Source organism: Podarcis muralis, chromosome 7 (assembly GCF_964188315.1).
Source record: "Podarcis muralis chromosome 7, rPodMur119.hap1.1, whole genome shotgun sequence".
In the NCBI taxonomy this organism is placed as follows: Eukaryota; Metazoa; Chordata; class Lepidosauria; order Squamata; family Lacertidae; genus Podarcis; species Podarcis muralis.
The window spans coordinates 71,484,040-71,546,549 of NC_135661.1; the positions used below are offsets into that span (position 1 = coordinate 71,484,040).

General features: G+C 46.4%; 1 protein-coding gene across 2 annotated transcripts; it reads left to right on the forward strand.

The window, feature by feature from the left end:
* The first annotated feature begins 32,316 nt into the window (after positions 1-32,316).
* Positions 32,317-37,972, forward strand: CITED4 (Cbp/p300 interacting transactivator with Glu/Asp rich carboxy-terminal domain 4). 2 transcript variants are annotated; one of them, XM_077932060.1, is made up of 2 exons: positions 32,317-32,580; positions 35,877-37,972. In XM_077932060.1, the coding sequence occupies exon 2, from the start codon at positions 35,890-35,892 to the stop codon at positions 36,559-36,561; it is 672 nt and encodes a 223-aa protein (XP_077788186.1). In that variant the 5' UTR covers positions 32,317-32,580; positions 35,877-35,889; the 3' UTR covers positions 36,562-37,972. The 2 variants fall into 2 exon arrangements, with proteins under 2 accessions (XP_077788186.1, XP_028598588.2); XM_028742755.2 differs by having other exon boundaries at positions 32,319-32,635.
* The last annotated feature ends 24,538 nt before the right edge of the window (positions 37,973-62,510 follow it).

A 62,510-nucleotide genomic window follows, 5' to 3' on the forward strand; every position in this document is an offset into this window, starting at 1 on the left:
GAGGCAGGATATCAATGCAAGACAATAAATACAGTGGTACCTCAGAAATCAAACAGAATCCGCTCTAGAAGTCCGTTCAACTTCCAAAACATTCGGAAACCAAGCCACGACTTCCGATTGGCTGCAGGAAGCTCCTGCAGCCATTCGGAAGCCGTGGAAGTCACGACGGATGTTCGGATTCCAAAGAACGTTCGCAAACCAGAACACTCATTTTGCGGGCTTTGGGAGCCAAAACATTCGACTCACAAGGCCTCTGGGATCCAAGGTACAACGGTAAAGTCTACTGGCTGCTATTGCAGCACCTAATTTTACTGCAGCCGCAGGATGGGCAATGTGGAATATTAACATGGGAAATGGTGCAATGGTATGGTTCTGGCCTACCCACCCAGTCTATCTTTTTTTTAAAAAAACTACGGTTCACTCAACATCCATTTCCTAGAAGTGGACAGCCCACATAACACTCTGGCAAGGTCCCCAATACATAACTGGTTGTCTGGCAGGGAGACTGGGCAATTATAGCAGTAATTATCCATATGGCAGCCCCTGCTCCCAAGTTCTGTAGGAGGTTTGTCTGCCAACTGCTCCTGCCTTGTGTTTTTGTAGCTTGGTGAGAGTCTGGGGTGGAGTTGTCCAGGAACAAACCACAGTTAAGGAAGGCTGCTGGGTTCATACATAACACCATGCTATACTTAAAACAAAGCAGGATTTATAAGTCAACAACAAACCATGGCTTCAGGTGATTATGGTTTATTGGTAAGTCAACAACAAACCATGGCTTCAGGTGATTATGGTTTATTGGTAAGTCAACAACGAACCATGGCTTTAGGTGATTATGGTTTATTGGGAGTAAGCAAACCAAAGTTAATACACCGAGCAGGGTTCACACATAGCAGTAAGCTATTGTTCAGTAAACAATAGTCCGATAAACCATGGTTTAGTGTTACATGCAAATTCCTAGCAACCGTTGTCTTTGTTTTTCTGCTGATAGACCATGAACCATTATTATTATTATTTGACATCTTTGAATTTGACATCTTTGAGAATTTGACATCTTTGGGGCCGCCGCCACCTGAGCCTCTGGGGGGCAGGTACTAGACAGAGGGCTTCCTCTGCCAATCTTAGCAACAAAGTGGGCATATAGATGGTATTTTGGATATTTGGGACCCAAGTTATTTAGGATTTTAAACACTAATGTAAGCACCTTGAATTGGGCCCAGAAATGAATGGCAACCAATTGAACTCTTTTTAAAGCAGTGGTTATATGAGGTCTAAAGGGAACCCTACCCCAAAATCTGGCTGCCACATTTTGGACCAATTGCAGTTTCTGAGTCATCTTCAAGGGCAACTCCACATCAAGCTTTAAGATCTGACGCAACTGAGTTCCAATTGCAAAATGGGAGCAAAGAACTAAGGAGGAAGAGTAGCACATGGCAGAGCTACTCAGAAAGAATAACAACTTTGCAAGGGGAAAAAATCAATAAGATTCAGATGGTGCTGGTGTTAGTTGTTTTGTGATACAAATAGAGAAGTTGAGAAACCCATCGTGGTTTCTGTTTTCAGGATGGAGCACAGACACAGAGGGGGAAATGGAGACATCAGAAACTACGAAATCTGCCCAGAGAATCTAGCAGCCTCTCAGCAGACCCGAACATGAAGCACTGGCCAGACTAGAAGCTTAGTTATAATGCAGACCTTGCTGTGATCCTACACTCTCTTAGCTGGGAGTAAGCCCCATTAAACTCAAATGGGGCTTCTCATGTGAACATGTGTAAAACTCTCAGGTGAACATGCGTAAGACTTCACTGAAAATGGTCAAGGAGTCTTAAAATGTAGGGACAATGTACCATCCTTCTCCTTGTCCCAGGCTCGCTTAAAATATAACTTTTGTCAGAGGAAAATTGGTTCCCTGAATTAAATCAGGGTTGGGGACCAGGGATAGAACTACATAATACAAAGTACAGTGGTACCTCAGGTTACATACGCTTTTGGTCACAGACTCCGCTAACCCAGAAATAGTACCTCGGGTTAGGAACTTTGCTTCAGGATGAGAGCAGAAATCGTGCTCCGGCAGCAGTGGGAGGCCCCATTAGCTAAAGTGGTGCTTCAGGTTAAGAACAGTTTCAGGTTAAGAACGGACCTCCAGAACGAATTAAGTACTTAACCTGAGGTACCACTGTACACCCAACACACATCACTCCTCAGCCCCAGCCCAATAATCCTGGAAACTGTGGTTTGATAAGGATTTGAGGGATCATAGCTCTGTGAGGGCTCTCTGATTCAGGTCTGGTTTAAAGATAAGGTAAAGGTAAAGGTACCCCTGCCCGTACGGGCCAGTCTTGACAGACTCTAGGGTTGTGCGCCCATCTCACTTAAGAGGCCAGGGGCCAGCGCTGTCCGGAGACACTTCCGGGTCACGTGGCCAGCGTGACAAAGCTGCATCTGGCGAGCCAGCGCAGCACACGGAAACGCCGTTTACCTTCCCGCCAGTAAGCGGTCCCTATTTATCTACTTGCACCTGGGGGTGCTTTCGAACTGCTAGGTTGGCAGGCGCTGGGACCGAGCAACGGGAGCGCACCCCGCCGCGGGGATTCGAACCGCCGACCTTTCGATCGGCAAGCCCTAGGCGCTGAGGCTTTTACCCACAGCGCCACCCGCGTCCCTTTGGTTTAAAGATAAGCACGCATAAAAATGGAGAGCAGGAGGGGGAGCCTTGAATTCGCCCCTTAAGAGTCAGGATCACCTAGTCAGAAGTTGGAGAGGATCATCATGCAAGTCGTTTCGCACCAGCCTCTATTATGGTTGAGATTGTTTTGTATTTCTCTTTACATGATAGCCATTGTTTCCAAATCTGCATATGTGCACATACATTTCCATATGCAAATTGGTGGGATCTTTCACCCTCTTTAAAAAGTGATTATTATTTTTTGCAATGCGTAACTAGTCACTCAGCTAGTAGCTGGCTGGCTCAAGGTCGCCCACTGAGATTCACAGCTGAGTGGAGATTTGAACACAGATCTCCCAAGGTCCCAGTCTGGCACTGTAACCCCTACCAAAGGAACAAGCTACTCCAATGAAGCCATACCACATCTTTGCTGAAATGTCAAATCATTATGACAGAGAAGTTACGTTTTCACATGTAGAGCGCTGACTGCATTTTCCTTGCCACACAGTGCCTCGCTCGCTCCTAAAATGTGACAACTTCATGATTTATTTATTTTTAAACTGTGCTGGAGCCTAGCAGAGTTGCGAAAGTTAGCATGGCATTAGACCAGGCTCTATATCTGGGATGGGGAAGCTGTGGCCCTTCAGATGTTGCTAAACTACAACGCCCATCATCCCTCAGCCTTGACCATGCTGGCTGTGGCTGGTGAAAGTTGTAGCACAGCAACAACCACATGTTCCCCTTGTTCCTTCCAAAATGACCCAGCTATATCTAATGCAGCGTTGTTGCTTTTCTAGTTTTGTTGCAGCCTGCTTTTGAATTATGTGCTGGAGGAGACTCTTGAGAGTCCCATGGACTGCAAGAAGATCAAACCTATCCATTCTGAAGGAAATCAGCCCTGAGTGTTCACTGGAAGGACAGATCCTGAAGCTGAGACTCCAATGCTTAGGCCACCTCATGAGAAGAGAAGACTCCCTGGAAAAGACCCTGATGATGGGAAAGATGGAGGGCACGACAGAGGACGAGATGGTTGGATAGTGTTCTCGAAGCTACCAGCATGAGTTTGACCAAACTGCGGGAGGCAGTGGAAGACAGAAGTGCCTGGCGTGCTCTGGTCCATGGGGTCACGAAGAGTCAGACACGACTAAACGACTAAACAACAACAACATATCTAATGCAGCATTGTTGCTTTTCTAGTTTTGTTGCAGCCGTTTGAGGTTTCAGGCTGCGGGCCACATGCCTCTGTGTCTCATTCTGCAGCACTTTCTAGAGCAAACAGCAGCCTAAAGAGAAGACAGCAAGGAGCTAGAAACTTGGCTGTTGGTTTCACTTAACTTCCTTGCGGGGGGTATTTTCAGTTTTAAGATGAGTATGTTTCTTTTTCAAAATAACATGTAATCGGAAGCAAAAACGTGCCTTTCCTAATGACACAGGGCTCTGGTGGTGCAAAACCGATACAAAGTTCAAGATTTGTATTAGGTAGAATACTAAAGTGAAGGAGTCACTGGGACGGGAATCCCCCAGGTCATTTCAGCGAAAATGAATATCCAGAAGCAATCTGGAAGCCAAGAAAGGTGGCCTAAAACCAGCATAATTTAGGCCACATCTACACCTTATGTTTAAAGCACTCTTATACCACTTGAAGGGACATGGGTGTTGCTGTGGGTTAAACCACAGAGCCTAGGACTTGCCGATCAGAAGGTCAGCAGTTCGAATCCCCATGACGGGGTGAGCTCCCATTGCTCGGTCTCTGCTCCTGCCAACCTAGCAGTTTGAAAGCACTTCAAAGTGCAAGTAGATAAATAGGTACCACTCCAGCGGGAAGGTATACGGCATTTCTGTGTGCTGCTCTGGTTCACCAGAAGCGGCTTAGTCATGCTGACCACATGACCCGGAAGCTGTACGCCGGCTCCCTCGGCCAATAAAGCGAGATGAGCACCGCAACCCCAGAGTCGGTCACGACTAGACCTAATGATCAGGGGTCCCTTTACCTTTTATACCACTTTAAACAGTCATGGCTTCCCTCAAAGAATCCTGGGAGCTGTAGTTTTGTTCGGGGAGTTGTTAGGAGGCCCCCAGTTCCCTCACAGAGCTACAATTTACAGAGTGGTTTTGTGGGAGGGAAGTATATAGCTCACCGATGTGTGGAGTAATTGATAAAAGAGTTGGCTGGATCCCTAGACTAAAAGCATGGAGCTAAGACAGGCCCCAGCAGAGTTTAAAAGTCACAAAAGCAAGCAGCAGTATAGCGTAGGGCTGTAGCTCCTCCAGGGCAACAGGGCAACTCCTAACAACTCTCAGCACCCTTAACTACAGCTCCCAGAATTCTTTAGGGGAAGCCATGGCTGTTTAAAGGGGTATCATAATGCTTTAAAAGCATGGTATGAATGTGGCTATGATCCCTCCTGCCAGCCCCAGACGACAATCTGAGGAAGGGTAATTGCTCAGGTGCGGATCATCTGCAGAAGTTCCCAGGTTTGATCCCCGGGATCACCAGATAGGGTTGAGAAAGACCACTGTCTGAAACCCTGGAGAACCACTGCCAGTCCGCAAGGACAGTACTGAGCTAGGTGGACCAATGACCAGACTTGGCCTAAGGCATCTTCCGATGGTCCTATAATCTGGGCTTGGCATTCTTGGCCAATTTCATTTCCCAGACTGTCCCCGTGGGCAGCTGCTGCAATAGAGAGTGTAGGAGTGCATCGTTGCTGCAATGTTGGCTCCTATCAGGACTGCAGCCCAGCCCCCTGTCCCCAGCCTCTTCAGTGAATGGGCACGCCACCCCCACCCCCCACCCGGATCTCAGCCAGGATTGTTTCCATGAGAGTCACCCTCCGCTTCCTTCCCCTTCTCTCTAGCTCCATCGCATCGCAGCCTCTGCTGTCGTGATGGCACGAACCACATTAAACGAGTCCTCTGGTTTCTTTGTGGTGACAAGTGTAATATCTATTAGCAGCAGTAGCTGTGGCTCGTTTTATCATATTTCCCAGCCCTGAGTCACTGTGACTGTTGAGTGGCTTAACCCTGTACGTACCAAGTCCTGGAGGTGTCTACAAGAAAGGAAAGGAGCAGGAAGGAGGAAGGCCAGGGGCAACATCATGGAGAAGCATCTGTGAGTGGGTTCCATGCCTTGCCAGTTCAAAGGAGGCTCACAACTACTTTGAGACACATGTAAGATGCATTTGATCAATTTCATCTGTTTCTGTGCCATAAACCAGAGCTCTTCTTCTTCTTTGGCGATGACTCGAAGCCAAGTAAGATTGTCTTCCACAAACACGGTTTTAACAATGAGTCCGGAAGTGACTGTGGAGGCCAATTATGGATCCACACGTCCTTCCACAGTGGGGACATACCGTATTTTCCGCTCTATAAGACGCACCAGACCATAAGATGCACCTAGTTTTTGGAAGAGAGAAACAAGAAAAAAAATATTCTTAATCCCAGATGCCAAGACAGCAAGCAGGATCACTGTGCAGAGATCCCGCTAGTTGTCCTGGCTTATGGGATAGCCATGCACAGCCTCTCCCGGGCAGCAGGATGAAGTCTCCCCTTGCCCGGGAGTGCTGCGCTCCCTTTAAAGAGTGCACAGAGTGTGTATGCGGCTCTTTAAAGGGAGCGCTGAGCAGAGCCTCCCGCCTGCATTCGCTCCATAAGATGCACACACATTTCCCCTTACTTTTTAGGAGGGGGAAAGTGTGTCTTATAGAGCGAAAAATACGGTAGGTTTCTGCAGCCCTACAAATGTTGTCAGGCTCCAACTCTCATCAGTTTCAGGCAGCATGGCCAAAGGTCAGGGATGATGGGAGTTATAATCCTGAACCTCTGGAGGTCTGCAGGTTATCCATCCCTGCTATAAATCTCAAGACAAAGTGATTGGCGCCAACTTGGATGTATTCAAAATAAGTTTAGGCCAACTCATGGAGGATCATGCTATCAATGGCTTCTAGCCATGATAGCCTCGTCCTTCCTCCATGGCCAAGATGCAATGTGTATTCCTTCTCTACCTCAATAAAGATGGATTCCTTACTCTCAGATAAGAGCCTCTGTTCTCATGGTCTAGGCAGAAGCCGGGGCAAGTGGGATGGTGGCAGAGGCTCTCTCAAGAGGACAAGGGTCCCACTGAGAGCAACTTGCCCAAAGAACCTGCAACACCGGCAGCTAGCTCTGTGTGCAAGGGTTTCCTTCTGCATTTTTCAACAGTCCACGTTTGTTTTCAATAGCTTGTCCTTGAGGCTCTGCTTATATCACAGGGATGAGCAACTTGGTGCCCTCCAATTCCCATCAGCCTCAGCCAGCATGGCCAATGGTCAGGGATGATAGAAACTGTAGTCTGCCACATTAGCTAGCACTGTTGTGAGGATGTCACAGTTCCCCAGTACTCAAACCATAATATTTTGCTCTTGGAATACGCGGCTCTTCTCTCAAGGTTCCACACTTGTTGCTGTTGTGATTGCGCACGTGAAACGTGGTTCCTCTGGTGTCACAAACACCCTGTCTCATTAGCAAATCAGCCCACCTGCCACTCACATTTCGATGATGTGAGCTCCACCTTTCCTGTGATGGAACACACTATCTTACAGAGATATTGTCTGAACAGAACTTTTTGTTCTATTTTTTTTAAATGCCGTCTGCTCTGTCCTCCTCAGTCTAAAGACAGGACCCTCCTCCTCCCTGATAAAACTCACACAGCCTACACCACAAACGTGCCACAAGCACCGTGATATCACTGCTGTGTAGGCAAGTGTCAGTGTCTAGATAATAAGGTTGTTGTACTGAAAGGCAAATTTCCACTTCCCACATTTCAAAAACGAATGTGGCCAGAAGTTCTGCGAATGGTGATGTTGTCAGCTGTGAGGCAGAGCTAGCCTAGGTCCCAGCTTCATCTCAAAGGCTTCCCTGTCTTCATTTAATTCCTTTTATTTCAAAGTGGTAGACTGGCAGAAGAAGGAGAACAATTTTGCTTTTAGGATGACCATTAGGATGACCAGAAGCCAAAGAGGACAGGGCTCCTACACTTTTGACTGGTATGTAAAATAAATAATTCAGCAAACATTCCCACTTGTATACAACTACTAAAGGGCAGGAGCTCTGCCCACCCCAGAGATCATGTAAGTTTCCAAAGGGAGTCTCAGGCGTCCCTATAGTATGATGCAACAATAATTAGTTCATCCTCATATTTCACATTTCATATTTTGATATGTTGATTTACACACATGTACACACACAAAGTTTAAGAGCTTAGGAATCTGCCTTGGAGCAATTCAATTCAATTCAATTCAATTTCCTTTATTCGACCGATAGTCAGAAATAAAACATTACACAATAATTATAAACTATAACATCATAGGGGTACATAAATAAAGTAGGGCCACAGTACTAGACCTCTCACAGATAACCCACATCAAAGCATTCAGTTATACGTTTCCGACACTTGAGTGCCAGGAAAAGAAATTTAGCCACTGACAAAGTTGTTTTCCCAGAAGACTTATTTAGCAGATATGCTGTCTGCTTTCCTCTTTGTTGGGAACTGAGCTGGGGTAAGTATGGAGTTATAAGATACTGTCTTAAATCGTTGTAGAAGGGACAGCTCAGTAAAATGTGCTCTGTGGATTCTACCTCACCCAATGCACAGTGGCATAGTCTCTGGTCATATGGGACTCCTCCATATCTTCCCTTCAGAACCGCCGAGTCAAGAACATTCAGCCTAGCCGCAGTAAATAGTCTGCGGTATTCCACGTAGTGGATATCCGCCAGGTAGCGAGCTGGAGCAGCCCGATACAACTGCTCCCCCAGAAACAACCCAGGTTTCACACGGGCTATGTCCTCCTGTCTGGCAATATCCCTTAATCTTTGAGCGATCACCGCCTTTGCGTGGCTATACGTCATGGACTCTATATAAAGGGAGGACAACCCGCACTTCTGCAAGCCTTGGAGCAATTCCTTCCATTGGTCCATCCAGCTGTTTTAATCTCTTTTGAGTTTACTGCTAATTTAAATTGTCTTTAAGTGTTTAAACTACTTGTTTTTGCCCATTTTATTGCTCATTTTAATTCATTGCAATCCGCTTAAGGTTTTATTGCAATCAAGCCTTATATAAATTTTGATAAATGGATAAATAGCTCCATATTGTCAACACTGATTGGCAGCGACTCTCTGGGGTTTCATGCAGAAGTCTTTGTCCCGCTCAACTTGGAGATGCCTGGGATTGAATCTGGGACTTTGCTGTAAACCAGTAACAGGACTCTTAGGTAGCACACAGCTTAATAAAAAGCACGAAAATGAAAACAAAACTACACTTGGAAACAGCAGCCCCAAAAAACCCAACAATACTAAAATAATCCAGCAAAGCTATGAAACAAAACAAAAACCGTTATCTGCCCACATCCTCAAGCCATTGCAGGGTTTCAGTACTGAGGGTCCCCCAAATATACTGAAACCGATGCTCAAATCTTCACCTCCAAATGGAGGTGGAAAATTGGGGCAGCCATTTTGGTAAGCCCCATCATAAAAGATGCTGGAATGAAAAGTTTTCACAAAGTGACAAAACGACGTTGTTTTTGGTAGCGGGTGCACTTCTCTGGGGAGGGCATTCCAAATTCAGCATGCCACAACTGCAAAAAGACTTTTTTCCCCTGTTGACCCACCTGCCAGACCTGAACTTTTAAGGCACCATCTACATTATATATTTACATATCTGTCAACTGTCCTGGGAAAAAAGTGGCATCCTATTTATTCTTGTGAGAAGATGGCGGCCAAAATGGCCACCGCAATTTTGTGCAGTTTCAGGCCATACTCTCGCCCTGGGGGGGGAGGCACTTTTTCAGGGAAGAGACCTTGCATGACACCCTAAAACGGGCATTTTTTGGCGCCATGTCTGAAAAAGTAGGTTTGTGGGGGCTGCGCTCTCACATGGGTCACATGACTCACACAGGCCCCAGAAGATGGCACCCCGGTTTGGGGCTGCTTTATACTAGACTAGAGGGTATGTATTTAAAACAGTATCATACTATTTTAAACAGTCATGGCTTCCCCTAAAGAATCCTGGACGTGGTCGTTTTTTAAGGGGGCTGAGAGACCCCTATTTCCCTCACAGAGCTACAATTCCCTGTGGTTTAACAATCAATCCCTCTTCTCAGGGAACACTGGAACTGCGGCTTGTTAAGGGTTGCCAGAAATTCTGTCTTGTGAAGGATAAACTACAGCGCCCATAATTCTTTTGTATATTTTGTATGTACAATATATACAGGTATATATATAGTTTTAATGTGATCCCATTGAGATCCCAATATGAAATTTTGCATGTAGCTCTTAGAAATATTAAATAACCAATGCGTTTTTTAAAAAAAAGTTTTATCACATTAATTTTTTTAAATAACTTTTTTAAATTTTTAATTTTGTAACTTAAATTTAAAATTAAAAGTAACTCTATCATGTGACATCATGTGACATATCATATTGAAGCCCATTAAGTTTAAAGAGATTGGTCTTTTTAGTTTTGATGTGTCTCAATTCCGGGCTGAGCTTTTAAGGTTTTTATGTAGTTCGGCAAGGCCAAAATTGTCTGGTTTTTTTAATTCCAAACCCTCATAACCCAAAAAGGGGTGAGATTTAAAAAATTTAGATTTCAACTTAGTTTTGATCATTCAACAAGTGTACAAAATGTTAAGAAAATTGGATGACATGAAGTAAAAAAAGCTGGATCACTTGATATGGAATGACTCCATTGTGCTTTAAATATGTCGTGTGTACACAGCCTTCAAACAAAGACCTTTCTTTGTTGTTCCCAGAGGCTTTGTACATTTTTATCTCCAGGCTTTGACCTTGTTATATAACTGCGTCTTTTGAAACAAGCAAGCAAGCAAATAAATAAATAAATAAATAAATAAATAAATAAATAAATAAATAAAGGATTATGTATTCTATTTCATTGCACTGATCTGATTGCTTCTATATTTTCTCTGCAAAGCACTCTGGGAATCATGTTGGCTGAAGAACAATAAGGAATTGTTCACAACAACAACAACAAAATGAGTGTGAGTGTATGGTTGAGAGATTGTTATTGTTGGCATCCGTCTGTCTCTGGAGACAATGGAGGAGTATGCCTTTGCAAGTGAAGTCCAAGTGTTGGACAGTCGCAACGCCAGCTGTGGCTGTAGAGATTGATGAGGGAACGACATGTTTTGTTGCAGCTAGGGCAGATGAAGGCGTCTGGTTGAACCATGGCGTTTCTCCTCTCTGCGCTCCGCCCAGCGGTCATTTCTCCTCTGGCCACTGCTATGGATACACGACCTGATTGTCTATCTCCAGGCCCTGCGGTTGTCTGTGAGGGATTCCCACATGGCAGGGCTAATGTCGCCAGCCTTCATGTCACATTCACAGACATATTTGTAACACAGAGCTCATGTCAACTATCCCAGGGGGGAAATGGAACAGTCCTGTCTTTTCTTGTGAGAGAACAGCGGTTCAAATGGCCGCTGCAATCTCTTGTCGCACTCTCGCCCCCAAAAGGCTCTTTTTTCAAGGCGGTGATATTGCGCAGTGCCCCGAAACATGCATTTTGGGGCACTGTGCCCCCCAAAAAGCGTTTTTGGGAGTCCGCAATCTCGTGCAGGTCATGTGACTCACACATGTGACTCACCCAGAAGATGGTGTTCCAGTTTGGGGCCGCTTCATATTGCAGGGTATGAGAGCTGGCCTGCCAACGCGCCTGGTCCCCAAAGCCAGTTATCACAGAACCAGAGCAGCACACTCGGTGCTGTTGGGCTCCCTCCGTCCCTGACCATTGGCCATGCTGGCTGCAGCTGCGCTTAGAATAGAGCTGGCACATGTAAAAGTGCAGGAAGAAAAATCTGGCAAGGCTTTTTAGTTATTATCACTGAGTCATGGCTCCTTGGTGCTTCAAATGCCCTGAGGGAAGAGGGGCTGTCCCCATTGATTTCAGTGAGGAGGACAGCTGGTTGAATTAAGTGTGCAGAGGCAGAGGAGCCCAGGGAACAGCAGCGAATTTAAGAAATAGCCTTAGAAAGTCTGTGCAGACCCTTTCTGGTTTCTAGTTTAGCAGAAGCTGGGCATATATTTTCAGATTCTGTTATTTGTGCGAGGGGAGAAGACAGCTGCCTGCTTCTGGGCAACCACATCCACGCAGATTTCCGTATCTCGTGATTATACAGTAGAACGTATAAGACCAAAGAAGATGACTAATTTCCCAGCTTTCATACTTAGGGAAACTTCCCATAGTACTGCATGATTTGAACCCCGCACTGCAAGTTAATGTGAACTGCAATCAGTGGAACTTGAACCAGGGCTCGTTCCTTTTTAAATTGAACTTTCTAAACTCTGGCATTCATATCTACATAAGCAACCGTTCTTGCTAATAAACTGTGGGTGAGGCAAAAGAGGGTCCGATCCACATACAGTGGTACCTCTGGTTACGTACTTAATTCATTCCACAGGTCCGTTCTTAACCTGAAACTGTTCTTAACCTGAAGCACCACTTTAGCCAATGGGGCCTCCCACTGCTGCTCCTGCGCCGCCGCCGCGCAGTTTCTGTTCTCATCCTGAAGCAAAGTTCTTAACCCGAGGTATTATTTCTGGGTTAGCGGAGTCTGTAACCTGAAGTGTATGTAACCCGAGGTACCACTGTACTGTACACTGGGCCCAGGAAACCATGTTAGCACCACATAACTCAAAATAAGCTGGCAGCTAGAGTTTGTTTCCCTCTTTTCCCCAACCCGAAAATTCAGCCTAATCATGCATCTATAGATGTCTATTAGCATATGCAAATTTTATGCAAATTTGGGCCATCGGCCTGTGCAGGACAGGAAGGGGACAAAAGTATCTTATTCATCTGGTTTGACAAGGAAAAGCGTGGTTGGCCTTTTAAAAGCAGGAAAAACACACACTTGGGAAGACCTGGGCTAAACACGTCATCTCCATGTGTTCTTGCGTAGAAAATGGTTAAACAAGAACGGTGGACTCTGCTCTCCTGTCCTTGTGCTCAGCGCAATAGGTTTCTAGCAACAAGGTGTGTGCGCACGTGGCAAACGGGTGAAGCCAGGTATGCTTGCCACATGCCACAAAGCAGGGATGGAACATGGAGGCAGCTGCTGCCCATTCAAGGCCAAAATGTAAAGGTGGCAGGTGAAGGAATCACCTTGCTTAGGGCACAAGGACTTTTATCAACTCAGCGGGCTTGTTGTTGCTTTTTCCTTCAATGACAGCAGATTTAATACACCTCAGTCGTTTCTCGGGTGCTTAGGAATAACCAAAAAAAAGAGAGAGGAACCTGTAAAACAGGTCTCTGTGACCTCTTCATGGAACAGCTCCAGCTGGCCGTGAGTCACATATACAACTAACTACCCACTCCAGGTCTAGCAGAAGAAGCAAGCGCTACCAGGCGGACTTAAAAACCTGCCCCAAGGAGAGGAGGACCGCCAGGCTCACAAATGGCAAAGAAAGGAATTCATCCCTGTTTGGGGTGGGGTGGTAATTGAAGAATCAGGCGTCTGGTTTTCTTCTCTTCTTGATTTGGCCTTGTACTTTGATGCCCATGTAGCAGCCAGGTGAATCTTTTACCCAGTTTAGATGGGTGCACCAGCTGCTTCTGCTCCTGAGGTCAGGTGGGGCAACGGCAACCCATGCCTTAGTGACGTCTAGACTGGATTACTGCATTGCACCCTGCATGGGAGGGCTGCCTTTGGAACTTTCAGCTGGTCCAGAAGGCAGTAGCAAGGAATGTGATGTGCGCTGGCCTCGTGAGACAATATCATGCCTATCCTGCAGTATCTCCACCGGCTGGCAGGCGGTTTTCCAGTGCAATTCAAAGACTTGGTAATCACCTTGAAGCTCCTAAGTGGCCTGGGTTGGGGGTAACCTTCCAGACATTGCTGGACTCCAGCTCCCATCAGACACTGCCAGCATGGCCAATGGTCAGGAGTGTTCGGAGGTGTAGTTGGCATCTGACTGTCTCGAGAGACAATGCAGTGCGCATGGAGGTCCTTGGCTGCCCAGACAACAAAACCCTCCTCTTGGCCGTGCTGTTGTGGTCCAAAGGAAAGCAGAGCCACACATTTGGCACCAGCTTGGCTGCAGGAGTTGCCAGGAGGACTGTAGGCATACATGGTGCCATCCAACCGTCTTAGGGAGTCCACTGCAGATTTGTTTAGGGTTTACTCCTAGTGGTTAAGAGCGGTGGACTCGTAATCTGGTGAACCAGGTCCGCGTCTCCGCTCCTCCACATGCAGCTGCTGGGTGACCTTGGGCTAGTCACGCTTCTCTGAAGTCTCTCAGCCTCACTCACCTCACAGAGTGTTTGTTGTGGGGGAGGAAGGAAAAGGAGTTTGTTAGTCGCTTTGAGACTCCTTAGGGTAGTGATAAAGTGGGATATCAAATCCAAACTCTTCTTCTTCTTATGCTGAGAGGCAGAGGGTGCTTCCAAAAGGGGGCATAATTGGCAAATGGGCCACTGAGATATTTTGTTTTTACTCTTATTGGGTTTCTCCTGGACAGGGTAAATCATTAAACTGAGAAAAAGCATGAGCTGGCACGTCTTCCCCCACCCCCAACAACATTGTGTGGACTTCAGGGTCAGAGTAAGACCTTTGAAGATGCCTCCTTTGAAAAATCAAATGTCAAATGCTTTTAACAACAAGAAGAAGAACCTATTTTTTCGGTCCCTACTATGTTAGTGTCCTAAGCATGTGCTTATTCTTATTATTGGTTAATCCAGCACTGGTGGATGCTGCAAAAATGTTTGTGCATGAGGAACACCAATCCAACCATAAACACAGATGTGGGAGCCCCTCCAGTCCAGAACATGGTGAAATGCTGATCTAGAGAGACTAGCCTTAAGCAGACCACAGTGGGGAATGGGAACTCTGCCAAATCCCTCAAGCACATGCACACATGTTTGCATCCATGCAAGTAGAAGATGTGCCTACTGGTGCTGTTTGTGTTCTTTGGAAGTTCCTGCAATGAGCTTTGATTTCCAGTGTTGCCAATTATGGAGAACAATTGCACTGCTGCTTAGTTCACAGCCAATTGTGAAAGAAGCTAAAAGCGAGGTCTTGTGAAACAGGGGAGGCTCTGCAGTGCAAACAAAAGCCGATTCACACACTGTGTTTAGGCTCTGCCCCACCCCCTTGCAGAATAGTTAGCCCTTCCCATAAGCAATGCTGAGTTGTAAATTTGTAAAGAGAGCAGGGGTGGTGGGTGACCACTGGGGCTGGTGGGGTGGAGGGCAGCGGTGGGTGGAGTCACAGACCATAACCGGCAGAGCCAGCTCTGTGTAGATTTATCCTTATCCCTGCTCCCTGCTGAGTTCTGCAAGGCCAGCGCTGAGACCAAGGAAGGAAGAAGCTGACAGGCAGTGCAAGCCCTTGGGCTCCTTGTTGTAAACAAATAAGCAGCCTGGCATAATCTGCAACATATTAACTCCCAAAACCAGGCCACACATCTTCCCAGCCGTGCTCCTGTGTGAGCCATGTGACCCGTGCGGGATCACAGAGTGGTGGTGGTAAAGTGTAGTAGAAGCTAGTCATGGCGGTCCTCAAAGCCACACCCACAAGTGCAGTCCAGAAACGCAGGCCCCTGTGTTGATGTATTGTACACATGCATATCTCCCAAAGAGCATTATAGTTCATAGCATAATAGCCAAATTTATTGGGATCAGCTGACAGTTGTAGAATAGCAAAGTGGCAAGGGTCCCTCTAGCAGAATACGATCTGTGCTGACAAGCAGAAACCCTCCCTGGTTTCAAGCTGTTGATGTTCACAGCCCTAATCTGGAGATGAAGATTGGACTGGGAAATGGAGATCTTCTGCATGCAAAAGCAGAAAGGGCTGCAGCCCTTCACTCCATCATATTGGACTTTGATTGGTAAGCCTGGGGTCCACATCCCTGACCAGCCACAAAGTTCACTGGGCCAGTTGCTGTTACGACCTGTGCCCACCTTATTATGAGATGATTATGAGTCTAAATCAGGGTGCCTCACACTCATAGATGCTACCTTGAGTTGAGGTGCTCCAGCAGATAATGTCATTTGCTCCTGCTGCGGGGGGGGGGGGGGGGGAGTCCTGACACTGTCCTCTTCCACATTCCCCTCCCCTCCTGCCACACCAAAGCCAAACCAGATGAACCAAGGGAGCAACCCAGCCCAAGACAAGCCCAAATGACCTGTGCCCAGCATCCATGAGCTCACACTGGCTCACATGTTATATGTCTCACCCAAAGCGGACATCTCCACCCAATGAGGGGTGGCATAAATCAAGTCTGTATAATAAACAATAATAATGGCCTGCTAGAACATAGTGGTTGGCCACCCGCCTGTTCCCAAGGGGTGAATGGGAGAAAGAAAATGGATTCTGCCTGTGACACAACAGTGAATGTGTAGTAGTGAGTGTGACTAATTATGCCAGGGTCGTAATAGAAGCAGAACTCCTTTTGACAACAGCTGCCAAAATGCAGAACTCTAAGAGCCCATTGATGCCAGCAAAATCTCTTCCACAATGTTGTTTTGTCTAAAAATTAGGAACAGATGAATAGATAGACACATGTACATTACCTGGCATTTCAGAGACGCAGGTCCCTTTGTTCTTAAGGATATTGAGCTTTTGCTCAATAAAATCTAAAATATCATACATGGCACTGCACAGAAGATCGCATGACCCACAAGGACCCTCCAACACTATGATTCTAAGTGTTTTTTCCTTAGCTTCGTTCCTGTGCTCCACAGTGTGTTTGACAAAAGCACAGTAACAAATCACACAGCATCTAGCACAGCACATTAAAATTGCTAGGGCAGGCAAAAAACAACAACCCTTAAGTGGTCTGCCAAGCAATTTTCAAGTGGTCTGTGAGTGGGGAAAAGTTTGGGAACCACTGGTGTCAATTTTTATTTATTTATAAGATTTCTCACCCACCTTTCTCCATAAGGCCCAAGGGCAAGCTACAACATAATATATAGTTATAAAAACAAATAAAACAGTTGCAATCATTAAAACAAGTAAAACCAGATTAGAAGAATATCGATTCAGCAAAAGAGATCGGTCCCAGCAAAAAGAACTTTCACTGCCGGTAGGTCAGGATAAAGAGGTGTGCCTTCAGCATATGGCAGAAATTGAATAATGGTGGCGCTAGATCTGTGAGGAGGGAGTAACACAATTTAGGGGCTTCCATAAAAACAGTTCCTATTCCTCACATTATCGAAAGTGGTGGAACTATCCAGAGAGACTCCTCTGCCAGTCTTAAAACCAGTCTGTAGAAATGGAGGTGGGTTTTCAGATATTGCCGCACCCACATAAATTCTGAATAGGTAAAAGGTAAAGGACCCCTGGACGGTTAAGTCCAGTCAAAGGCGACTATGGGGTTGCGGCACTCATCTCACTTTCAGGCCGAGGGAGCTGGTGTTTGTCCACAGACAGCTTTCCGAGTCATATGGCCAGCATGACTAAACCACTTCTGGTGCAACGGGACACCATGACAAGTGCCAGAGCACATGGAAACACCACTTACCTTCCCGCCACAGTGGTACCTATTTATCTACTTGCACTGGTGTGCTTTTGAACTGCTAGGTTGGCAGCAGCTGGGACAGAGCAACGGGCGCTCACTCCGTTGTGGAGATTCGAACCGCCGACCTTTCCAAGTCCAAGAGGCTCAGTGGTTTAGACCACAGTGCCACCCGCATCTGAATACATGATCAGGAACACTGCAAAAAGCAGGGTCCCCAGATGAACAGAGCGAGTGCGTGAAACAAGTTGGGAGGTTTCTGTTCACAGATTCAGCTGAAGCATGCAGAAGCATCTCACTCCACATACGGACTGAAGGCAGACAGTTCACCGGGTGGGGCTGCAGAACTTTCTCTTCCAGAGTAATGTTAACCATGTAAAGTTAATCTCAGCTTAACTTGACAAATGCTCCTTCCCACAGTGGTACTTCCTGGCAGGCCTGTAGCTGTAAATTTTGTTGTCTGGGGCCTAAAGGGGATGAGGAACCTCCTTAGCAGTAATATTTCAAACATTCCTATGCCGCCTCTTCACTGAAGCCGCTATAATAAAGATACAACAATGTACAAAAAAGAAAAAGCGGGAACAATATTCAGAATAAAACGCAGCTGCAGTGGCGAAGAAGCAGAATCGGAATGGCACAGCTGCAAAGGCCTTCTTAAATAAGCGTGTTTTAAGGAAGCGCCAAAATATAATCAAAGATGACGCCAGCCTGAGTTCACAAAGCTCAGTGCTTCAAATCTTCACCAAAAATCCAGAACGCAGAAATAGGCAGAGTCATATACAGTGGTACCTTGGTTCCCAAATGCCTCCGTTGTCTAACATTTTGGTTCTCAAACTCAGAAAACCTGGAAGTAAATTTTTCCATTTTCGAACGCTTCTGCTGACTGCAAGAAGCTCTTGCAACCAATGGGAAGCCGCACCTCGGTTTTCGAACGTTTTGGAAGCCGAACGGTCTTCTGGAACAGATTACGTTTGACAACCGAGGTGGCACTGTATTTAAAAAATGATTTAACTGCATCACATAGGCCAGGTGTGGAGAACCTTTGGTTTTGTCTCCAGGTGTCGCAGAACTAGAACTCGTATCAGCCCAACAAGCATGACCAGGGATGGTGGGAGTTGTGTGTGGATGCAACCGAGAAGCAGCCCTGAGGTGGTCAAGTTTGGTTCTTAGTGAATGGTGCTCAGTAACCTATGTCGATGCCTGCCCTGCACCATTAAAACGGTTAGAGATTTTCACTTTTCATTTTTTTAAAAACAATTACCATACTTTTCCGTCTATAAGACGCCCCCATGTATAGGACGCCCCCTATTTGGGGGGACTCAAATTTAAGAAAATGGGGGGAGATGGCACAGAGTTGTTGAGCAACCAATCCAACGTCTACCCTATGCACTACCCGTGTACAGTATAAGACGACCCCCACTTTTTAGCATGATTTTAAAAGAAAAAACATACAGTGGTACCTCGGGTTAAGTACTTAATTCGTTCCGGAGGTCCGTTCTTAACCTGAAACTGTTCTTAACCTGAAGCACCACTTTAGCTAATGGGGCCTTCCGCTGTTGCTGCGCCACCGATTTCTGTTCTCATCCTGAAGCAAAATTCTTAACCTGAAGCATGATTTCTGGGTTAGCGGAGTCTTTAACCTTAAGTGTATGTAACCTGAAGCGTATGTAACCCGAGGTACCACTGTACATGGATAAGTATGGTAACTGCTGAAGCCCCTGGGTGGCTACAGTTCCACTTCCTAGAGAGGATGGTCACTCTTCACATGCCCACAACGCCCCCCTCTCTCTCTCGTATTGACACAGTGCACTACATGCTCCCAGGCCAGATCCTTGGCACTTAAAACAGGCTTCAGATGCCAAGCCCTGTGAAGAGCTGGTTCTGAAGCCCTTTGCTGAGGGCAGGAGAGGTGAAACGAGCCCATCTTCTGGCTCGGCTCCTGTTGAAACTACCGACAGGAGTAGACCTCAGCTGCACCCTGTCCGTGCTCTCTTATTCCAGCAGGTATTACAAGCCTTTCACATCCTCCTCATGGGGGAGAGGTGTTTAATTAGACCATGTAGGAACTTGCTGTGCATGTTTATGTCAAAGCAAAGACCAAGGATGATGAGCAAAGACCAGCTAATTACGAAGAGCGCTGCGAGTTCTGAGCAATGTTGCGGGAAGTGGAGCAAGCCTCCAAAATGGCTGCTCTCCAATAAACGGAGCTAAATTGACTCGGGTCTCCCCTCAGCTGCCTCTTTTGCTTTTAATTAAAAGCAAACACCAAGGCAAGAGAGTGGGAAGCGTAGCAGGAAAGCCAGTCAGCAAAGCCAGCCTCCAAAGGCCAAGAGGAAAAGTAAATACAAGAGAACAATTCAGGAAGTTTGCACTTTTATTTTGCTACTTTTAAGTCTGGAACAAGACGGCAAGGTGGGATGGGGCCACGGAGTGCTTTTCCTACACCCTCGGCAACAACCCAAACATAAATGTTGCATAAATGTATAGAGGGGAATTTGCACGGTGCGTGGCTGGCATCACTTTTCGTTCATTTTTACGAAATGGATTCATATTTGCTTCACATATGCCCACTGAAGTGCTTCAGTCTGCAGAACTTGCACTTTTAAAAATGGAGCATGGTGCTTTTTACATATTTGTAATGATCTTTTAGTGTGGCAGCTTCTACACTGCGGAACTCCCTGCCTCTTGACATTAGGAAGGTACCTTCACTGTACTCTTTTTCAATACCTGCTAAAACCTTTCTTGTTTAGGCAAACCTACCCAGACATGTAAAGCTGACATGTGTTTTAATCTGTAATTTTAGCTTATAATGCATTTTGACAATTTTCTTTATATTCTGTTTAAAAACAAAAAAATACCCTTGTTTTTAATTTCGACTTCTATTGATAATCTCAGAGCGGTTTAACAGTCATTCCCTCCTCCCAGGAAACTCTGGGAATTGTAGCTCTCTGAGGGAAATAGGGGTCTTCTAACATCTGTTAGCACTCCCAAGAATCCTTGGGGGAAGCCATGACCGTTTAAAGTAGTATGATACTGCTTTAAACATATTGTAAACTGCTTCGGTTTGTGGGTTTTTTTACAGTGAAGCGGGGTATAAATTTTATTAAATAAATGAAATGAAATAACATTAAAATATATAATGCAAGTGGGGGCCTCAAGTGACGCCAAGCAATTGTACATTTTCCTACTATTTTCTTGCTCACAAAAAAGCTCCATTTGGAAGTGGGTTTGTTGTGCAAAGAATGCCAAAGTGACTTCTACTGCATACTTTGAATTTGACGGTCAAGACAGTCTAGAAGCTGCCTGACGTTTATGTGTTAATATGTTGGTCTTTCAGGATTCTCTGTTTTGTTTGTTTGCTTGGTTGTTTTTTTGTTGCAACAGACTAACACCACAACCCCTCTCAGAATAGGTAACCTTAGGTCAGTCATTATATATCGACTACCTCACTGGATTTTTGTGGAGATAAAACTGGTGGTGGGATACGAACAACAACACCCTGGGCTATTTTGAAAGAAGGGTGGGATTAAAATGTAAGCAATGAATAAAAGTAAAGATATCTCGATTCTTTCTTAACCATTCATTCATCCGCTGATTAGATTTCAACATTCCTCAGCTGGGAGGGTAGAAAGATTCTCCAGCCTTTCCCAACCATCAGTAATAATCATCCAATCTCCCTGAAACAAAAATACAAGCCACTTGGCAACTTTGCCAGAACTATTAATAAATCTAAATCTCTGGCCAAGTGTGCCTCAGGTAACCTACATTGATGGGGGGAGACCCATTCACAGAAATCTAATAGAAAACTCATAACATTATTTTAGGAACAGCTTCTAGCAAAGGCCATTTGCTGAGCAGCAACAGCAAGGAAGCTGGTCCTCCCTACCAACTTTCTCACATGTGACTTCTTGGGGCAAGTCGCTCATTTCATTGTGACTCAGTGCAGACAAGGTGACTTTGGTTCAGCTGCCAGGGCAAGCCAAGGACATCCTACCCGCCCATGAAAGTGTGGAGCTTGTTCCTGTCATGATTATATGGCTCTCTCAGAACTGCCTAGATAGATCGTTTGTTTGTGCTATGACTAGGGCTATGTGTGCTCCGTGATTCGGCTCAAGCAGGCCCACACCTCAGCAAGGGAGCCCACGGCCAACCTCCAGACAGGGAAATGGAGTGTGCTCCTTCATCTCCTCGCACTAGTCACTGCTTGTGTGCTCAAAGAGGACAGGCGAGCACACAGCAGCAGCAAGAAAGAGGAGAAGGCCTCTTTGTTCACAAACTTTTTACTGGCTAGGTGCTCCTTAGGCCTGCAAGTTTTTCGCCGCATCCTCACAACACTGTTAGCATCAAAATGTGGTCTCTCTGGCTACGAGTGCCTTTTACCAACTTGGCCTGGTACGTCAGCTATGGGTATATCAGTACAGTGGTACCTCAGGATGTGAACAGGATCTGTTCCGGAGCCCCGTTCGCATCCTGAATAGAACGAAAGACCTGACAGCGCATGTGCGTGGGTCGCGTTTTGCCGCTTCCGCGCATGACATCATTTTCAGCGTCTGCGCATGCGTGAGCAGTGAAACCCAGAAGCAATGCGCTCCGTTACTTCTGGGTTGCCACAGAGTGCAACCTGAAAGCGCTCAACCTGAAGCACATTCAACCCGAGGTATGACTGTATAATATTACTTGCCCACCATAGTCCAGCTACTGGTCACCTCAGGATTGGATTATTATGTGAGGCTGCCCTTGGGCCTAGTCTGGAAGCTCTAGCATGTGCAGAAAGTAGCATAGAATCATAGAATCATAGAGTTGGAAGAGACCACAAGGGCCATCGAGTCCAACCCCCTGCCAAGCAGGAAACACCATCAGAGCACTCCTGACATATGGTTGTCAAGCCTCTGCTTAAAGACCTCCAAAGAAGGAGACTCCACCACACTCCTTGGCAGCAAATTCCACTGTCGAACAGCTCTTACTGTCAGGAAGTTCTTCCTAATGTTTAGGTGGAATCTTCTTTCTTGTAGTTTGAATCCATTGCTCCGTGTCCGCTTCTCTGGAGCAGCAGAAAACAACCTTTCTCCCTCCTCTATGTGACATCCTTTTATATATTTGAACATGGTTATCATATCACCCCTTAACCTCCTCTTCTCCAGGCTAAACATGCCCAGCTCCCTTAACCTCCTCTTCTCCAGGCTAAACATGCCCAGCTCCCTTAGCAGCTAGACTGCTGTTGGGTACAAACAGTTGATAGCATATGACATCTCTGCTCAGGGCTGTAGGGTACAGGTGATGGGGGAGGAGCAATATCGGCTAAAAATATGTCAATAAATATAAATATTGCCTCATAGGAAATGGTTTTAAATAGAGGGTGAATTGAATGGGTGGAGTGGCGGTTGGAGGAGAGGCAGAAAGAAGACCTAATTTGTCCGTGGTAGGGGGCGAAATCTGGACAGTTCTGCCAGGGGCGCAAGATCACCTAGCTACGGCTCTGCCTCTGCTAGAGCATCTGAACTGGCCATGTTCACAGCTCTTGTTTTTGTTCACAATTCCCTGAATCACTTGGGTCCAGGATACCTTCCAGCTCAGTCTGAGATCATCTGGAGGAACTGCCACCAGTTACAGAGGCCCAGCTGGCCTCAACTACAAGTCAGGCATCTAATGTCATGCCAGTCCCATGCCGTGGAATACTCTTCCAGCACAGATGCAACAGGACACCCTCACTTTTGACTTTTAAGCATCTCTTGCAAGAGGAATAAGTGTCTTGTTAAGACTCCTTCTACACTACACATTTAAAATGGCACCATACCCCTTGGCTTTCCCCCCAAAGAATCCTGGGCACTGTATCTTGAGAGTTATTGGGAGAACCCTATCCTTCTCATAGCTACAATTCCCAGAGTTCCCTGGGAAGAAAGATTGGCTGTTAAACCGCTCTGCGAATTGTAGCTCCTTGAGGGGAATAGGGTTCTCCCAACAATTCTCAGCACCCTTAACAAATAGCAGTTCCCAGGATTCTTTGAGAGACGCTATAGTATAGTTCATGGGTAAGCAAACTAAGGCCCAGGGGCTGGATCCGGCTTCTGAATCCGGCCCACGAACGGTCCAGGAATCAGCGTGTTTTTATATGAGTAGAATGTGTGCTTTTATTTAAAATGCATCTCTGGGTTATTTGTGGGGCATACGAATTCGATCTTTTTTCTTTCTTTTTTTCAAAATATAGTCCGGCCCCCCCACAAGGTCTGAGGGACAGTGGACCGGCCCCTTGCTGAAAAAGTTTGCTGACCCCCTATTGTTGTTAGCCGCTCTGAGCCTGGCTTTGGCTGGGGAGGGCGGGATATAAATAAAATATTATTTATTATTATTAGTGCAGATGGGGCCAAAGACGCAGCTTTGCAGGGCCAATTCAAAGTGCAGAAGTAAGCTCAGCTGTGCAATCTCTATCACTTCCATGGTCAGGGCCGTGCATGGATTTGCATCCATGGGTGTGTGCGCACATGTACTCCCTCCGCAGGTATACATAACAGAGCTGCACACGCTGGATTTGGCAAGTGCACGCTGACAGTTCCAAAGTTACAAACAATCATTACATAATTAAACAATTAATTGACTTAGTCATCGCCTGTTTGAAAAGCCAAAACCCCTCCTTCTGAGCACAGCCCCTGAGCACCCAACCCAACCTCCTGCTGGGGCAGGCCCTGTGTAAACAGAAGGAATCCTCCCAAATGTGTTGAAGGTCAGCAGTCTCAAGCTCCTGAGAGTTGTGCAGGATCTCATCCAAGGGGAAAGACATCCCCACTTTCTAGTGGCTGATAATTCATGGGCTGCTACTATGGAGTCCGTTCCCCCAAACTGACTCTTGACTTAGGCCTACAGTCAAAAACACTAGGATGACGGAGCTTACAATTCAAAGCATACAGTGTACTTACAGTGTAAGCCCCAGTAAACGCAGCGTTGTCTTACCTCTGAGTAAACACGCAAAAATACACTGCAGGGCAATCATGAAGTCAATGCACAAAACAGTAAAAACCGAAGTATAAATCACCTGACATGTTTACATTCTAAGCGGAATGGTTTAAAACAAGTTAATTGTTAATGGACTATGGAGAAATGACAGCTGCCTGCTTGGAAGCAAACTCTGGATGACACCTAGTCCAAACTCCTGCTCGGTACTGGATCCCCAATCTTTATTTTATTTTCCTGTTTCCACTAGCTTTTTCCTAAAAGCATTTCTTTATTTGGATTCTGCAGCTATTGAGCTTGGTCACATTCTCAAGGGACTTTTGGCCAGGCATCGCTGGGGCATCTGTCTGTCTTAATAGATCCTAGTTTGTTATCATTTTATTTGGGAATATAGTGTACATCAGTGATTTTTATTAGGAGCCATCTTGAAAGGGTATACTCCTAAACATAGCCTACAAATACTTTAAATAAATATATGGTAACATAGCTGTGTTCATCAGTTGCCTCAAAATTGGGTGGTGTTTTGGTATTTTTTACCAAAGTTGTGGAGCTTTTTTTACAGATTTTGAGCTATTTTTAAGGAAATTCGCCAAAGTCTAGCATGTCGTAGCACATAAAATTGGATCCAGGCCAAGAGTAGAGCAGAGCAGGGGTAAGTAACCCCATGGCCACCTTCCCCACACCTGATATTAGGTGTAGGGGCAGACAGAGATGTGAGTTGTGCATCCAATCAACGAGAAAACAGGAATAAACTCTGTGTCCATCAGCATTTGACTGAAGAGTTCAATCCTGTTTGGTTCAGCAGTGCCTTTGTTCCCTGTGGGGAAGTCACTGGTGCAGCCAGACCCTGCAAAATGGAGGATTGAACCTGCCACCCATCAGCTGATGGGCAGGGAGTTCAATCCTGCCAATGAATTCTTCAGGGGGACTTTCTGGCACAGCAAAATCCTACAGAAAGCAGTAAAGGTAAAGGTAAAGGGACCCCTGACCATTAGGTCCAGTCGTGGCCGACTCAGGGGTTGCGGCACTCATCTCACTTTACTGGCCGAGGGAGCCGGCGTACAGCTTCCAGCATGACTAAGCCGCTTCTGGCGAACCAGAGCAGTGTATGGAAATGCAGTTTACCTTCCCGCCGGAGCGGTACCTATTTATCTACTTGCACTTTGACGTGCTTTCGAACTGCTAGGTTGGCAGGAGCAGGGACCGAGCAACGGGAGCTCACCCCGTCGCGGGGATTTGAACCACTGACCTTCGGATCGGCAAGTCCTAGGCTCTGTCGTTTAACCCACAGCTCCACCCGCGTCCCTTATCCACAGAAAACAGTGGATGTGGCGAAATCATTTGACTGAGTTAATCATGGTAATTTCCCATGGATTTCAGTGAGCTTTTTTTCTAAGTGTGACTTACTACACCTTGATTTTTGAGCAACAGTTATGGGCCGTTTTGACTGTACCATAAATCCTTATTTGTCTCCTGTAAATATTTCCATCTTCTTAACAATTGGCACCCGGAAGCTAACAATAAATACAGAATCAATACTTTATCCAATCCATCTTCATTTGTCCCACCCCGTATCCCCAGCAATGCTAGCGAAGGGGGAGGTTTTCCCCCCTTGTACTCGTGGCTCCCCCCCCCCCCTTGTACTTGTTCAGGAAAAAGATCCTGTGTTAAACAGTACTAGGGATGTAGAGAAGTAAGAGAGTTTGCCTTGGCGGTGAAGAAGAGAGGCTGAAGCAAGAACCTGCTGATTTTGGAGCTGGGGGGGTAGAGGGGGGGAGGAAACCACATGGCCCAGAAACTAATCTATAAATATATATCCCCTGGGGGTGGAATGTGACCTCATACTCTACTCATGCAACCACGTTCCCTGTGGGTGAAACATGGGGAAAGTAGCATTGTAACTGGTCCACAGGGAGTGTTGAAATATATCACACACTGTAAACACAAGGAAATGAGGGGTAAATAAGAGGGTAGAAGAACGATGGAGGGCTGAGGCCATGAAGGGATGCCTTGTAAAAAAAATCCCTGGCCATGAGAGCAGCAACACTGTTTTAGAAAAATGGCAAGGGCTGAAATATTTTGAAGTCAGGGCAGGGGCTGTAGCTGCCCATCCCCGCTGCCTGTAGGAAAATACTGGGCCACTTTTGTGGAATGTTCACCTTTTGGAATAGTAAATCTCTTGCCCTTTGGGGTACCGAGATTAAAGGGCGGGATGCATGCATTTTATTCAATCACAGTAAGGAAATATTTGGGCTAGATAGCAGGTTTTATTGCATTACAATTTATGTTCTCTAAAATTCAGCTGTAGTGTTATATGTGCAACAGAAGAAACAATAAAAATATTCTTAGAAACCGTGTAGCATCTAACACAGCACAGAACAATTGCGACAAGAGGCAAGAAAACCATTCAGTGGTCCTCCAAGACTTGTCAGCAATTTTCAAGGGATCCGTGATGGGGAGTGGAGCAGATGGGGCTTTCCAGGGTTTCAGGCAGGTGAATTCCTGACCCAACCTGGAGATACCAGGATTGAAACTGAGACTTTCTGTTTGCAAGGCAGCTGCTCTGCCACTAAGCTACCGTATGTTCCTTCCCCCATGCCTGCCTGCTACACACAGAAGGCTGATGAAGGAGATTTGTTCCCTGTTTTTCCAGAAGGCAAAGTACTGATGGGAGGAAATTCCAGGGAAGCAGGTTTCTGCTAAACATTAGGCAAAACATCCTAACAGTAAGAGCTATTTGACAATGGAACAGACACTGCCTGATTAATGAATTGATTATTACATTTATATTCCACGTACATTCCCCCCCCCACACACACACCTTTTTATGCTCATAACAACCCTGGGAGGTAGGTTAGGCTGAGAGTAAGCAACTGGCCCAAGATCTGGCAGTTCCCTCACTGCGAGAAGCCAAGTTACAGGGAACCAGGCAGAGGGCCTTCTCGGTAGTGGCACCCTCCCACCAGATGTCAAAGAGAACAACAACCACCAGACTTTTAGAAGACATCTGAAGGCAGTCCTGTTTAGGGAAGCTTTTAATGTTTGATGTATTACAGTATTTTAATATTTTTTTGGAAGCCACTCAGAGTGGCTGGGGAAGCCCAGCCAGATGGGCGGGGTATAAATAATAAATTATTATTATTATTATTATTATTATTATTATTATTATTATTACCCAGTGAGCTACACGGCTGTGGCATATTGTGATCAGGCAGACCCCCATCTGGAACTCAGCTCCTCTGAGTTAGTTAGTGAAAGAAAGAATCTTTCAGCCCTGCACTTCAACTTATTTATCTGCACGTGAATGAGCAATCAGGTGTGATTACATATTATTAGTAGGATACGCTGAACGATACTGACAGATCCAAGTTTATCTAGGGCGCTTCTAGGCTAAGTGGGGACTTGAACCCGTGTCTCCCTGCTCTAAGTCCAACATTCAAGGTAATGCAATAAACTGGCTAAAGCAGGGATGGGGGATCTGTGGCAACGAAGGTGTTGCTGGACTACAACTCCCATCATCCTGGACTGTTGACCATACTGGCTGGGGCTAATGGGAGATGGAGTTGAAGAATATCTGGAGAGCTACAGAATTACCATCCCTGTGCTGAAGGCTTCCAGATATGAGAAGCATTGAGTCTGAAAGGGCCCTCATTCACAGAAATCATCAGACAACAGCATCCTGAACTATGAATCATTCCTAACCTTCTGTTTACGTTGCACTGCTGTTTGTTTTCCAGTGAGTGAATCCACAATGACTCCAGAATCTATTCCCTGAGTGGTAGCAGCCATTAAGACTCCAGCAATCTCTGCATCCACAGGGGAACTTGGGATTATTTTTCCCAACCTTCATCACTTCTGCACATTGCCTCATCACAACAGAGCCCGTGTCTCATTTCTAATTGCATTGCGCAATTTTCCTTTGCCAGCCGCCCTGGTGCCAAAATCTGAGATGAAGTCAAACTTGTTCTGCCCCACGAATAAATCCACAATGCAAAGAAGAGGTAGAAATAAAATGAAACCTTTTGTATTTTGGATATAAACCACCCACTTTTGGCTGAATTGGATAAGACCCCTCATTGGTTATTTGTATGCAACATGAACAGGGATCGAATCAGGACTTCTCATTTTCACCAGCCCCTATGAAATTCTCCCATGATCCCCTATCAATTTTGTTTTAACAATTTTTGTTTTGAAGGGCAGGTCCAATCCCTCTGTTCTGTCAACTAAAGGTGGAGGTGTGTGGTTTGTTTTTCCAGGGACATACCACTTTTATCCATCAGTTATTGGCTGCGTTCACATCATACACTGAAAGAAAGCACATGGTTTCTCTCAAAAAGCCCTGGGAACTGCGATTTGCCACCCACAAAGCTACAATTCCCTGCAACCTTAACAAATGACAGTTCCCAGGATTCTTTGGGGGAATTCAAGCACCATCTATGGTTACATCCATACAATATATTTAAAGCACATTTAAATCAAGTGGCTCCCCTCCCCCCATAACCCCCAAGAACTCCAATTTGTTAAGGCTCCTGGGAACTGTAGCTCTGTGAGGGGTAAACTTCAAATCCCAGGATTTGGGGGCTTAAGCCATGTGTTTTAAATGTATGGTGTATTTATTGATGTATTTTTCACTGAGCCTATCACTATGGACCTCAAGATGGTTCCCTTCCATTTTATCCTCACAATAACCTTGTGAGGTAGGTAAAAGAGACCCAATGAGAAGTATAGTCCAGGCTGGCTCCAAGTTTGAAGTAGACCTTTGGAAAAGTGGGTCCTCTTCTACATCAGTGGGTTCACCTGTCGGTGACAGCGTTCTCATCAATGGCAGGCAGCAAGGGTCTATCTAAATTTCCCATAATGCCCTGGAGCCATGCCACATCAGGGGCATTATGGGAAACATAAATGATAACTGCCAACCCCACAATGGGTGGTGGGCGGCCATTTTAATTTCCCACAATGCCCCCAGAGCAGTGGTGCATTGTGGAAAGTAGAGCCGGCCACCCAGCCAGCACCAGACATCAGCAGCGGGCCGTGCCACAGCGCTGGAGCTACGGTAGGTGCTCAAGGATGCTGTGCTGTGTAGCACCAGGCCTCAAAACAGCAGAAGGAAGAGCCCAACTGCTAGAACAAAGTTCCTGGGCCAAACAGAGCAGAATTGAAGTCAATATTTGGTGTGTGCTTTCCCAAGCCACTTAACTCCAAGGAAGTGGCAGCAGGTCCACATCACATGCTATTTTTGTATACCTGAGAAAGAGGAACAGAAGATTCTCATCTGCTCCATTTCGCTGCTACCCAAAAGCGGAGGCCTCACGTCTAAAAGTGGAGGTCTTTTGCACAAGGATGGGAAATACATACTTCTCAGTGCTTCCCAATCATACCATCACCATTGCGTTTATTTGTATGCAGCCTTTCCACAAGAAAGTATCATTATTATTGTGTTTATTTATAACCAGCCTTTTTCTCACACCAGGACTCAAGGCAGCTTACAGAAATTAAAACAACACAGATAACATACAGAAAGCTGAAAACCATATACAGGATCATAGAATCTTAGAACTGTAGGGGGGACACTGAGGGTCACCAATGCAGGGATTTCAGCTAAAGCAGGCATGTCCAAAGTCTGTTTCGGGGGCCTAATCCGGCCCGCCGATCAATTTAATCCAGCCCCTGTGGCAGTTTATTTCCTGGGGTAAAATCCTTTAAAAACCCTCAATAACTTCAATCCTAAAAGAAGCTCAACAACTCCAACTCCTAAAAAGGTCAACAACTTTGGTCGGCCCCCACGGCCCTTCACGTCATCAAATCTGGCCCTCTTTGAAAAAAGTTTGAACACCACTGAGCTAAAGCATCCATGACTGATGGCTACCCAACCGCTGCTTATAATCCCCCAATAAAGGAGAGTCCCCACCTTCGGAGAGAGTCCATCCCACTATCAAACAGCTCTTACAGTCAGAAAGTTATTTCTTGTGTTTAGTCAGAATCTCCTTTCTTGTAAGGTAACAGTAATTAAACTATATAAAGATTATAAAACCAAATCTATTAAAATACAGACAGTAAAAACAGCAAAACACTATTCAAAGCACTTTCCTTTCAAAAAAAAGTTCCCAAAAGCTTTTCAGAATAAAATAGTCTTCACCTGCCAGCAGAAGGACAGCAAGGAAGGAGCCGGTCTAGCCTCTCTAGGAAGGGAGTTCCAAAGTCTGGGAGCAGTTTAAAGAGCCTTACAACAATGCAGTGGTTCAGTTACACCATATTTCTCAATAGAAATATTTTGTAAAGCACAATTTCCTAACAGTAGTAGTAGCAAAATAGTAGCAGCAGCAAAAAAGCAACAAACAACACAGTGTAGAAAACAACATTTCAATATTGTAAATGTACCCTTCAATATTGTTAATGTAAACATTGCACTTCTGGCAGTAGCAGCAGCAAAAATAATAATTTTGAACAGTTTTACCCTGGTCCTAGATGTTCTAGTAATGCAATTCGTAGGATTAGCTTTGTCTTAGCAGTATGAAAAGGTCAAATGAATACAAACTCCAACCAAACAAATGTACAGTAATACCAAAAGAATCCTTGGTTTTAGCCTAGTTTTTGAAAGGTGAATTTTGTCCTGGATTTTGCCCCAAAGTGAAACCCCCTCCAGATATTCCAACCCTAGGGAAGAGAGAAAAATCCTACTCTTCGAGATCTAGCAAACTGATACTGCAACCATTCTGAAATTAGGCTGTTTTTGTCACACTAACATGTGGACCAAAGTCTCATTTGCTGCTTCAGTAAGTAGTCGATTAAGTGTGTCAGGTACATATGCCCTGAGCAAAGAGACACAAAACTGGAGGCGGGCTTTGGAAAGTGAAGCCAAAAGGTCAAGCAATGGAACAGATAAGGAGTAGGTGTGTCTTTCCACTATGTCCAATCGAACGAACCAGTAGGGGCGTGACCCACTTCTAACAAGCTGGCCCTGGTGATAGGCATAACAAGAGCAATATAAGGAGGAAATGGTAGAAGTTATATGGCAATTGGAATGTGGGGGGGGGGGCAAGCTGGAACAATTCAATTAGAGTTTGTATGCAAAATATGCAATGGCCCTTTACACCTTCAGAAATGCTGAGTCAATCAGCATCTAAGGTGGGAAACCATTGTCTGTGTTCAGGCCCAAACGAAAGGAATTGAATTTCTTGAGAGGTTCTCACGCAGCAGCTTCTCACTGCAGCCTCCCTTTGAAGTTCCTTTGTTATCCTTTCAGGTGTTAACAGAGTTGACGTGTAAGAATGAAAAGCAAAGTGGGGTGCGCAAAAAAACCCAAAAAACCCCAAACAGCAATTCAGGGAACGAGTCACTCAGATGCCCTTAAAAACAAAAAAGTTCCCTCGCTTTTCTTGGAAAACGCCTTGGGAAATTAAGCAGCAGGAGGAGGAAGGCATCGCGCGCGCGACCAGCGGGAACGCGCAGTATTGCGCCACCCGCTCCTCCCCGTCCAGCGCCCTGTGGTTAATTGAGCCATTCGCAAGGGCCACCTCTTTCCAACCGCGTGGCAGCAGATTAACATCCCCTCTGTATTTGCATAACAAAAGGCAGGTCAGGGCGAGGAATGCGCTCCCCACCGGGGCCCGGGAGTTAATAATAAACAATGCGCCTCGCAATATCTTGGCCGGCAGCCATCCTCTGCGCCCTCTCACGCTTCCCAGGGGAGAGCAAAGGCTGCAAGGATCCTCTCCTCGCCCCCCCCCCCGCTTTCCACTCTCCCTCTGTCCTCGTGTTTGTTTGCATGCATACACACGTTACGTGCGCGCACGCCATCGTGTGCAAGATGAGCACCGGCAAAGAGGGTTGTTAGGCGAGCCGGTTTGGAGAGGGAAGGAGGAGAGATGGACAGATGGAAGAAAGCAAGCAGGCAGGCAGGCAGGCAGCGCTTCCCCCCACCCGTCCTTTCCTCCTCCTCCTGCCTTTGCATATGCTGCAAACTCCCGCCATTGTGTTGCAATCCCTCCTTCTTCGGAGATGAAACAAAAACAGGTAGGCGGGACCCTGCGATTCTTCACCTCGGCCCCCTCTTCGCCGCTTTGGAAAAAGCATCCAGGCTGGGGAGGGGGGAGAAGAGCCATTTGGGAGAGCTGGACCAATCAGAGGCGCAGGGGCGGGGACTTTGGCTCCGCCCCCCCTCCGGTTTCTCCCTCTCTCTCTGTGTGTGTATGTATATATATTAAAAAACGCTGAAGTTTAACCTACTTGCAAATACACACAGCGGCGCCTGCGAGGGTTCGGCTGGGAGCCGGAGAAAGAGGAGGCGGAGGAGCAGCAGCAGCAGCCGCCGCCGGAGGGGGGACCCGCCGCTTGGAATTGATGCGGCCGGGCTGGGGTTGCCTTTGCAAGCGCGGCGGGCAGGCTGGCCAGCTCGCTCGTGGGAATAGCAGCCGCGTGTAAGGAAGGGAAGAAAGAGGAGCCGCCGCCGCTTTCCTCCTTCTGCCGAGGTGACTTTCTCAGCCGGGCCATTTGCAGCCTTCCCTTCGGATCGCCGCCTTTGGGGTATGTAGCCGAGGAGGGAGTCGATGAAACCACGGCGGGGAAAGGAGGGTGACATTGGGCGTCGAGAGGCTCCGCAGAGACGGCCACGATCTGAAAACTATTATTTTTATATATTTTGCATTGCCTGCCGTTCGTCGGGGTGGCCAGGAAAACGGGCTTTTTCCTTCTCCTTTCCAGCCCAGCACCAGCCCGAGCCCTCATTTGCGCGGAGCGCTCCTTCGGCGGCATTGTCTTTTGCTCGGGAGCAGGCAGGCAGGGGTTAAACTTCTGTGTTCAAAGTGCTGATCTTTGTGCTGGCGGAATGTGCCGGGGCGGGAGCTGCCTGGAGCCGGCAAAGGGGAGGAGGAGGAGGAGAGAGAGAAAAAGAGAGGGAAGCGGGGAGGGGGGGTTGGCCATGGGAAGCGGGTTAGGGAACGGGCGCGCTGCTGCTTGCATTCTGCGAGGCGCATTACCAGCGCCGCGGCCGGATTCTGCGATCCGACGGCGTCGGGGAGGTTGCAACAGACTTTTTATTTCCATGCACAAGGTCGCCTGCGTTTATCCGGAATGTAAAACTCATTGCATAAATGCTCTGTTCGCTGCCAGCGGCCTGCTTTCGTATTTGCAAGCTGCTTAAGGTGTCCCGGGGTTGGGCAGGAATGACAAATCGGTGACTTGGGGAGGGTGGCGAGGTAACCAACCTTGATTTCATTGCCTACTGAGCCTCCTGCGTCCTTAGGCGGATCTTCATCCTCCCGTGCGCTAGGGGGCAGCATTGTCGTTCCCCTGTCGCTCCTCTAGGGGGCGCCATGGAGCTTCGGCTTGGGTTAGGAGGGCCACCAGCTTAGATCTGTTTATAAAAGGGGATTAGATGAGTGCATGCCTGGCCAGTCAGTTAGGATAGGGCAGTGCATCCTGATAATCAGATCCTGTTGGCTGAGTGCATGTCAGATGGGAAGTAAGGGGGGGGCATCGGGTGGAGAGAGATAAAGGTACTTGTTTCTCCATACTTGGAGAACAGAATTTTAAAACCCCAGCCTAAGAGTTATGGATTGAAAGGGGAAGGGATGTATGCTGTGAGCTTAAGCACCCATTATTGCACTTTCAAGAACCATGATACATACAAAAGGATTTAGGGTGACAGCCCAAACCTTGTCCCTCAAGCACTAGATAGCCTTGCGGGGGAAGAGCCATTCTTTTCCTTTTCCTCCCCCTGGGAGGCCTAGGCAGAACTACATAACCTTTGCTCCAGGGTGACTGTGGTGCCCAGGATGGGACTATTTGTTGGGTGGCGACCGTACGCTACAACATGTTGCAGTTCCCCACTCCGGCCCATATGGAACCTCCATGTTCAGAGGCAATGTATCTCGGAATTGCCAGTTCCTTGGGAGCAGCAGCAACAAGGAGAGGGTTATGTTAAACAGCCTTTTGGAGGCATTGGGTTGGCTGTTGTGACAAATGGGCTGTTGCATTTGTCCTGGCCCAGGAAGGGCTTTGTGGTCTCTTGTGTCCTTGGATGTGTGTCCCCTTCTCAGCTGACCGCGGCTGTTGGACAGTGCTGCCTTAGTGGATACTCTAGTTGCCTCCCACTACAAACTTTTCCTCCACCCCCAAAGCCTCTCTACCACATGACCTGTTAGGGAAGGGGGAGTCCCTGCCATCTGCCACTGTAGATAAGAGAGAGGTTGTAATTCTATATGTGCAGGCGCACACACACAAAGCACAGTTTCCTTCAGTGCATTGGCTCTAGGCCGTTGCCCTAGCCATGATGGGCACAACCTGGGTCCAGCCGGATGTTGCCACACTTAATGCTCCCATCGCCCCAGCCATTGGGCCATTCTGACGGAGGCTGATGAGAATTTGGGGGCAGGAATACAGGGAGGGCCACACATTTTCCACCCTGGCTTTAGAACAGTGTTTCCCAAACTTGAGTCTCCATCTGTTTTTGGACTACAACTCCCATCATCCTGATATAGTAAGACCAGTGATCATGGATGATGGGAATTGTAGTTCGAGGGGAAACGGCTAGCGACCCAAGTTTAGGAAACACTGTTTTAGGGAAACAATGTGCACCTGTTAACTCGCAGACCAGGTTTGCTTCTCCGCTGAGTTCTTGGCCTAACCTACCTTGCAGGGTGGTTGAGAGGATGAATGGTGCAGAAGCCGTGTGTGTGTGTGTGTGTGTGTGTGTGTGTGTGTGTCAGTCACTATGAAATGCCTTGTTGAAAAGATGTATGCAAAATATAACTTCTGGAGCAGGGGAAGGGAGCACTTGGGAGCCCTGTACCCTCTAGAATGGGGCAGCCCAACTTTTCACTCCAAGTGGCTGCAAGAGTACTTCGCTCAGGCAGGGGAAGCGAGGCAAAAATTTGACGACAACCCCCTCCCCATGCTGCCTTCCCAAAGCCAAGTAAGTGAGGTGCCGGGCTTTGGCAAGAAGGTGCGAGGTTCTGGCAGGGTCCCACCTCCTTCCCAAATGTGGAGACGGGAATACTCTGCGACTCAGAGCCTCACACTGTCTTCCCCAAGCCCACTTCCTTGCTTACCAACTTTGGGAAGGAGGCACCAAGGCTGGGGGCTGCCAAAAAAGGCCTTGACCACCCCGCTCTAGACTCATGTGTTGCTATCCCAGGAGCAGGCTTGCATATGTCGTGGCAGCAGTGTTAGAAACTTGGGTATATAAACTAGGCGCCAAATGGCCCCTTAAACCACAGGTACAGTTGCCAAAACAGAATGTCTAGTCGCCATTTGGGGGGAGGAGGCTCTAAAGTCCTAATTTTCAAATGATGGACTGACTGCGATTGATTCTCAGTTGAACATCTGGCTAGTTCAGAGGACAACCTTGAGCTAGTTAATAATTTGGAGAACTTGAAGAAGAAAAATCACTTGATCCAGGGATAGTCCACGTATATATCAGCCTATTCCAACCTCTTTTTCTTAATGGCGACTGCTGCTGCTGCTCAGGCTGCACAGAAAAAGCGTTTGGGGTTCCTGAAATTCATTCTGGTTGGGCAGGTTTAAAAGATAACAACTGAGAGAATCCTGTGCTGTTAGCGTGTGGTCCAATGATCCCCAGGCATGCACCTTTCCAGGTGTCGGAGATACCAGGCGCTGTCCTGGCTCCAAGCATCTTCACTTGGTCGCAAGCGGTTGATCGCCAGGGTGCAAAATGCGCCTGGCTAATTTCAAACACTGCATGGTTTTTTGGGGGGACGGGACCCTGTGCTGCCTTGTACATGACCCTCCTCCTTTTGTCTTCCAGTGCCCAGCTTGCGATGGCTGACCACATGATGATGTCAATGAGCCACGGGGTGAACGGGATGCAGGGCTACCGGATAGGCATGAACGGGATGCAAGGCCCTCCGCAGCAGCAGCAGCACGTGCTAAGGACGCTCCCCGCCAACCACCAGATGATGCAGTACGGAGGCCCTGCCCTGGACGGAGGGATGAGGCAGAGGCCCAGCATCAATGGACAGATGGGGCACCACCAGGTCCCAGGCGCCATGATGTTCAGCAATCCGAGCCAGCAGCAGCAGCAACAACAACAACAACACCAGCAGCAGCAACAACAACAGCAGCAACAGCAACAATACTTGGGACCGGTGGGCACTCAGCAGCTCATGGCTAGCATGCACTTGCAGAAACTGAACACGCAATACCAGGGCCACCCCCTCATGGGCATGAGCAACGGGCCCATCGGGGCAGGGGTGCCGCAGTACAGGATGGGACCCGGGCAGCACCTGGGGATGCAGCACCTGCCCTCTCCGGCCCTGACCTTGAACGTTATGGACACGGATCCCATCGACGAAGAGGTCTTGACGTCTCTGGTCATGGAGCTCGGCTTGGACCGGGTTCAGGAGCTGCCCGAACTCTTTCTGGGACAGAACGAGTTTGACTTCATCTCGGACTTTGTCAGCAAACAGCAGACCAGCGCCATCAGCTGTTGAGGTGGCTCTGCTGTGGGAGCTGGCGCTTCTCTTTGTGGCTTGATCACCACCACCACACACCCCTACTTCCTGATCTTCCCCCTGCACAGATCTACAGGCTTTCCCAGGTCGCCCTTGCCCCCACCTCCTGGAAATAACAATGGACAATCATTTGGAGGCTCCCCCCCCCCGCCCTCTTTTTTGCTTTGCACTGTCGTGCTCCTCTTGTGTAGGGGGAGGGGGGAGGAATCGGAAAGGTGTCTGTGTTGTTGTTTTTTGCAGACGAGACGGCGCAGAGATGGAGCCGTGTCCTCGGGTTGTGCCTATGGCAGCTACAGAATTTCAAGAAAAACAAAATGGCCTTTTTTTCACCTGCATGGCCTTCTCTCTCCCCCCCACCCTGCAAAAAACAACTACCGTCTTGAGTTTGGACTACAAGGGGGGGCAAGTTGCTGAGAATCCACTCCGCTGTTGGCTTTGTCAAGAAAGTCTAGCAAGCCCCTCTACATTCAGTGTCTGGTTTTTATTTTTAAGCCATTCTTTCACTGAAAGAGTGGGCAGGAGGTAAAAATAAATAAATGGCTTGCTCTTCTTTGTAAGCCTCAATCTCTTTATTGCTCCTCAGTACTGTGGAATTAGCAACCAGTCTTCTCTCCTTGACTTGAAGAGATCAGTGCTCTCAGGTTGTGTTTTATTCTGTGTTCTTTTTTTACTTCCATCGGGTTTTTGTTTTGTTTTTAAAGCGAAACTTCAGCGGATGACATTTTGGGGTTCGGTGCAGGGGAGAGTGGTATTAACCAATCGGTTATAAGATCCTTTGACTTCCTTTTCCGGCTACTACAAACACGGGCTTTTAAGATGCCATCGGAGCTCTTCTTTCTCTGCCTCTGAAACCAAATAAAATCCTTGTAATTGTGTATATTACTGATTCTTTTTTTAAAAAAAAAAAATCTTATTTATCACTTGTGTGTTTCTAGTCCGTATTTATTTGGAAGGGCTCGGATTTATTTGCCTTCTGAGATTATTGGGAAGGGCTAACGATAAAGGCTGGGGAATGCATGCCCCTCCAACACTTCCATGGGGTTTTTGTTCTGCTATCAGTAACTGAGAGAAAGGCTGGAAAAAACAAAAACGAGCACCCTATCTATCTATCCCTCTCCCTCCCCGCTGGGGCTCAAATGTAAATTCTTAGTTCTTAATTGTGTTTCTCGGAAAAGAGGAAAATAAGTTTGCGGCTGAGCGGCTTGTTTCCTTTCTCGGTCTCGTTTCCAAAGGCTTTTGGAAAGTTTGCTGCTCAGGTTGGCAGGCCTCTGGAGCTTCTACTGTCCCCTCTTGTCGCAAGCACACAGTAGCACATCATTGTTGATCGATGAAGTGAGAATGTACAGGTGATTTTTTTTTCCAAAATAAAAGCTAAAACCTCAACATTGAACCTGTTTTGTTTGGGTCGTGCCTCTTGCTTTTTAAATCTCCGTTTAGAAAATGCAGCGTGGGTCCTGGAAGGGGTTGAAAGTCTCTGGGTTTCCTGTCTTTTTTTCTAAAAAGTGACTTGGGTGAGCTTATGTCTCTCTTGGACACATAAGTAGTCCCGTACCGACAACCAGCACATGTGCAAAGCTAAGCAAGAGTTTCTTGCTTGTCTGGAAACAAGAGGAGGGACTGTCCGCTCAGCACCTCACTTGCATGCAGAAAATCCTAGGTTCAGTTACGGCAGATCCCATTAAACAAGGATCTCCAAGGAGCAGGTGCTGGGAAGAACCTCTGCCTGCTGGCCTGGAGATCTGCTGCCAGTCCGTGTACACAATGCTGGGCTCAGTGGACTAGTGCCCTGGCTTTGTATAAGGCAGCTTCCAGTACATTCAATGACTTCACATGAGTTGCAAGGGGGGGGGTTATATTAAAGATGCCTTTTGAAATTACCTTTATACCTCCCGCTGTCAGCTTCAAATGTGTGTCTTCTATATAGAACTGGCAGGGTAGTCTCTCTGATCTAAATAAGATGAGTCAACAACATTTTGGCGTTTGCGGCCAGACTAAATTTAGGTTTTGTTGGTGTGCCTCGAGTAAAAGGGAAACGGAGATAAACTAGCAGTTAACTGCTTTCCTGCCTGGTTTGCAAATGTACACAACTAGTAACTCAATCCAGCGCCGGTTCTTTATTCCTACTGTTGTACCACCTGCCCCCCAAAAAACCCACTTATGGTAATTGTTGATTAAATTTAGCATTTTTGTTTCTTCCTGTGATAATGGTTTAGTGAGTTGACTTGCTTACCTTGGCAGTTTTGCTGATTCCTGTGTGTCTGTATGCCCTGGATTACAAAGCCCTTGTTAACTGGCTGCCTTAATACTTTGCGGTGAAGAGCTTCCAGAGAAGCAGATGGGGCAGAGATGTAGAATTCAGGGCAGAGCGAAACAGGGTAGATTTTAGGTCCTCCACATTAAACAGCAAATTAAAAATTTCTCCTGACCTGTCTGTACCCCTGTCTGTGCTGTCATTTTGCCATGTTTGTAAAATTCAATCTTATTGCAACTTCTCAAAAACTGGACACCCCATGTGTCTCTTATGCAAAGTCTAGTGGTGACCTCTGATGAAGTATTTTCCTAGGAGCATAGTTTTAATTCCATTTATATCCCTCCTTCCCTCTGAGGTGCTTAAGGTGGCTTTCTGCCCCTCTCCACATTAACCTCACAAAAACTCAAGATTTTGGATCCACCTCCCTCTCCTGTGGGCCAGCACAGCTATATGTGTGGAATGTATTTAATTTATTGATGAAAACCTCCAAGTGGTTGCATAAAATAACCAATGAAAGCAGATGTTAAAACGCCTAGCATTTATTAAAATAAAAACAGCTGTGTCAAAAAGATGAAGCAACATATGAAAATGAACACAGCTTCTAATGTATAGTTCAAAACTGCTGATTTCGCACAGTGTACCTGTGATTAAACAATACAAGTTTGTGTTGCTTTAAAAGTGGATAGGTCTGCAGTCAAGCAGGAGATAAAACAGTTTTCCTGGAAGTTCCAGTACAAAAAGCCATTGGCTCCTGATATTGGCCAGTGTTATGTAGCGTTCCCGTGCGCTGCTCTGGTTCGCCAGAAGCAGCTTAGTCATGGTGGCCACACGACCCGGAAGCTGTATGCCGGCTCCCTCGGCCAATAAAGCGAAATGAGCTCCACAACCCCAGAGTCGTCCGTGACTGGACCTAGCGGTCAGGGGTACCTTTACCTTTACCTTTACGTAGTGGTTAGAGTGTCAGGTTAGGACCTGGGAGACTAGTGTTCAAATTCCCGCTTCGGGTCAGTCATCACCTCCCAGCCTAACCTACCTCATAAGGTTATTGTGGGGATTAAATGAGGGGGGTGAAAAGGATGTACGCCACCTTGAGCTCCTTAGAGGAAAAAGTGTGGTAATAATAAAATTATTTCTATTATTATTATTTGTAACCAGCCCATCTCCTGGGTTGTCCGGGCCACTCTGGGCGGCTTCCAACACACATAAAAGCTTAATAAAATGTCAAATATTAAAAACTTCGCGATACAAGGCTGCTTTCAGATGTGTTCTAAAAATTGTGTGGTTCTTTATCTCCTTGACATCTCATGGGAGGGCGTTCCACAGGGAGGGTGCCACTACCAAGAAGGCATTCTGCCTGATCGCATATAAATGCAATCAATAATTATTGTTCTGGTACAGTTACCCTATTACATGCTTACACTGGAGCTGTAAAACAACAGCTTGGTCTCAGGCTATGACTGAAGCAACTTTCTCCAACCTGATGCTGCCCCAAACTTCTGGAGGGCACCTAATAGGGGAAGGATTGGTCTGCAGGAATGTGATGCAAAGTTCTTGAAAGTAAGCAGCTCTGGGACGACTCAGGGTTTGGATAGGAGGCAACAAAGAAATAATTCTTGGTTCCTAGATGTAAAGTATTACGTGACCCTGTGTACAGGGCACAGCGAAAAGTGCAAAATGGGCTGACAAGAAGAAGTAGCAAGGGTCTCTTTGGTAATGAGCAGTTGGACCTCTTAATACCTACAGATAAACAACACCTGAAAGAGGAATTGGAAAACAAACACCACAAGGGATATATTCACATTTTCAGGAAATGTACAGTTGTTGCAGAGGAGACACTGTTTTTGTTTGTGTGTGAGGGGGGGGGGAGGAAATACAGTGGTACTTCAGGTTACATACGTTTCAGGTTACAGACTCCGCTAACCCAGAAATAGTACCTCAGGTTAAGAACTTTGCTTCAGGATGAGAACAGAAATCGTGCTCCGGCGGCACGGTGGCAGCAGGAGGCCCCGTTAGCTAAAGTGGTGCTTCAGGTTAAGAACAGTTTCAGGTTAAGAACGGACCTCTGGAACGAATTAAGTACTTAACCCGAGGTACCACTGTAACTTCCAACTTTTGTCATATTTTACTTTGATATATGGCATCTTCCCTCTGTCAGATGAGACCGTTTCTTTATCTAGCCCACCTCAGGATTTCAGGGAGAGAGAGAGGTGTTTCACATGGCTTGCAAAACTGCTTCTTTAAACAAAAAAATAAAACCCAATTCTGGCACCTCTCAGGTGGGCGCCATTCCAAGAGAACGAGGGAGGCATTCATGGTGAGCACCTCTTTGTAACTTGTGGATTTCCGATGAAGCTGAACGTGGAAACGTTCAGGGCAGATTTTACAAAGTAGTCACACAGCACATAGTTATAGACTATGGAATTGGCTTCCACGGGAGGCAGCAATGGCCGCCAAGTGGGTTGCCTTTAAAAGAGGATTCGACAAATTTGGGGGTGGGATAGGGCTATCCGTGGCTACTAGCTATGATGGCTGTGCTCTGCCTCCATGGTTGGAGTCTGTATGCTTCCAAATGCTAGGAGCTAGAAGCCACAGGAAGGGAGAGTGTTTTTGCCCATGGGTCCTGCTGGGGGGGGGGGGGGCTTCGCACCTGGAGACCCATTGGGAGACTAGATGGGCCATTGGCCTGATTCCGCAAGGCTCTTCTGTACTCAGATGATGATGACCTGACTTGCTAGAAGGCAGTTTCCAATGTTGTGTCTTGGCATGTTTTAAGAAGCCATAGCATCACAGAACAGATGCCAGCGCTGAATCCTGGCTTATTAACACCCCTGGCAGATCTGTGAACAAATGTTATGACTCCCGAGCTGCCTCCTGCTTTCAATTGCATCATGGATCGTTCTGAGCCCGGTCACCTTCTCTCGGCGGCTGACTAGCGGTCAACATACACAAACCCCAGCCTGCTGCGCAACAACAGGAAACGCTCATGACAAAGGGCCACTTCATGCGCTTCTTGGCCTGGAACAATTGTTCATTGATGGGATTATTCTCTGCTCCTCTCACATGAAGAGACTACTTCTCCAAACAGCGTTTGGCTTGCTCTAGTTATTGCCAGGTATGTGAACTGGAGCTTCTCTCCAGCTCTTAACAGCTTGCTCTCAGCTTGTTGCCATGATCTCTGCGACTGGGCGCACAGCACACATTTAAAGCACATGACTTCCCCAAAGAATCTGGGCAACTATAGTTACACTTAAGGGTGCTGGGAACTATAGCTTTGTGAAGCGGAAAGTACGGTTCTCAGGATTATTGGGGAGAAGCCTTATGCTACAACTTGTTTTAATTTTTATTATGTATTTTGTGGTTTTATATCTTGATTTTATTATGTGAACCGCCCTGAGACCCCTTGGTATAGGGCGGTATATTATTATTATTATTATTATTATTATTATTATTATTATTATTAACAACAACAACAACAACAACAATCAGTGCTTTTTCTGGGGGGGACGCAGGGGGACACATACCCCTAAACATTTTGTGAATCTAAGTTTCGCCTCATCGAGGGGCAGTATTTCAATATGAGTAGGAAAATGAGAGTACCCCTGAACATTTTTTTTGAAAAAAAGCACTAATAATAATAACAATAATAATAAAAAATGATATCAATGCATGGTGTATACGCAACCTGTATCCCACTTCTTCCACTGACATCCCTCCCAAATGTCTGCAGAGATGAAACGCATCCCCTGCCCCCCAGTTTAACATAGTTTAACAGCAACAGCAGTAACAGCTTAACCGCAACAGCTCATCGTATGCTGAGGAAATAGGTGGATTAATTCCTCCTCTTGTCTGGATCTCTGCTATGCTGGTACTATCTAGGCTAGCCCTGCGACAGACTATCAGGGTCCAAGAAGAGGCTTCCACGAAGGTGTGAAACCATAGCTGTCAACTTACAGATTTGAAAATAAGGGACCAGCAGCCTCGAAAATAATGGATCAGCAGCCAAAATAAGGGATTTTGCTTACCCAATTCCTCACGATGCGCCCCTGAGGGGGAAAAGGGAGAGACGGAGACACGGCAGCTCGTGGGCGTGCTCTCTCTCGTGGCAGAGGACCCCAAGCTGCTGCTTCCCTCCCAAGCCGGGCAAGCGTGAAACCCGGGAAAATTAAGGGACATCATCAATAAGGTAAGGGACAGCAGCAAGACACGGCGCTGGGATAAGGGAGTTTCCCGCCAAATAAGGGACGGTTAACAGCTATGTGTGAAACCCACGTTCTTTGCCAATGGGGAGATTCGAGAACTGAAGCAAATCAGAATAGGGCAGGATTTCAGCAGTCCAGCTTGTGCGTTTGAGTGGCGGATCACAATACGGCACATGCAAAAGGTCCCAGGTTCAGTCCCTGCCTAGCATCTCCAGTTCAAAGGACCAGGCGGCAAATGATGGGGGCAGTCAGAGCAGACAATGTTGGCCAAGACTGACAGCAGGGGCGAAATTAGGCTTTATTTCACCTTGGTCAAAGACTCAGTTTGGCACACCCCATACACATTTGTGTACACACACAGGCTGGGAGCCTCAATGGCGCCCCTCTGGAGGCTTCACCCCAGGCAAAAAATGTGGCTATGGCTCTGGATATGACATAGGGGGAGACAGGTATGACCCAGTGTATTTATTCTGAGAACAACAGGAGAGGGCTATATATTGCTACCTGGAAGCCTCTCGCTGGTACTTGAGCGAAACATGAAACTGAGCAACATGGACCTTTTGCCTCTTACAGGGTTCTTAAGTCATGCTATCCCAATTTCTTCCCTGATCTCCAAGAGCCAGCAAAACTGAACACCTCCAGAGAACTCTTAATGCCAATCCACAGGGACAGAAAAAAGAGCTTCTACCCTTTTTTTTTTAAAATAATATTTTATTAAGGATTTTCTTGTTTTACAGAAGTGTAGTGCCTCGTTTTTTGTTTGTTTTTTTCATGTAACATTTTTACAAATCCATTTCATTTGTTGAGGCATTAGGGGGAGAAGAGAAAAAAAAGAGAGAAGAAAAGGGGGGGTGGAGAGAGGGAAGATGGATGGGGGTGGGGTCGGGTGGCGGTGTTTCTATTATGTTTAATGTGTGTAGAGTTTGGTGTCAGCGTTGTTTGTGTTGTTCACTTGTGTTCCTTTGGTGGTGAGAGAGGTTGGGGTTGGCCGAGGGTGTGATTGTTTGCTTGTGATTGGCTGTGGGCTTCTACCCTATTGAAAAATAAATCCAGAGGGCTGGGGTTCTGTCCGCTCTGCAAGATTGCACAATTTTATATTTTTACACTGCATACAGCCTGTGCGCACTGCCAGCCTGTTCTTGTGCCCTGTTTTCTTTTGCTTTCTTCCTTTCACTCCAAGGCTCATGTGTGGCACATGTGTGCACATGCATGCACACACCTAGATGCATGTGCATATTGACACACAGTGCCTGGAGTAAACAGAATAATTGGGCTGCCAGGAATTAACTTGCTTGTCATACCACTAAACTTTTTTTTTTTAAGTCTCATGAGTTGCATAATTAGCATTAGACATTGGGTGTTGTTGTTTTAAGACTATGCTGCCATCTTGGGGCATGCTTCCTTTTGTTTTGTTGTTAGAGCTTCAATATGCTGCCTCAGCACACAAAGCCCTTCAAGTCCTTAAGATGCTACAAGGCTTTTTGTTAATTTTGCTGCAACAGACCATCATAGCTACACTTTAGGAAATTGGAAATTGTCATTCAACTCAGATCCGTACATAATCTTCTGACAGGACAGAGAAAGGAGACTGAGAGTATGGCCGTAATATTCATAATAATGATAAATTAAACTATTTATTCACATTTATATCCCGTGTTTTCTCCAAGGAGCTGAAAGTGGCACCCATAGTTTTCCCCGCCCTATTTTCACTTCACAACAACCCTGCAAGGGAGGTGTCTGGCCCAAAGTTACTAACAAGCTTCCTGGCTGAGTGGGGATTTGAACAAGGGTCTCCCACATCCTAGTCCAGCACTCTGGCAGCGTGGTGTAGTGGTCAAGAGCAGTGGACTCATAATCTGGTGAACTGGGTTCGCTTCCCTGCTCCTCCACATGCAGCTGCTGGGTGACCTTGGGCCAGTCACACTTCTCTCAAGTCTCTCAGCCCCACTCACCTCACAGAGTGTTTGTTGTGGGGAAGGAAGGGAAAGGAGAATGTTAGCCGCTTTGGGGAGTGAAAGGCAGGATATCAAGTCCAAACTCTTCCTCCTCCTCCTCCTCCTCCTCTTCTTTCCCACTCAGTAACTCTCAAAGCGGTTTACAGACAATACAGCACAGAAATAAAACAGAAAGTGCAAATCAACACGTCAATGAAAGTGCTTAACATCCGTAATAAAACAAGAACCGATTACTATACAAATTAAACGGGGAATCAGCAGGGATACAGCTGGTTCCTGAATAGGGTGGCAAGGTTCTGAATTAACAATGGAGCTGGGCAATTTGTTCAGATAGTCACTAAAAGAGCTACACTGATTGTCAGCTATGTTTCAGGCTAGAGCCATCAAAGTGCATTAGGTTCTCTCAAACTGGGGTTTAACAAGCTGCAAAGTGGCAAGCCCTGAAATCATCCCTTAACCTCGGAAACACAGGGTGATAATAGGAACTGCATGGCCAAAAAGAACTGTCTGTAGGTTAAGCGGCTCTCATCTCCATTATTCTATATTTGATACCTTAGAATTCTTATGACAAAAGCCACGGCTGCACAACCCTAGGCAGCGCTCAAATACACAACGAAGCTATTGTTATTGTTGCTTTGTAGTTTTTGTGTAAGCACAGGCTTCAGCAACGGGCACGAAACTTAGCATGCCGAGAACGCTGTTTTTAATTTGTTTGCTTTTAAAAAGCAAGCTCCTAGCCCCTTCTGCTTGGAAATGTGTGAGTAACACCTGGTGAGGTTTCAGAACCAGAAAGAGGACTTCCAGAGACCAGGGGGTACTCCTCCTGAGCTCCTTACCCCTCCCTATGATGAAAGTATTAGGCAAAGTAATAAGATATATGCACTTTGGAGTCATTTGCATTTTTAATAGGTGACCCAGATTTCAGATTTCCTTGGTCCTTTGGAACAGAATCCTGACAGCTTTAGCTGGAAAGGAGATCTGCGGTTTTCACAGTACATTTGAGCAATTGAAGTTGTTCCGTAGGGCCAAGGGCCATTGTCCCAAAAGCCATGGCCTGCCTTCAGTCAGCCTTTACCCACCTGCCTGCCTTAGAACCAGTCCATGGGGTTTGTCCTGGCTGCCACCTTCCCCCTCCGTAGACTCAGCCTTGCCTTTGTAGAACACAGCAGGGAGGAGGATGGGGTCGAAATTAAAATTTGTTGCCTCTGCCTGCAATTGGCTCTGGCTTCCCCTGCGATTGGACTCTGAAATATACTCAAAGTCGAGAGTGGATTTCATGCTTTTTATTCAGCTCATAGTGGTGAGGAAGAATGAAAGTCCCCTCAAAGTATCTGCTTTATATACATTATTTACACAATGGGCTGCACGTGATTGGCTAATTCCGGAATTCTCCTGTAGGCCAATCAGGTTGTGGATTCACTTCCATCTGGAGCCGGATTGGGTGGCTCCTGCAGACCAATCATACTGCTGCATTGTTCTAGGACCAATCAGACTGCTGCATTCTGAATCCTATTGTTCCAAGACCAATCAGACTTCTGCATTTTGGATCCTATTGTTCTAGGACCAATCAGACTGCTGCATTTTGGCTCCTATTCAACTCAGTACATAACAGACTCCTTGCTTTCTGCCCTTCCAGTTCCAATGGGCACCATCTACCACTGCAGTCGAGTAATGTGCCAGAGTAAGAATGGGGCAGCAGAGTGCAAGCAGTGTTTTTCAGAGGCAATTGGTTCAGGTGCCATATTAAAGCTCAGCTCCTTCCCATGCAGCTATGCTATGTTGTTGTTCAGGATGACATGAAAGGGGAGGGAAATGTCTCGAGTTAAAGGTACGCACTGCTAGGCTCCATGCCCTCAGATGCTTGTCGGTCAAACCACATCCTCTGCTGCCACTGCCAAGTGAAGTGAGACAGGGGCCTCCCAAGGAGAGAGCCTTTTTGGTAGTGGCACCCCAGCTGCAGAAAAGACTCCTCAGAGAGGTTCATCTGATGACTCTGCAGTGGTTTCAATTTGAGGCAAAGACCCAGGCTTTTAAACTTTGTAGGAAACTCTGTTGTTTGTCGGAAACTTCGTTTGTTGTTCGCCTAACCCAAGTTGTAAACTGTGTATAGCACTGTCCTTGCTGCAACAAAGGTTTACACACTCTCATACAGTTGTGTTTTATTGTTTATTGTTAATTTTAATTATTGTATCTTATATTGTCAATATTTTCTTTCCCCTCCTTCCCTTCCTTTTTATGGAAGCCATCCAGGGAATATTTACTGATGGGTGACTATACAAATTTAATTAACGTATAACAAAATCAACGAACATATGTCGATACAGCTGCGTGCTGAGCGGCTTACAGAATGGAAGTGGTATGGTCGCCTACTTCAATGTCCTGCAATCTCTGTAAGGGGAACAGGCAGCATTCTTGGATGGTTGCTTTAAAAAGTGCTGGGAGCCACCATCTTTATTCCCCACAATGCCCTAGGGCAGGGACGGGGACCTATTTCATTCCCTTTTCATCAGATATTAAGCTTCTTCTGGAGAACCTTCTGAGAGCAGCATCCAGGTGGCAGGTAGGGCCGCAGGCAAAAATAGGAGGAACAATGCATGAGTGTTACACCTTTGTTATGGTAGGCTACTTTCTCTGCCATAGGTGTAGCCAGGATTTATGTTGTGGGGGGCAGGACACCCACCTGTCATCTGTCTAGCAGATTCGGAATGAAATGTCTCAAAAACAGTTGTTTTAAATCACTTTCTTTTGACCCCAAATGCTGGAGCCTACAACAGGTCAGGAAAGGCTACACATAGGACATTTGCCCCATAAAGTACCTATAGAACAGGATGGGATAGCTGTGCATAATTGGACTACTCGAACCTTCTTCATCCCACAAAGTTGGCTTGGTTTTGTTTTGATGTCACTACTGCAAAACGGAGGAAGATGGGTTTCAAAACACAGAAATGTTGTGAATGGTTCTCCGTTGGGTTGCCTCACAGGCAAGCCAGCAAGAAAAAACAGACAGCTCTTCATTTCCTGTCTCTGTTGCAAAATCCAAGCGGAGTTGCAAGCCGTTAAATCGAGGCCAAAACAGTGTGTCGGTATCCATAAGAGCATAGGAAGAGCTTGCTGGATCAGTGTCCTGCTTTCACAGTGGCCGAGCAGATCACTGTGGGAAACTTGTGATCAGGATTCGTGCAGAAGAGCACTCTCCCCTCTTGCAGTTTCCAGCAAGTGATATTCAGAAGCATTGCGGCCTCCAACTGTGGAGGGCAGAGCGTAGCCACTGCGGCTAGCAGCCTTCGAGAGACCTCACTTCCATCTATTTTAAAAGCATCCAAGTTGGTGGCCATCACTGCCTCCTATGGGAGCAAGGTCCATCGTTTTAACTATGCCATACCCTCCGATGAAAATAGGGACGTCCCATTCCATAATGATAATTTTATTATTTGTACCCCACACATCTTTCTGGGTTGCTGCAGCCACTCTGGGCAGCTTATAAAAACATAATAAAACATTAGACATTTTTATTTTTTTAAAAAAACTTCCCTATACAGGTTTGCCGTCAGATGGCTCGGGGATTGGATAACTTCATACCCTCCAACATTTCTCCAATGAAAACTGGAACATCCTAAGGAAAAGTGGGAACAAATCCAGAAACTGCAACGGCGTCTCTAAATCAGGGACGTCCCTGGAAAATAGGGACACTTGGAAAGTCTGCTATGCTCTGTATTAAAATGTACTTTCTTTTATTTTCTGTCCTGAATCTCCCAACATTCAGCTTCATCGGATATCCAGTGTTAGGAGAGAGGGAGAAAACTTTTCCTCTGTCTAATTTCTCCATGCCATGCTTCATCATCCAAAGGGAGAGACCTTGGGTGGGAAGGGACTCTGAGGGCACATGCTACTCAGAAGCCAGTGGGGAGTGAGAGGGGTTAAACCTGGAGGTGGGTGGACAGCAGAGTTTCCACAGCACAAGGGTCAATTGTGCAGCCTGAAAGGGCATTGGGCTGCTGAGCTCTCTGAGTGGCTGGGGGCAGGAGGGCTTGCTGATCCTACTAGGAGTCTTTACGTACTCAGTGGAAGGGATCCTTGTCAGTCAGGGGTGGGGGAACGTTTCCAGCCTGAGGGCCACATTCTCTTCTGGGCAATGTTCCGAGAGCAACATGTGATTGGTGGCAGGGAAAGAGGCAATGGTGGACAGGACAATATATGTGCATTCAGGGCCATCTTAACCGTTGACGCTAGGGGTGCATGGCGCCCGGGCGCCAGGCTGTCAGGGGCACCAGGCCAAGAGTCCAGGGCCGAGCTGGGGGGGGGGGGAGGCAGCAGCCGGCTGTGCCCCCCTCCAGCATGGAACCCACACCCACCTTCATAAGCCCCTGTGTGAGGGCGCTGGCATCCCCGTTGGTTGGCGCTGTGAGTCCCTAAAGGTAAATAACTATTCTAAAGGTAAATAACTATTTACTTTAAAAAAGGTCAACAACTTTGAGGGTTCTATCCCTAAAAAAAGGTTAAAAGGTCAACAACTTTGGGGTGTCCCCCCCTAAAAAATGGTCAACAACTCTGGGCAGCCTAGGGGTGCTGGGTGTATCTTTGCACCCCAGCGCCGCATATGCTTAAGACAGCCCTGTGTGCCTTTTACCCTTGTACAGCAGGTTAGTTTCTTCACACACACACTCACACACACATCTCGGTCCTCCACCCAGGCAAGGACACATTTCTAGCCAGGCAAAAGCACCAAGGAGGGTGCAAAGTAGAGCCTGGAAGTGACCCAGGAAGGAGAGGATTAGTGTAAGCAGCTGAAATCAGTAGTGCTTTTGCACTTCACTCAAGGTGCAGCAAAAAAATAAAATTTGACCTTGGCCCTGGTCCTCCCCTCAAAGGGCCAGGATGGGCTTCTTCACAGAGTTGTGCTTTGGTACTCCAGCGTTTCTTACTGTATGAATGCGGCAACTCAACTCTGCATTGAGTACCCTTTGTGTAAAAGGCATTGCTCTGTTTTCTGTTCCGAAAGATGAATGCAGCTTTGTGGATCTCCTGCATGGGTGGGTGTGTTTGTTTGACTTGACTGTTTGGCTTGGATGACAAAATCCAAAGGTCTTTTGTCATCTTCCCTGTGGTAGCACATTGCGCAGCCAAGATTTGCAATATAGTCAAGAATATCTGTTCGCTCAGGCCAGGGACCCATCTAGCCTTGCATTCTCATGCAGGCTAACCAGGGCATGAGCAAAACAGCACTCCTGTTAATGAGCCCCAGCTTCTTGCACCTGCCTCTGTCATACTGCCTCTGATACTAGACTCTGATAGATAAACCTCATGACTTGTAGCCACTGATAGGCTCATCCTCCAGGAAATCCAAAGCATTACTGCATTGCAGGGTTTTGGACTACAGTAGATGACTCTCAGGGTCCCTTCCAACTCTATGAGTCTATGAATTTCTCTATTCTTTAAAAGCTGTTCAACATAGGAACATAGGAAAATAGGAAGCTGCTCTTATACTAAGCCAGACCATTGCCACATCTAATTTAGTACCAGGCAACTCCCCATTTCTGCAGGGGTTGCGTTCTGGGTTAAAGCACACATTAGCAGAGCATGCTTAAGCCTGCCCTGCCCCATTCCGCCCCCATTCCTCCCTCTTCCAGGTCCAAAACAACCTGTGCAATTGGAATGAGTTTATACAGAATATAGTATGTTATTGATAATCATATATGTACATTGGCTCCCAGTACGTTTCTGAGCACAATTCAAAGTGTTCGTGATGACCTTTAAAGCCCTAAACGGCCTCGGTCCAGTATACCTGAAGGAGCGTCTCCACCCCCATTGTTCTGCCCGGACACTGAGGTCCAGCGCCGAGGGCCTTCTGGCGGTTCCCTCACTGAGAGAAGCCAAGTTACAGGGAACCAGGCAGAGGGCCTTCTCAGTAGTGGCGCCCGCCCTGTGGAACGCCCTCCCACCAGATGTCAAAGAGACTACCAGAGTTTTAGAAGACATCTGAAGGCAGCTCTGTTTAAGGAAGCTTTTAATGTTTGATGCATTACTGTATTTTAATATTTTGTTGGAAGCCGCCCAGAGTGGCTGGGGAAGCCCAGCCAGATGGGCGTGTATAAATAAATAAATGATGATGATGATGATGATGTTACGGCTTGGTCTCTCCCACAAATGCGAGACTCTGGCTGTTAATTATATCAGATTTATCGCTAAAACAACAAACTAAGATGGAGCTCCTCTACTCATCATCCTCCCCAGAAGATGGAGTTGCCCGGGCTGAGCTCCTCCCCCTTCCACAGAACAGAAGCCCCCACCTTCTCTCCCGGTATCTTTCACGCATCTCTGCCACTTTTGAAATCCTACGAGATTTGGCAGAGCGTATTTCCTGCATTCCAACATCTTGCCCACTATCGTAGTTCTCACACATCTGTCTGTCCCTTTGGTCAGAGCTAAGATTACAGCTGTTCTCCCCCTCCTCTCTGCTTTCTGCTGCTAACTGTTCTCTCCCTATGCCTACTCCTTCTTCTCCTGTCAGCACCTGAGCTTCACTGACAATGTATTAAGACAATAATTGTACTTTAAATGTTCTCTTTCCAAAGTTTCCCAATTCCCGGAGCATAGGGGAAAAAACACACTTTCGGTAAGTTGAAATTGGTTCACTTACAAACTCTTCAAAGGTCTGGTTCATGTGTTTTTCCATACATCAGTAAAAAAAAGTTGTGTTGGCAGTAAAACTTAGATGTTACAAAGTGATCAAAGTTCCTAAATTATTGGTGGCTGGTGATAGCCATGCAGTCTGAGCAGGAGCAAACAACTCAAACCTGTTGACAGGGAGGTTCTCAGGGTAGACTGGAGGAGAAGAAATGCTTGGTTATCTAGTTCCTCCCAAGGTGCAGGGGGACATAGCTAAGCCTGGTAGGACAGCTTACTCTATGGTATTAACCCCTTCATGCATTGCTTAGACTTAAGCATGTTAGTTATATGAAGCTGGTTATCTCATAGGGACCACAGTATGAACTGGGAACAGCTAATACAAGTGGGGAGCAGCAGTACCTTTTCCCACCCAGATTCATGGGTGCCAATCTCAAATACTGGTTCCTGTGCCTTGGCATAGTAGCAATCATACATGCTTCTCTTTCGTTCTTCATCAAAGGAGACCACTAATGCTGAACTGGTGCAACTGTGAAAAGGCCAGGATAATGAATTACCGTATTTTTCGCCCTCTAGGATGCACTGGCCCATAGGACGCACCTAGTTTTTTTTGGGGGGGGATAAAGAAAAAAAATTATTTCCCCACCCCCCAGCCGCGGCTTCAGCGCGCCCCACACTCCGGGCAGCAGGCTGCTATCCGCAGCCTAGGGAGCCCTGCGGGAACTCCCGTGGGCTCCCCAGGCTTGCTGATAGCTTCCTGAAGCCTGGAGAGCGAGAGGGGTCAGTGCGCACTTACCCCTCTCGCTCTCCAAGCTTCAGCGAAAGCCTGCATTCACTCCATAGGACGCACACAGATTTCCCCTTCATTTTTGGAGGGGGAAAAGTGCGTCCTATAGGGTGAAAAATATGGTACATCATCATCATTGTCGGACATTTCTTGTACCAGACAAGATGGATAAAGGAAGAGAAGCTGACATTTATTTACTTACTTACTTACTTACTTACTTACTTACTTACTTACTTATTATCTTTTTAGGTCACTCCTGGCGATAAACCTCTAGGCAATGCACAGTATGCAAAAACAATTAAAACACTTCAAAGTACAGCAAACTACAGAAGATCTTGATTCACAAGATCCTTGTCACCTTGGTTTTTGCAGTGTGGCAAGGTGACCTCTTCAAGGTAGCAGTTTTCAGCACAGCCACACATCACTGTATTGCAGGCATGCCAGCTCCCCGGTATCTTCTCAGAGCAGACAACAGAGATAAGATGCAAATCAGATGCGCATTACAAATGCGTCAAATCCACACTGGTGGCAGCTGCAGAAGTTCACTCCATCTAAATGTGGAGGATAGGCAGAGAATATGCATCTGGTGTGTGTGTGTGTTGAGGGAAGAGCCCTATAATCTTTGAAAAAGAGTCAGGCAGTGTATTTTAATGAGAATTAATTTACAACCTTAGCATCTCCATTCCGGAGTTTGCGATCAATTTTGCAAAGGTGTTTGAAGAAGCCCTCAGGCACTCATCTATAAGCTCAGATGGAACACCAGACCATTTCAAGGCACGATATATTGTTGTGAATGCACTTTGCAGCCCCCCAGTGATACAAATCTTGCACCCAAGACTGTGCCAACCTTTGTAGACTTGTGGGCCAAAATAAATTGGATTTTTGAGCAGATGCTGTGGGGGCACCACACCCTCAGGTTGTGCCCAAGAGTGCTACCTTGGTGCTCACCTGTTCTGCTATATTCCTTTAGTGCTAAGAACTTGCTTGAGAGCCAGTGTGGTGTAGTGGTTAAGAGCGGTGGACTCGTAATCTGGTGAACCGGGTTCGATTCCCTGCTCCTCCACATGCAGCTGCTGGGTGACCTTGGGCTAGTCACACTTCTCTGAAGTCTCTCAGCCCCACTCACCTCACAGAGTGTTTGTTGTGGGGGAGGAAGGGAAAAGGAGAGTGTTAGCCGCTTTGAGACTCCTTAGGGTAGTGATAAAGCAGGATATCAAATCCAAACTCTTCTTCTTCTTCTTGCTAGGCATTGTGCAGGAGAGTGTGACAAAGTGCCACAACACCTTCCCAGAAGGCTTGCAGTCAACAATGGGCATAACAGACAGAGAAAGTAGGAGAGAGATCACAGATCTGCAACACACGGGGGAGTGAGGTGGAAATAAAAGCTCACTGTTGTGTCACAGTCAATAGACTCTCTCCACCACCACCCTGACCTCCCCCCCCCCCCACCTTATTGCACATATTAGTTGCAACATCAAATGCAGCTGAAGACTAACGCCGCAGACCGTTAAACAGACAGCTTCAAATATCACAATGCAATAACAGATGGTAACCACCAACCCCTGCCTCTTCCAACCAAATTGTCGGATTCCAAGGAATGAGCTTCATTCTGAGCCTGGGCAAAACAGGGCTCAACCCTAGACCCTGTTTTCAGTGTTGGGGTTTAGCCTGAAAACACAGGCATAAAGGGAAAACGCCTCCAAGTGCAGAGAACTTTCCCCTTCTCACCAAACAACGACATCCCTTCCAACATTTCACAGCTAAAGATAGAAACAAGCTTTTAACACCCTCAACACCCACACCAAGGGCTACTTGCCCAAACCTCTCCAGGGCCATTTACACATCTGCTTTTGTGCTGTGATCATTTACTCTGCAACAGCAGGTCCTGTGCTATTTTAAAAGTCAATAAAGTGTGCAGTCCTTTGGTTAAATATGTGTTGAAGAGGGGAGAGGGTTGTCCATGGGTAGGCAAACTAAGGCCCAGGGGCCGGATCCTGCCCAATCGCCTTCTAAATCCAGCCCACGGATGGTCCGGGAATCAGCGTGTTTTTACATGAGTAGAACGTGTCCTTTTATTTAAAATGCATCTCTGGGTTCTTTGTGGGGCATAGGAATTTGTTCTTTCCCCCCCTTCAAAATACAGTCCAGCCCCCCCACAAGGTCTGAGGGACAGTGGACCGGCCCCCTGCTGAAAAAGTCTGCTGACCCCTGGGTTTGTCCTACGGCAAGGATAGGGAACTCTGACCATTGGCTATGCTGGCTAGAGCTGATGGGATTTGGAGTCCAAGAACATCCGGAGCACAACAGGTTATGCAAGCCCTGTCTGACAATCTGTTATCAACAGTTCAAAAGGCTGTCTTGGAATCGGACAGAATGGCAAGCTGTGTGCAAATGTGTGTAAGTGTTCACCTATGTGCATTTACATGCATAGGGAGAGAGAAGATAAAGTGAAAGGGAGGGGGGAGATTAAACTGAGAGCCGGACCCAGGAGAATGCCATCTCTAGGAACTCACACCAACAACATTTTTACCAGCCTGCTGTCACTGGAGGTAGGCTGTCCTTCCCTGGCAGCATTTAAGCAGAGACTGGATAGACATCTGTCAGTGCACTAGGTTGGAGGCTAGATTAGATGACCATCACAAAAACAGGGGCAGTAATGTCCGCAAAATAGGGACCAGCCCTAGTAAATAGGGCCAAATGGAACATACCGGTATGTAATTGCCAGCACTCAGGGTGCGAATCCCTTGGGAGATAGTGACTTATCGGAACTGTTCCTTGCAAAGTGCCATGTGCATAGATTGTGAACAATTAAAGTAATCACAAATCGTGTAAATGGTTATATATGAAGATGGGGGAGATACAGCCAAGAAGCTGGGTGACCTTGGGCCATCTCGGTCGCACCTACCTCACAGGATTGTCGTGAGGTTAAAAGTACAGTGGTACCTCGGGTTACAGACGCTTCAGGTTACAGACTCTGCTAACCCAGAAATAGTACCTCGGGTTAAGAACTTTGCTTCAGGATGAGAACAGAAATCGTGCGGCGGCAGCAGGAGGCCCCATTAGCTAAAGTAGTACCTCAGGTTAAGAACAGTTTCAGGTTAAGAACGGCCCTCCAGAATGAATTAAGTTCTTAACCAGTGGTAGAACTGTAGTGAATCTCCACAGCTGCCAACTTGAGCTCTGCGGAGGAAACGAGGGATATAAATGTGATGAAAAAGCAAATGATCAAAGTAGTCACATAGCTGGGGGTGAGAGGGTGTGGCTGCTGTGGACTCCCTGCAAGAAGAGGGATAGGGAAGCAGTGACATAATAACATAAGAAAAGCCTGCTGGATCAGGCCTGTGGCTCACCTAGTCCAGCACCCTGTTCTCACAGTGGCCAGCCCATTGCAGGACCTGAGCGAAGGTCCTCCAAATGTTGTTGGATTTCAGCTCCAATCAGCCCCAGGCAGCCAGTGCAGCCAACAGGCAGAGAACACAACATCCACTTGGTCCCAGCTTCCCCATCCCCATTTTTTTGAAATTCAGCATTGATACGTTTCAGTACCATTTTAAGGGGGGGAATAGCTAAGAGGCAATCAGTCATCACAGCAGAGAGGAAAACACATGCACACACACAAACCCTGCACAAATGTTTGTGTTTTGGGAAACCATGCTGACTGCAAGGCAGAGATATTTGAAACTTAATTAGATATTCATTGGACTTTATTAAACTCCCAAACAAGGACATGAATGCCTTTGTTCTGTTGAATGCCTGCAGTAGATCATAATCAAGCTCCATTTTCTTCCGCCCAGATCTGAAACATCCTTGAGTGAATAGAAAGCGGGGAGAGAGAATAACTTTGCAAGCAAGCCCGTTGGCCCCTAGCATGAGCACCAGCAAGTTCTTGTATATAAATAACCAGGTTCAGGAAAAGGCACTTTCCGCTTGGCTGTCAGAAGAACACAGTGTGAATCAACAGCTTTTTGAGCTGAAAATGGGCCGCCTTATCCTTTCGGTTTGAAAGCCTTGCATCTGGTGCACTTTGACAACGACTGGACTTCATTCATACCCACCTCGCTTCACCCATTTCAGATGCCAGTCTGTCCTTTACACACACACACACACACACACACACACACACACACACTGCTGAAGGGGACGCCTGGTTTCTTGCAGGGAAGCAGTGCTCAAATTATGGAAGGAAAGGTAGAGGAGCCCTTACTGAATTTCACAACTTCTGACTCCCCCAATTTCTTAAGAGCATTTCTAATCCCCTTCTCAGGACAAATAGCTCCCTGAACAGCTTACACCGATCAGTTAAAGCAGAGGTGGGAAACATCTGACCCGTGGGTCAAATTTGGCCCACCAGCCCTCTGCATTTGTCACACCAGGCTGTTCCCCCCCCCCCAACCATGCCCTCCAGCCCCATACCTGATGTCATATATGAGATGTCAGGTAGAAATGCTACTGCAGCCGGTCTCTGCAAAAAGCAGCGTTGAATTCCCCACCTATCAGCTGATGGATGGGGAGTTCAATCCTGCTTTTTTCACTATCTTTTTCGCCCCGCCTTGCAGGCCAACTTTGACAGATGGAGAAAGCCACCCACCTCTCAGTCACCTGATGGCATGTGATTTGCAGGTGGGTTAAGGTTGGTCTCTGGGGACGCAGGTGGTGCTGTGGTCTAAACCACAGAGCCTAGGGCTTGCTGATCAGAAGGTCGGGGTTCAAATCCCCGCAACGGGGTGAGCTCCCATTGCTTGGTCTCAGCTCCTGCCCACCTAGCAGTCTGAAAGCACGTCAAAGTCCAAGTAGATAAATAGGTACCACTCCGATGGGAAGGTAAACAGTGTTTCCATGCACTGCTCTGGTTCACCAGAAGCGGTTTAGTCATGCTGGCCACATGACCCGGAAGCTGTCTGCGGACAAACGGCTGCTCCCTCGGCCTATAGAGCGAGATGAGCATGCAACCCCAGAGTTGTCCGTGACTGGACCTAATGGTCAGGGGTACCTTTATCTTTACCTAAGTTTGGTCTCAGGATGGAGAGGAGATGAAGCTCTGATCGCAGAATTCTTTCCCACCCCCAGCCTCTGCTCAGGGGCTGTCAGTCTAAAAAGACAGGAAACAAAAGGAAGAAGGATTGGAGATGGAAGCCAGGGGAGGCAAACTTGGACAGCAGTTCTTAAACAGTAGTTCTAATAATGACCAATTGTTATAGAAATTGTTCAAAGATAGGTAGAGCTGTCCGAGAGAGCTGATTTTAGTCATACCATGCCTCCCTCCCTCAAAAACCTTCTGAAGACAGCAGCTACAGGGGCCATCACAAAAACAGACCCCCTTCCACTTTAATTCAAGTATTGAAGAGAAGCAATGATTCTTAGTTCAACCCAGAGATGCTTGAGGAATTTTACCTCTGCAAATTGTGGTGCTAACTGATCTGATCTGCACCTTCTTGATGAGTCTACCTAAGGGACTTTTCTAATCCACCACCTTTCATGCTTCCCAAATGTTGCGAACCTGTTCTTGCTTCAAAAAGGTATCAACGTTTGTTTAGACATTTGAGAATCTAAGCTTCACTCAGAGTGGTACAACTGGAATTAACGGACCTAACTTACTCATGTTAATTTATTTCAATGGGTCTGATGCTGTGAGGAGGACCAACATTGGACACAATCCTTGGGAAATATAACTATGGTGCAATCCTAAGTGTGACCATCCACCACTTTCAATGTTCTGCTACCTTGCACTTACCAGAATGGGAGATGGGGTGAACTTATCTCCCTACTCCCGTTTGTAATTTTCTTCCATTATTTCCATTCCCATTCTGGACTGGTTTTATAAGCTACCCTTGTAGGAAAGGCCATGAAAGTCCCTATGCTACTCCATCCTCTCCCAAGGGAAAAAAAGTATTGGCTTGTCTGATGCATGTACGCTTATCTTAGTCATTTGCAGCCTAAAAGATGGAAAATAGCTTTCTTTGAGTAGCTGGTTATAAACCCCAACACTGTGTCTGCAATTCTGTGATCACTTATGTGGGAGAAAGCTCCACTGAACTCAACAGGACTTACATCTGAGTAGAGGCACAGGGGACTGAGATGTGCAAATCAGACGCAATCTTCCCCAGAGGTTAAATACTCACACATGTTGTGCTCTCAGCAGTTCTTTAAACATTTGTTTTGGCACTAGCACTTGTCAAAGTTCATAGTCACAGATGTGTGGATCACAACAGTTGAATATAAACCAGGTATGAGGAACAAGTGGTGCCATTTATTCAGCAATAGCAACAATAGCTTACGGATGCCAGGATGTTATCGTTAGCACAGCTTCTGAACGGTCACTGATTTTTTTATTTTTCACATTTACGCTTCAATGCAATTATCACAATCTGCATATTCTGCATTTGGTTTCTTTCTGACCTTACTGCCACCCTACGGCCAGCTGATAATAACATTCCATGCATCTGATGAAGTGGACTCTGGTGCCCAGAAACTCATATTAAGAGCCCCTCCAGCCTGGTTTTCTTTTTACAGATGCATTCTGCAACATTTATCTCTATTTTATTTCATAGAATTTATATACTGCTTGATCATAAAAACCCCCTCAGTTGTTTACAAAAAGAAGCAACCTAAAAGCAATTTACAAAAATATGTCATTGACTCAAAGATAGTGAATTAGTGGTAGATGTATACTATACAGTACTGGGCTATCTATACATCATTCTGCTTTATTAGTTGTTCTGCAATGCTTCCCTGAGTGGCTGGGGAACATAGCTGTCAAATTTCAGATTTGAAAATAAGAGATCAGCAGCCTCGAAAATAAGGGACCAGCAGCCTCACCTGTCCTGGGGACAGTCTACGGGATATCTAACAATCCGGGATAGCAGCGGGAAGCAGCGGGAAATGGTGCTGGAATAAGGGAATTTCCCGCAAAAAAAGGGAAGGTTGACAGCTATGCTGGGGAAACCCAGCCAGATGGGCCGAGTATAAATAAATTATTTAATAATAATAATAATAATAATAATAATAATAATAATAATACCAATGTTATGGCATCACTGTAGTCTAGAGGGGCACTCCTGAGCTATAATGCAACAAGTGGAACAAAAAAACCAACAAACTCCAGAACATTTGCAGAAAAGTTACAGGGTTTCATCAGGAAGCCACAGGGCAAGCACTGTTTGAAAACAAAGCAGTATTCCTGCCCCCGCCCCAAATGTTGCAGCCACAAGCAGCTTTGAAAGCATGTATTACCACCCTGACGCCATCAAGAGCACAAATTTGTATGAATGAAATAAAGAAACATCTGGAGGGGGCCTAAATGTGTCTTTAAGGTATCACATGATTCTTTGCTCTTGCAGCAACAGAGTAACACAGCTACTCCTCTGGAAATAGTTTTTTAAATTTATTATATTTATGTCCCACTTTTCCTCAATGGTTGTCGTGTGTGCCTGCCCCCCACCATTTACCCTGTATTTTAGTCTTGCAAGCAGCCCTGTGAGGTAAGTTAGGCCGAGAGATAGTGACTGGCCCAAGGCCATCCTGTGAGCTTCAAAGCTGAGTGGGAATTTGAACACGGGTCTCCCAGGTCCTGGTCATTGTAACGACTAGGCTCTCAGAAAAGAGCAACGGGGGAGAGGGGAAGGAAGGAAGGAAGGAAGGAAGGAAGGAAGGAAGGAAGGAAGGAAGGGAGGGAGGGAGGGAGGGGGTGAGTACCACTTCTCAATATTATTAAGGTATGCTTAGTTTCTGGGCTTAATACAAAGTACTGGTTTTGAGCTATAAATCTGCAGCTCAGGACCCCCTGTATTTTGAGGACTGCCTCTCCCACATGAACTAATCTGGACACTACATTTGTCATCTGAGGCCCTTCTTCATGTGCCCTCTCTGTGGGAAGAATGGAAGGTGGCGCCACAAGAATGGACCTTTTTAATGACTGCCACTTCTGGAATGCTCTCCACAAGGAAGCATGCCTGGCACTATTGTTGTTTGTCTTTAGGTGCCAGAGAAAAAAGTACTTATTTACCTACGCTTTGGGTTTTTAATTGGGAGGGTAGTTAAGATAGGTCAGTGGTCTTAGTTCTGCTCATCTTTCAAGTGGGGCAGATAGGACTTGGTCCTTTTAAGTATATTTTCAGATGAGTATTTTAGCTTTCGTTTACTGTTGTTTTTATATCTGATTTTAATGTCTTTGCTAATTCTATTTTTAATGTGTCACTTTGAGACACCTGAATGCCAAAATAATGCCAACAAATAAATAGAAATATGCTGTTTCTCTAACATTGCTGGTGTTACATACTAATTTTAGCGCAGCAACGTTTAAAGCAAGCAATCAGAGATCTTTTTTTTTTAAGGCTTCAAATGTATCCCTAATTTGGTGGCAATTTTTTTAAAAAAACATGCCTATCATTTTTAATACTCATATAAAATGCAGGTGGCAGGCACCCTCTTGCCACACACTGGAGATGATAACTGCTACAGCACGCATGTGTAGCACTTAAAAGACAAATGAAGTATTGCAGAATTTTTTTAATTTGCAAATTTAATTAGCTGAGGGTGCAATCCTATGCTCAAGTTATGCCAGCTGTAGGATATGGCAGCATATCCCCTCACACAGATGTAACTAGACTATAGGATTTCTTGATCCAGCTCATAGGATGAATTGACTAAGATGTCTTTATTCAGGAGGCAGCCCTGATCTCATTACCTTTCTAACCCACCCTGAGAGCCCAGATAAATAAGATGTGGTTAAAATACTAGTGCACAACTTAAGCTGATGTTCATCCTCATCTTTCCAAAGCCAGCCCACTCAGAGAGCTCAACAGCAATTGCAGACTTTAGTAAGCATCTAGCTAGGAGAAGCAAGTTCTACAGGTGAGACAGCTATCAAGAAGCCACATCTCTCTAGGGTTGTCACATTGTTTTATGGACAGAGACCATGTGTTTTTAACAGCTAAAGGGTAGGCTGAAATCAACAGGTGAAGCTTTTTTCAGTCCCTGCTGGGGAAAGCTTCATGTAGCAAGTTATAACTGTATAACTGTTAAAGGCCCAGAAGATACGTTGTCTATTTATATATTTAAAAAGTGTCTTCCCTATATGGACTCTGCACACAGACAAGATGGATCCTAAGCAGGAGATATTTCAGGCTGAGACTGAACACCGCAATGGGGCATAGAGGAGGCCGTGGTCTCTGGCATCTGAGTTATTAAAAGCTTTGCAGGATAACAACAAGCCCTGCTTGCTTTGAAGGTCTCTCTTGTGGCGGGGAGGGTAGTGGCTTTCAAGAGCAAATGTGTCACTGACACATGCCCTGAGAACCAGCTCCTGCTATTCTGAAACTTAGCCAGCAAAAGCAAATAAACAAAGAAAGGAAGCTTGCCATTTCATCATAACACTTAACAGTTCTGAGCTCCGCTTATCAAGTCGTATGTGCGCCACTGAAAAGCTTTCACGGGATGCTGCTGCCCCCTGCTGCCTGATTTCTTCCAAAATGCAATTCTCTGGCAGCAATTCCAGATCATGGGTCACCAGCATGCTCCTACAGGGAGGAGTCTTCCCTGGCACTCGCAGAATGTGCCCATCCCCCTGCTGAAATTAGGCTTGTAAGAAGCATTCCTCTGTAGCCAATAAAACAGGTTGCGGTATGTGCGCAGTCATCACTGCAGTTTCTCTGGCTTGCAAATGTGTCCACAGGCACCGAAAGAGCAGAGACCCCTTTTCCAGAGGGTTTGTGCCAACTTGACTTCCTGCATATGATCTGAGAACAGCTCTCCCAAAACTTTCTTTCTAGGTATCCATATTTTACTTATCATAAAAGCCAAGTCCGCCAAAGAATATTTCAAAGGTTTTTTCGTACACCCCACCCCAACTTTTAGTGTATTGACTATATTGTGTCCAAAGGTTAATACTTATCCTGTGTGACCTGTTTCGATTGTTGTCCTCTCTGTTATCAAGGCTAACAATTATTTTCCTTCTGGGATCTGACAAAGAGTTGAAGGGAATTGCCCTAAAGCCATTGTGCTTTGTTAACATGGTGATCCTCAGCAAATGCACCCATGGACCCTAACAAACACAACTGGAACCTCCCACCTTCCCAAGTTTATTTGTAAATAAATTAAATTTAAATCAGCTGCAG

Coding starts and splice junctions, on each gene's coding strand:
- CITED4 (XM_077932060.1), top strand. CDS start 35,890: ATGGCTGACCACATGATGATGTCAATGAGCCACGGGGTGAACGGGATG.